The following is a 72,089-nucleotide window of genomic DNA, read 5'->3' on the forward strand; positions in this document are numbered from 1 at the left end:
CTTCCACCATGATTGTGAGGTATCCCCAGCCCACGTGGAACTATAAGTCCATTTAACTTATTTTTCTTTGTAATGTACTCAATCTCATGTGTGTCTTTATCAGCAGCATGAGAACAGACTGATACCCCCATTAAAAGGCTCTGTATTGAATTTTGGCTTCATAATACTATTTTAATAGTATGTAATAATAGTAATACAACAATAAAATATATGTTTATTATGTATTATATATAATAGTAATACATGCATACTTATTGTATGCTTTATATGCATTATCTCATTTAATTATTCATACCAACCTTCTAAGGTAGGTTCTAACATTATGCCCATTTTCAGATGGCAAAACCAAGATTCAGAAGATCAAGTAATTTGCTCAAGGTCCACATAGCAGTAGAGCCAACACTCAAATCCAAATCTGTTTGACACAATACTATTGTCATTTATGGTGTTGTTCATGTAGAAAAGGCTGTTCACTCTTCGAACACTTTGCTTACTAGACCAATTGATCATAAAAGAAAACATTAATCAATGTCTTCTTGATCTTTTTTTTTTTTTGAGACAGAGTCTCGCTCTTGTCGCCTAGGCTGGAGTGCAGTGGTGCCATCTTGGCTCACTGCAACCTCCACCTCCCAGGTTCAAGCGATTCTCCTGCCTTAGCCTCCTGAGTAGATGGGATTACAGGCATGCGCCACCATGCCCAGCTAATTTTTGTACTGTTAGAAGAGACGGGGTTTTGCCATGTTGGCCAGGCTGGTCCTCTAACTCCTGACCTCAGATGATCTGCCCATCTTGGCCTCCCAAAGTGCTGGGATTACAGGTGTGAGCCAACGCACCCAGCCCATCTTTTACTTCTATGTTAAAATCCTTCCCACTACATTTGACCCGAAAGTCAATTGGAATTTTTCAATTTCAACGGAGAACACCAATTCACTGATGGGTGGGTGTGGCTAACGTACACCACATACACCCCATGTAGTGATCATCTCTCCGTATACTGTGCTTATTCAAACACAGGTCTCCGCATACAATTGGAAAAAAATTTTGTTTGAGAAGAAAAACAAAATTTTTTTTAATCTGTTACTCTACGTTATTGTTCCTCTGCTTTAGCACTTTAAATAGGTAAGTCTGTAGCATATTTATTAATAATAATTATTCCTTCAGCTCTAAAATTAGAAACTGGTTTTCTATCTAATCTTCCCTTTATACCTTGAATTGTATGTCTTATTCTTTATTCCTTCTAGTTTTTTCTCATTTAAAAATATCCCTTCAACTTCTGAGTTTGTTTTGTAGGTATTTGGAGGTCTGGTTTACTTTAAAACAATGAAGCAGACAGAAGCCCCTGAGGGTAACTTATGGAGAACTGGGAGGTCCTACTGACTCAATTAAACTGGCAACAAATCAATAGAAACAGAAGAGCAAAGGAAAGAAAACAATAATTAAAACATTCTGTCAAAAAATAGAACAGTAATTAGAAGATGTGAACTATTGTTTTGCCACACTAATTACATTTTCATTTTCGAAAGATTGCTGAAGTCCATTAAAAAAAAAAAAACTTGGCCTTTTATAGTATTCTGCTGTGACGGTGTTTCTACTAGGTTGATAACACTGTGATTACCACAACTGAATGGCTGATATTTTCACCAAAGAGGGCTGGGGCAAAGAACAAAATGATGCACTGCTCCTTATATAACGTGAATAAAATCCTTTATATATTCATTCTGATGTGGCCCATCCTTAGTCATTGTCCATGCATTTATGTGTGCATATAAGATTATTTATGATGGATGATGATGACAATGATTATGACAATAAGGATGATGATGATAGCTGCTCTCTATTGAGCACCATGTACCAGGCACTTTGCAAAGCACATAACATGTATTATCTGATTTAATTCTCACAACGAATGTATTATTTACATAATTGTATTATTTCCCTATTTTGTAGTTGAGTTCATCCGACTTCAGAGTCTATTCTCTGAACCAGTATGGTTCAACTGGAGTGTGCTGAGGCCAGCAAAACTCATGACAAGGCCAGCAGAAAAATCAGCTACAAGTTTCCTCTGCCCTTCACCAATCATTGCTATACCCATGTGACTATAAGCCTTCATTTTATGTGGACTGTGATTTCAAAGCTGTTAAAAATGGGAGGCAAAAACATGCACCTTACAATTCTTCCAAGGAGTTTTGTTGCAAAGGGAGGGAGAAAAACGAGCCCTACTGATATCTTTGGCTGTGTCCCCACCCAAATCTCATCTTGAATTCCCATGTGTTGCGGGAAGGACCCAGTGGGAGGTAATTGAATCATGGGGGCAGGTCTTTCCCATGCTGTTCTTGTGATAGAGAATAAGTCTCACGAGATCTTATGGTTCTATAAGGGAGAGTTTCCCTGCACAAGCTCTCTTCTCTTGTCTTCTGTCATGTGAGATGTGCCTTTCACCTTCCGCCATGATTGTGAGGCCTCCCCAGCCACATGGAACTGTAAATCCATTAAACCTCTTTTTTTTTTTTTTGAGATGGAGTCTCACTCTGTCACCCAGGCTGGAGTGCAGTGGCACAATCTCTGCTCACTGCAACCTCTGCTTCCTGGGTTAAAGCAATTCTCCTGCCTCAGCCTCCCAAGTAGCTGGAATTACAGGCATGCACTACCATGCCTGGCTAATTTTTTTGTATTTTTAGTTGAGACGGGATTTTGCCATGTTGGCCAGGCTGGTCTCGAACTGAATGCCTGACCTCAGGTAATCCACCTGCCTCAGCCTCCCAAAGTGCTCGGATTACAGGCATGAGCCACCACGCCTGGCCTAAACCTTTTTATTTTGTAAATTGCCCAGTCTTGGTATGTCTTTATCAGCAGCATAATAGACTAATTATCTACCTAGTTGATAAAAAAAAAAAAAAGTGTGGTCAAGAGAAAGTTCAAAATTAAAGAAAGAACAGCATGCATGCATACTGATAAAATAAGTCAGTGGAAGGGAAACACCGACTGATGTTAGAGAAAAAGGAGAGTCTCTGGAGTGATACCCTTAGGTGGGTAAGAAGAAATGGGAGCTAGAGCGAAGTGGGAAGATTAGATTCAAGAAGGAACATAGTACATTTCATGAGAGTAATAGTCAGGAGGCCGAGCATATGATGCACATGATGGAGATGTGGGTAGGTATGGTGAAGGATGTCTGTGGAACTTCTTTTATGATTGAGAAAAATGGAAAATTAAAGCAATCAGAAAATCTTCATGAATGGTTATGTTTAAACACACACATGCACACTCACACACACACACACGTACACAGACAGAAATGCAAACTGAAATATTTCCAGGTGAAATGACATGTCATCTGGTATTGCTTTAAAATGCTTTAGAAAAAATTAAAAGTATGTCTCAGAGTTAATGGAATAATAACTGACATTAATAATAATAATAACTGACATTTATTAAGAACTTACTGTGAGCCATTGAATTAAGTGCTTTACAACTGAGCATAATTCCTGGCTCTCTTGATTCTGTTTTCATTTGTGCCCATTTTCCCAGAAGGGTAAGAGGGGCTCCTCTTGGCCTTTCCTACCTTATCTTGTAAACATTCACTCCTAGATCCACAAACCTGAAATCCCTTGGCTGTGCATTGGAAACCACCAGTGAGTGTCAAGTGAGTGACCGATGATCCCTTCCCTTTCCAGCAGCAGTGGTGCCGTCATACCCTGGTGACGCTGCTTCTCCTGGGAAAAGCTGGTACTGAAAAGCTGGTAGAAAGACTGAAAGCTAGTCTTTCTACCCTGGGCAGTTGCTGAACTTTCAGTCCTTCTAATTCTGGGTTTTATTTACTTCTCTGAGGTTGTAGAAACACTGGTATGTACGGGGAAAAAGAACACAGAGGTCTGCTCCAGGCAACTGTCTTGATAAACCATATCTAGGTGTAGGCAACATGATGAAGTCATTGAAATATTAATTAAGGGATATCTTTATCCTGGTACTTTCTTTTTATCCTTTGTCCTGTGTCCCCTCATTTTGTCACTGAGGGTGGCCCACATCCACTGCTCCAAGAAGAGATATGAACACAGAAAGCACAGGAAAGAGGAATTCACTTCCTCGATTCTGAGTGCAGAAATACAGAAGCAGCATGGAATCCTAGCACAGGAACAATCTGGGATGAAGCCTTTCGAAGAGGAACAAGTCTTCCACAAGGTATGGAACAAGGAAGTAGGGTAGTGGCCAACCCCGGGAAAGTGGAGCTGATGGAGGGTAGCTGAAGAAACAGAAATATTGAGAATGCTATGTACTCGTTTGCTAGAGCTGCCATAACAAAGTATCATAAACTGAGGAGTTTAGCAACAAAAATTTATTGTTTCACACTTCTGGAAGCTAGCAATTTGAAATTAAAGTGCTGGCAGGATGAGTTTCTTCTGAGAGCTGTGAGGGAAGGATCTATTCCAGGCCATTCTCCTTGGTTGTCTTCTCTCAGTGTCTTCATATCATATTTCCTCTACAGATTGGGCACTAAGAAGTGCCCCAATTTCCCCTTTTCGTAAGGACATCAGTCATATTGGATTGGGGCCTACCCTAATGATTTCATTTTAACTTGATTATCTCTATAAAGATGTCATCTCTACATATAGGCATATTCTGAGATACTGGGGGGTTAGGACTTCAACATTTAAATTTTGGAGGGGGAAGGAGACACCCAATTCAACCTATAACAAGTTAGAATATGGGAATTTTCTTGAAGGGACCCTGACGATGTGCACCACAATAACACTGTGCTTCTCTGAGCAGCCCTCCATCACTAGTGCCCTGGAGCCACATGGGGGCTGAGGCAGCCTCTATAGACAATTCACCTCCTCTCCCCCACCTCTCGGGACCACAGTATCTTACACTCTCATCATCATCTTGGGCAGTTTCCCTTTGTCCAGTGGGACTATTGCACAGCCAGAGGGAATCACAACCATCTGTGCCCTAACACTTGGCACCACCTCATCTATGTAGGCACATGCCTTATCTATGTAGAGAACCCGATTGTATCAATCCATAACAGATTTCCCTACCACACCAGGTCAGCAGGGCTGTGATCATGGGGCATCAGGGTGGCAATATAAATGGAAAATCCTTCTATCACTATTGTGGCAGAACTACAGAATACCATCTGCAGCAGCGGCACAGTGCTACAATCCATTCCCGGCACATGTAATGTGCAAGGTAGACATTTTTTATTACATCTATCTTTGTCTGTGAAGGTTTTCTTTTCATGGTTCTGTGTCCAGTTCCAATAGTTGGAGGTTAAAAGAAAAAGTTTGACAAACTTTCTTCTAATTTCTAATCTGATTCCAAATTTTCTAATTCCTGACCTGATTCTAAATTTTCTAATTCCTAATCTGATTCTGAATTTTCAAAGTACTTACTAAGTCCAGGGTATGAAAAGAGTATCAAACCTAAGGATAGAATTACCAACCTGCAAGTCTATTTTCTAATTTTATGGGCGGAAGTCTCACTAACCATGACACATCATATAAAATAATCACTGTCATATAATAACATGTAATAATATATAATAATAAGTAATATTCAGTGTTACGGTTTTCTCCAGGATTTCTAAGGTCATGGCTAGAAAACACAAAAGGAAGTTTGAGTGTAATTTGCTTCCCCTCTCTCCCAAAAATATTATTAGACGCACTTTGAACACGTATTTGGTGAGCTCTGCAAATTAAACCAAACTTTGCCCCAGTTCAAGCCAAGTTAATACAAGTCTTAAAGGGCAGGAAATGAGTGGGTGAAGAAAGAATCTGAAATCAATTGATTTAAGAATCACTTCATCACTGCAGTGACAGCCTTGATGTATAGATTTCTACCTGGGAGAGAGGTCGAGAAGACTTGTCAGCTGTTCTCAGAGACGTCAGTGCTGGTGTGGCCAAAAAGGCTCACAAAATGTTGAGCATCTTTAAACAGCATATTCAGATAGAAGAAAAAATATAAACATTGCCTTGTATTAAAGTAGCTATGGTCACCATACCTCAAGGCAGAAGAAACAGAAGAAGAGGAAACCCAAAGAAGTGAAGTTTCATTATTATAGAACCATAGTTGTTTCCAAATTAGAATGCATTAAAAGGATTAGAAATGTCAAATTTGGCAGATGAAGTCACAGAGGCAATACAATCAGTTTCTAAAACCATGAACGGTAACTGTGACCATCCTAGAAAATGGAACTTAGGGTCCTTCCCCTTGCCCCAATAAATATTGGTCATGTCCAAAGGAACGTTATTCACAGTTACAAATAATGTTGATCATCAGACATACTATGAAAATATCTCTTGGTTCCCTAAATACAGTTGACCCTTGGAGATAAAGGGGTCAAAGGTATTTGAACTGTGTGGGTCCACTTATACAGATTTTTTTCAATAAAAGTTAAACCAAGTGTGCCTGCCTTTCTTGCATCCCCTTCCACCTCCTCCACCTCTTTCGCCTCTGCCATCCTTGAGACAGTAAGACTAACGCCTCCTCTTCCTCAGCTACTCAACGTGAAGACGATGAGGATGAAAACCATCCATTTCCACTTAATGAACAATAAATATATTTTCTCTTCCTTATGGTTTTCTTAATAACATTTTCTTTTCTCTAGCTTATTTTATTGGAAGAATGCAACATGTAATACATATAACAAACAAAATTGTGTGAATCAACTGTTCATGTTATCAGTAAGGCTTCTGATCAACAGTAAACTATTAGTAGTTAAGTTTTTGCGGAGTCGGTCAAAAGTTCTATACAGATTCTCAACTGCATGGGAGTAAATGCCTCTCACCCCTGTTTTGTTCAAGGGTCAACTGTATAGCCATTCCTTATTATCTTTTTTCCTTTGCATAATGCAAGCTGGTAGTCGAGTATAATAACCCAATTCTAAATGCTTTCCTATTCAGCTAAGCTGAGCCAAACACTTCTGCGTTCTCATTTGCCAGTTTTTCTCCAGCTATCTTAGTACCCTGTAACCCTACTTCAGGGTACTTCCTTGAAGAATAGTAACCTCCCCCTCATCACATGGTTTAGGTTTCTTGAACTTTATCTCTTTGCTCTGTTTGTACCACTGCCTTGTGCAAAATTAAATTTCCCCTTATTCATCCCAACTTCCTTCTTCCCTTCTTGACAAACTTCTTGAAAGAATAATTTATATAGTTGACACTCACTGATTACATTTCTACAACCCTCATTCAGGCCTCAATTCATTGCTGCTATGGTCTGAATATATACATCCCTCCAAAATTCATTTGCTGAAATCTTAACCCTCAAAGTAATGGTATTAGAAGGTGGAGCCTTTAAGAAGTGATTAAGTCATGAAGGTAGAGCCTTCATGAATGGGATTGGTGCCCTCAGAAATGAGGCCCTAGAGATACCCTTTGCACCTTCCACAACGTGAGGGCACAGGGAGAATATGCCATCTGTGAGCCAGAGAGTGGGCTCTTAACAGATACCAAATCTGCCAGCACCTTGATCTTGGACTTCCCAATCTCCAGAATTGTGAGAAATAAATTTTTGTTATTTGTAGACTGGGTATAAAATACTCAGTTTAAGGTATTTTGTTACAGTAGCCTAAATGAACTAAGACAATCGTTAACTGGTTTATTTCTTCCACACTCTCTTGAGGTCATTAGTGACTTAATCACCAACTTTAATACCCTATATTCAGACCATCTTTTTTCTTGAAATTCTATATATAATGGCTTTCAGGGTAAGATACTAGCCTGAATTTTTTTATTACATTTCTAACTACTCCCTAGTATGCAATCCTCAGTCCTCTTCCCATTCTCTACATTCTTATAAATTCTCATGTATATGCAATTCAGTCTCAAATCTGTGTGTCCTACCTTTCCTCTACATTTAGAACAACATTTTTCAAATCCATCATAGCATCTATTATACTGCACTGTGATTTTCTATTATATGTCTGTAATGCTCAAGAGATTCTAATTCCCTGAAGACAGCAACTGTGTGTTCCTGGGAAAACCAGTGTGCCTAGAGTGGAGTATCTTTGAGTAAGAGAGAAAGTGAGAGAAGTAATGGGGGTTAGAAGTCATAGAGCTGCATAAGGGCTTTAGATCTAGATCTTTCCCTAAGTACATTGGGAGCCATTGAGGGGTTTGATGCATAGAAGTACCATGATCAGAGTTATGTTTTGTGAGAAATCCCTTTAGTATTACATTGAGTGTAGACTGTAGAGAAACAAGAATGGCAGCAAGGAGATCAGTTAGGCAGCCTTTGCAATAGTCTAGGCAAGAAATGATGGTTACTCTAATCGAGGTGGTAACAATATTGGTGGCATTAAATAGTCAGATTCTGATTATGTTTGAAAACAGAATTGGATTATTCTGACAGGAAAAAAATTAAGACTGAGAAGGTGTTTGGCAAGAGAACTCTAAGAATGGAGCTTCCCAGAATTGAATAGTTTTCAGGGCAGGGAATATAATGATCGGATTTGTTGTTTCAGTGGCCACTATGGAGGCTTGGTGGAGGTTGAATACAATAAAACAAAAATTTAAATAAAAATGATAGTATTTATAATCACCAAATATTCACTGAGAATCCACAGCATTTCAAAAAAATGAATTATGAACTCTAGGGAATATAATAAAATACATTTGTCTCTACTTTTTTTTGAGATGGAGTTTTGCTCTTGTTCTACTTTTTTAAGTAAACTTTTTGTTCAAGTATAATACCCATACAAATAAGTACACAAATCATAAGTATACACCTCAATGAATTTTCATAAAGTGAACACGTCTTTGTAGCTAGCACTCAGATCAAGAAACAGAATTTGATCAGGCCCCTGGAAATCTTCTCTAGCTCCCTTCCTGTCACTACACTTCCTAGAGGAGTCCGTTTCCTGACCTCCATCACCATGGAGGTTTTACCTGTTTTTGAACTTTTATGTAAAAGAAAGCATGCAAGTTGTACTCTTTTTACCTAGCTTTTTACGCTCACTATTATGTTTGTGAGCCTCAGCCATATTATTGCAGGTACTCCATTCATTTTTATTGCTATATATATTTCAATTGTTTGAATATATCACAATTCATTTATTTATTTTACTGCTGATGGACATTTAAGTTATTCCTAGTTTTTAGCCATCATAGGTAGTGTTACTATGAACATTCTTGTAAGATAGACAGACAGAGATAATCTGTTGGTTATAAACTAAGAGTAGAATTTCCTGAGTTATAAGTTATGTGTCTATTCAACTTTAGCAGATAATGCCAAACCGTTTTCCGCTGTTGTTACATTACCTTTATTTTTTCTGGTTAAATGTTTAGAAAATATTCTATTCTATAACTACTTTTGACCTTTTCCAAGAAATAATTTGATCATACATGAACATTTTATTATTACAAGTTATGTATTAGAATAAGTTGTAAAAATTCTGACTACTTAAGGAAACTATTTTAGAAATTTAGTTCACCTAAAACACTAAGGGAAATCGGTAAGTTAAGAAAAAGAGAATATACAGTAATAATGATAAACTAAGTTTTTTGTGTGCAGCTACTGGATCTCCCCATGAAGGAGAGCAGGAGCTCCTACAAAAGAGAAAGGAAGCTTATTTCCCCAAATGCCCAACCTATCTGTGTGTCTCCTCAGATCAAAATGCCCAGCTCTGAATTAAGCCAAATGCCTGGCCACTGTGAAGTACTGAGTGGAGTCAAGTTACTCCAACTGGGATGAATTATGCTATGTTTGCTGTGTTGTTTAGTGCAGTAGCTTCAGTTCTTAATCCAATGTCTGGCATATAATAGGTGTTCAATATATATTTGTCAGTGACCATATAATTAGTTATTAATAAGTAACTTCTGGGAAAAATATCTGGCTGGGAAAAACCATCATAACGATTTATGCTACTGACATAGCCAGACACCATCAAACTACTCTTTGTTCTTCAGTTACTTGTGTGACTGGTAATCTGCTAGGTCACCTTGCCTTTCAAGAGGCAAATGAGTCAGCTCAAACCACTATCACGTATGGGCTGGGAAACCCAATATCCATCCCAAACTCTCCTGAGAATCTTTGAGAAATTTTGACTTTTTGCTCATCACTGATGGTTGTGTACTCTCAAATCCACTAGGTTAGTTTGCCCTGTGAAGCATATTGCCACGTTCTGCACACTCTCCTTCTCCTATGCTATGTGGTATTGCACAGGACACCAGATTGATTTCTTTCTACCCTCAAAGTACTAGCAACGCAGGACAGTATGTGCGGCAAACTTTTACTGAGGCTTGGGATAGCAGAGTGAGCTTACATCATAGACCCACAAACAACTTGAAATGGACTAGTAGACAGCCTTGTTTTAAAATGTCCCTCAGACACACTGACACTGGGAATCTCACCAGTTGCTATTTCTCACTAGATATTTTTCTCATGAGTTCCAGTCTCCTGACTAATGGGTCAGTCCTCCTATCCTTGACTCATCTTCTCCACCCTTCTCCTTTCAAACGCCTATTAACTTTACATGTAAATAATTTTAATTTTCTGGATGGATCTATTGTGAAGCATCTAACTGATCTCCCATCTTCCATCCTCCCTATCCTAGAGTCTATTGGTCATACAATAGCCAGCTACAACGTAATCTTAAAACATAAGTCTGACTGTCACTCTCCTGCTCCAAACCCTCCACTAGCATCACACTTAAAATAAAAGCAAACGTCTTGCCACAGCCTGCAAGGTCTTACATGCTCTGGCTCCCATTTGCCTCTCTGAGCTCATCATCTTCCACTCTGCTCTACTTGCCCTAGTTTGCTTGTTATTCTGTAAATACAGTAAGCTCATTCTACTTCAGGGCCTTTATCCTTGCTATTCCCCTGTGTTTATTCTTTACATTTCTTCTCTCTGTCGTCATTCAGGGTCTACTCAAATGTCACCTTCTCAAAAGGGCTATCACTGAATTAGCTATGTATAGTTGCTCTCCCTTCCCTTCATTTCCTCCAGAGCTCTTACCACCCTCAGAAATCTTGTTATTTATTTTAAAAATGATTTGTTTGTTGTCTGTCTCCCTTTATTAGAATCGAAGTGTCATGAGGGTAGAGAATGTCTTGTCTTCTTCACTAATATATCTCAGGGCCTACAAATGTAGAAACAGAACCTGGTAAACATAAGCATTCCCTATATATTTGTTCAGTGAATAAATGAATGAGTGAAATAATATTTTTATGTCACTTTCTCCTTACTGAACTTGTAGTTAAAACTTTAACTTCTACATTCAAAGAGGCCAATAAATTGGATTCACTAAAAAAAATCTATTTCAAATACAAATTATGTCATTGCATTAGGAGTCAGCCATGGCTGGAATCAATTACTGCTTAAAAAAAAATATTTTCTCTCTCTTGCACATGAAAGGATAGATACATGAAAACTTAAGAGATACAAAAAGTAATCAAATATATTGAATAAGATAATTTATTTAAACATGCATGTCTTTAAAGGTTGCCCTATATATATATATATATATATATATATATATATATATATATACATCTTTTAAATATATGTGCGTATTTTAATGACATTATATATACAGGTTTGAATAAGTAATTGTATTCTTAATGAAACAGAAAAGGGCATTGTAATAGAAATACATGTTAATCTGTCTCATTAGCAAAAAACAAAATCCAATAGTATTTAACGTAATAAAACAAAACCTGGAAGTAAAAATCATAAAATTCAAAATGTATGGCATCCAATAAAACGTTATCAGGCATACAAAACAAAAACCAAGACCCATAATCAGAAGATAAACTAATCAAATTGAAATATATCCAGAAATGACAGAACTACCCCACAAAAATATTAGACAGCTATTATAATGTGCTCCAAATGTTCAAGAAGTTGGAGAAAAGTACAGTCATAGTGAGGAGAAACATAAGATATTTAAAAAGATTCAGATGAGTCCGGGTGTGGCAGCTCACACCTGTAATCCCAGCACTTTGGGAGGCCCAGGAGGGTGGATCATCTGAGGTGAGGAGTTCAAGACCAGCCTGGCCAACATGGTGAAACCCTGTCTGTACTAAAAATACAAAAATTAGCCAGGCATGATGGTGGGCACCTGTAATCTCAGCTACTCGGGAGGCTGAGGCAGGAAAATTGCTTGAATCGGGAGGCAGAGGCTGCAGTGAGCTGAGAGCCGAGATTGTACCACTGCACTCCAGCCTGGGCAACAAGAGTGAAACTCAGTCTCAAAAAAAAAAAAAAAAAAAAAAAAGATTCAGATGAAATTGTAAAGATGGAAAATGCAATATGTTAAATGAAAAATCCATCAGATGAAATCAAAGACAAATTCAATGCTGCAGAAAAGAAAAAAAAATCAGTGAACTTGAAGACAAGCAATACAGACTGTTCAACATGAAAGACAAGAAGAAAGAACACAGGGAAAAAAATGAACAGAGCATCAATCATCTGAGGGACAATATTAAGAAGTATAATGTATGTGTTAATGGAGTTCCAGAAGGAGAAAATACAAAAGTTTAATTCTTTTGAAATGATTGAAAAATTTTCACATTTGATGAAAACTGGAAACAAGTTCAAGAACTCAGCAAACCCCAAGCAGAATAAATATAAAGAAAAACACACCAAGACACATAATAATAAAAAAAGTTAAGATAACCAGTGTTAAAGCGAAAATCCTAAAAGAATCTGGAGGTGGAGGGGGTCTGGAAGACACACTACAAACAGAGAAACAAAAATGAGAAATACAGCAGACTGCTTCAAAAGCTATGGAAGCCACAGACAATGGAAAGACATCTTACTGCACAGGAAAAAAAAAAAAAAGAAAACCCAAATATATCAACCTAGAATTCTGTATTTAGCAAAAAGACCTGAGAGAATGTTACTAGATTTACTGCTCTACATGAATGTTAAAGCAAGTTCTTTACATCAAAAGAAATTATATCAGATGTTAATTTGAATCAATACAAATGAATGAAGAGCTCTGGAGATAGTAAAAATATGAATAAATAGAAAACATTTTTGTCATTTTGAAGCTTCTTTAAAAATAATTAACTATCTTAAGCAAAACTAATGAAATGTCAAGTTTATAATATAGGTAAAAGTAAAATGTATGACAACAATAACACAAAAGTGGGGAAAAATAGAAGCATTGTTATGAGTCTTACACTATACATGAATTGAAGGTAGACAGTAATAAGCTTAAAAATGTATATTGTAAACCCTGAAGTAACCACTAAAATAGTGAAATAAAGTGGTTACTTTATTATAATATAGCTAATAACACAATAGCAGAGAAAAAATGGAAATTAAATAAAATCTAACCTCCACAAAATTTGGAGAAATAAGGAAAAAACAGAACAAAGAGCAGAAATGACAAATAGAAGTAAAAAAATGTTAAATTTAAACTCAAACATATTGATAATTAGATTAAATATAATAGTTTAAACACCCAAATTAAAGGGGATTATCAGATTAAAAAGCAAAACCCAACTATATGCCCTGTATAAGACATAAATATTAAGACACAGATAGCTAAACGTTATTGAATAGAAAGATACATTATGAAAACACTAATCAAAAGGAAGCTAGAGTGGCTGTATGAAGTAGATTTTAGAACAAGGAATTATATCAGGGATGAAGAAGGTAATTTCATAATGAAAAAGGGGTCAATTCATTAAGAGACTATGAGAATACTAAATATATATGCACCTAATATCAGAGCTTCAAAGTACACAAGCAATATAATACAGTCATATGTTGCTTAATGATGAGGATAAATCCTGAAAAATGCATCCTTAGGTAATCTTGTTGTGAGAGCATCATAGTGTACTTGCACTAAACTAGATGGTATAGCCTACTAAATGCCTAAGCTATATGGTATAGCCTATTGCTCCTAGGCTACAAACATGTACAACATGTTACTATACTTAACACTGTAGGCAACTGTAACACAATGGTAAGTATTTGTATATACAAACAGAAAAGATGCAGTAAAAATACAGTGCGAAAGATAAAAAAGGTACACCTCTATAGGGCATTTACCATGAATGGAGCTTGCAGGACTGGAAATTGCTCTGGGTGAGTCAGTGAGTGAGTGGTGAGTGAATGTAAAGACCTAGGACATTACTGTACACTACTGTAAGCCGTATAATTACTGTATGCTTAGGCCACACTAAATTTATAAAATATAAAATTGTGCTACAACATTACAATAGGTATAATATCACTAAGCAACAGGAATCTTTTAGCTTCATTATGATTTATGGTACCATCATTGCATATGTGGTCCATTGCTGACTGAAACATTGTTAGGTGGCACATGACTGTATATATGAAACAAAACTAGATATAACTGAGGAGAGAAATTGATAAATCAACAACTATAGTTGGAGAGTTTAACAGCTTTCTTTCATTAGCTGAGATAACAAGTATACAGAAAATCAATAAAAATATAGAAGACATGAACGACATTACCAAAATTTTGACCTAATTGACATTTATAAAACATGCTACCCAACAACAGAAGAATACATATTCTTTTCCAGTGCACATAGAAAATGTACCAAGATAGGTCATATTCTGGGATAGAAAATCAGTCTCATAAATTTTAAAAGATTGAAACAACAAAAAATATGTTCTCTTACCTCAGTGATATTATATTAGAAAGTGATAACAGATGGCTATATGGAAAATCTAAAAATATTTGCAAATCAGTCAACATATTTCAGAGTTCATGGGTTAATGAAGATTCACAATGATTATTGGAAAATATTTTGAGATTAATAGAAACAAAAACAACATATCAGAAGTTATGGGATGCAACATAGCACGTAAAGGTAATTTTAAAGCATTAGCCACTTATATTAGAAAAGAACAAATATTTCAAGTAGATAATCTAAGAATCTATATTTAAAAAACCAGAAAAAGAAGAGTAGATAAAGCCTCAACTAAACAAAAGAAAAAAAAATTGGGTATCAATGATAAAGGGAACAGTAAAACAATAGAGAAAATCAATAGAGAAAAAGCTGGTTTTTAAAAATTACTAATAAAGCTGATAAAACTCTCGACCAGGTGTTGATAAACTATGGCCCATAGACCAAATAAATTGTGTCACTTGTTTTTAATACTCTGCAGTTATAAATTGTTTTTACATTTTTAAAAGATGTTAAAGAGGAAGGAGGAGACAAAGAAGGAAGGGAGGAAGAAGAAATAATTCTACAGCCCACAAAGCCTAAAATAGTTACTATCTAATACCTTACACAAAAAAGTTTGTCAACCTCTGATCTAGCCAAGTAAATCAGAATAAAGAAAAAAGACATGAAGTATCAATATCATAAATGAAAAAAAGTATGTCACTACAGATCCTACAGACATCAAACATATTATTGGAAATCTTATGAACATTTTATGCCAACAAATTCAACATTTCAGAATAAATGAAAAATCTATTGAAAGACACAAACTATTATAGAAATAAATCATCTAAATAGTCCTATATCTACTAGGAACACAGAATTTTTAGCTTAAAAATTTTCCCATGAAGAGAATTTTATGCCCAGCTTCAACAGTTAATTCAATTAAACATCTAAGAAAGAGAATACAAATTTGTCCAGAAAATAGAAGAGGATGGCATCCTTTCCAACTCATCTATAAAACCAGTATTACCCTGATACTAATACCAGACATAAATATTATTATAAGAAAAAAAACCCACAGAATATTCAGATAACATGCCATGACCAAGTATTGTTCATCCCAAGAACTCAAGGTTAGTTTAATATTTGAGACTCGGTAAATTCAGCATATTAACATGCTATAATAAAGGATATAGTATATAGTTATCTCAATAGATGCCAAATAAAAAAGAATTACAAGCATTTTATTTTTTAATATTTGAGAGAAACTTGCAGCAATTTCGGAATGAAAGAGAACTTCCTCAACCTGATATGGGACGTCTAAAAAAATATGTAGTTAACAATGTATGGATAGACATATAGGTTGCTGGAACTCAATAGAAAGCCCATAGACATCCACACATATGTTGTCCACTGATTTTCAACAAGGGGCCAAGATAACTCAGTCAGGAAAGAGGAGTCTTTCCAACAAATGGAAAAAATAGACATCCATATTCAAAACTATGAACCCAACCCTTATTTTATATCATCTACAAAAATTAATTATAAACATAATTATCACATAAACATAAATGTATCCTAGAACAATAAATAAGCACTAAAATTATACAACCTCTAGAAGAAAATACAAAAGAAAATTATTGTTACCTTGGGTCAGTCAGAGATTTCTTAAATATGACACCAAAAGCTTAAGCCATAAAAGAAAACAATGTGGATAAATTAAATGTCTTTACAATTAAATCTGTCTCCTCTTCAAAATACATTTTTAAGGAAAGGCAAGTCACAAGGTGGGCGATGTATTTGCAAACACATATATGAAATAGTCTTACTATCCAGGATATATAAGGAACTCTTGCAACACACTAATAGGACAATCAAACTGATTTTTAAATGGACAAACATTGAATATATACTTTATCAAAGAAGGTATATTATGACAAATAAGCACATGAAAAGATACTAAACATAGTTACTATGGCAATTTAGATTAAAACAACAATGAGATACCTACACATATGTTAGAATATCAAAAATTTAAAAGATTGATAATGACAAATAGGTGAGAATGTGGAAAAAGAACTGTCATAATTTGTACTTATGCAAATGCAAAATAGAAGAAACTGTTTTGAAAACAATTTAGCAGCTTCTTAGAATGTTAAGCACATACTCATTTTATGACCCAGAAATTCTACTCTAGGTATCTACCCAAAATAAATAAAAATGTATGTTCACAAAAAGACACGTACTAAATATCATGGAAGGCAAAAACTAAAAGCAATCTAAATTTCCATTAATTGGCTAATGGATAAATCATAGCAGCAAAATGAAACGAACTACTGAAACACAAAGCAACACAGATGAATCTCAAAAGCATTATGATAAATGAAAGAAGTCAGACACAGAAGACTGCATACTGTCTGATCCCTTTTAGATAACATCCTAGAAAAGGCGAAACAGTGACAAAATGTATCAAAGTGACAAATGCAGATCAGTGGTTTCTGGGAGCCGGGGCTCCAGGAAGGGCTATGAGTGCAGAAGCTCAGGAGAGAACATTCTGGGGTGAGAGGAATGTTCTGTAACCTGATTGCAATGGTGGTTATGTGATTGTATACATTTGTCAACACTTAATGAAATATACACTTGAAATAGATCAATTTTCTGTATCTAAAGTACATAAAATAAAAAGAAGATCCTAAATAATATATTTATTCATTCATTTGTTTGTTTGTTTGTTTATTTATTTATTGAGATATTGACAGAGGGTCTTGCTCTGTCACACAGGCTAGAGTACAATGGCACGATGGGGCTCACTGCAGCCACGACTTTTCAGGCTCAAGAGATCCTCCTGCTTCAGCATCCTACTGGGACAACAGGTGTGAACCACCACACCCAACTAATTTTTTAAAAATCATTTTATGTAAAGACAGTGTCTCACTGTGTTGCCCAGGCTGGTCTCAAACTCCTGGACTCAAGTGACCCTCCTGCCTCGGCCTCCCAAAGTGCTGAGATTTCAGGTGTGAGCCACTGCACCTGGCCTCTTAAATATTTTGATAAAACCGAGGTGGGCGGATCACCTGAGGTCAGGAGTTCAAGACCAGCCTGGCAAACATCATGAAACTCTGTCTCTACTAAAAATACAAAAATTAGCCAGGCATGGTAGAGTGTGCCTGCAGTTCCAGCTACTCAGGAGGCTGAGGCAGGAGAATTGCTTGAACCTGGGAGACAGAGATTGCAGTGAGCAGAGATCGTGCCACTGCACTCCAGCCTGGGCGACAGAGCGAGACTCCATCTCAAATAAATAAATGAATAAATAAATCAATCAAACAAAAATATGGAAAAGCATGTTAGTATTTTTTGGCTATCTCTAAAATGTTATGAAATCAGGAAAACCATGATCTGATCTAAGGTGATGTTTTTTGAGCTACAAATAAAGCCATTTGTTTTGTCCACTTTGTTAGAATGAAATATGGAGTTGAATACATATGCTGGGGAAAACAGTTAATAAGCTGCTCATATTATGAATATCCATTTCATAGGAAAGAAAATAGGCTCAGAGAGATTAAGCAACTTTCACAGGCAACCTTAGCTGTCAGTAGCAGAGGTTTCCATCCAGCCTAAGACTTCCTGACACCAAGCAGGTGCTCTTTTCTCCTCAGCATGCTGCTTTCACATGTCCAAGACATCCAAAAAGTTGAGACAATAATAACTCTTAAAACTGAATTTTCTTCATTTGAGGTCTTAGATAGGGGAAATAAATATTTTAAGCATGCAAGCAAGCAAAAACATTAGAATCTTATAGAACTGGAATAAAATCCCTAATTAGCAACTTACCCATACACAGCCTTTGGAGAGGTAAATATTTCTGACAGTCAGTTCTCTCATCTGAAAAATTGAAATAATAATGTATTTATTACAAGGTCATTATGAAGATGTGAGGTGTTATATGTATAATTCAGTGTAGTATTCTAACAAGCAGTTAAGTCTACTGTATATTTTTGTACTCTGAGTAAGAAAGAGGTCTCCTCTGTTAAAATAAATTTAGAGAATGTGGCCTTACACATATACATCATGGAATACTATGCAGCCATAAAAAAGGATGAGTTCATGTCCTTTGCAGGGACACGGGTGAAGCTGGAAACCATTATTCTCAGCAAACTAACACAGGAACAGAAAACCAAACACGACATGTTCTCACTCATAGGTGAGAATTGAACAATGAGAACACATGGACACAGGGAGGGGAACATCACACACCCGGGCCTGTCAGGGGGTGGGGAGCTAGGGGAGGGATAGCATTACGAGAAATATCTAATGTAGATGAGGGGTTGATGGGTGCAGCAAACCACCATAGCACGTGTATACCATGTAACAAACCTGCACATTCCACACATGTATCCCAGAACTTAAAGTATTTTAAAAAAAAACAACAAAAAACTCAGCAAACTAAAAAAAGAAAAGAAGCTTTCTTCACCTGATAAATGAAAACTTACAAAAACTTTTACTCAATGTGATATTTAATAATTAAAAACTAAATGTCTTTCCCCTAGAAAAATGTACTGGGCATTCGAGCTAAGCAATAAAGCAAAACAAAAAAATTAAAGCTGTCCTAATTGTAAAAAAAAAAAAAAAAAAAAAGGAGTGTGTGTGTGTGAGAGAGAGAGAGAGAGAAAATGTGGCCTTAAATAGCTTTCTTCATATCAGGATTTCTTAGAACCTTCAATATGCAATACTCATTTTTAATCTCTAGGAAAGGAAATATGCATGAGTTATTTCTCACTCCTTTTAACCAGGAAATCATTATGCCATGCTGCATGAATTATAAGACTCTATCTTTTAAAAAAAAAAAAGCACATGCCCTTTCTAATTTTTGTCTAACATTTTCTAGTCCCTTCCTCTTGAATGTTTAAACAATTCAATGTTATAGTTAAAGACATGGGCTTCACAGTAAAATCCAGGGTCCAAATTTCTGCTACTTCATTTCCTAGCCATGTAATCTAGACCAAGTATAACTGTTTCTTCATTTGTAAAGTGAAGGTAATAACCTAATGTAAAGGAATATGGTAAGAATTAAACGAGTTCATAAACATTAAGCATTTGGCACAGTGCCTGGCACATCGTGAGCTCTGAATAATTGTTAATTGTCACTCACTTTGGTGTTCTTGTGTTAGAAAGAAGGCTGCAGTTCAAAGTAGACACAAAGAGAAATTGAAGTGATTAGCACTGCTCAGAATAGGCAATGACTCTTCCCTGGAACACGTGGATACCTGTCTGCTAACCCCTTCCCACTTGTGGCATGCTCAGAGTATGCCTGGGCAGGAGACCCAGAACACTCACAGCTACCTCAGGTATGAAGAACAAATGTCATGCCCTGGGGACTACACAGTTACCTTCTGGACAGGATGTGACCTCTGTGCTGTCTGGGATAATATGATATTATTGGATAGGGTGTACTTTCTAGCTAACTGGAAAGAGTTCAGAGGAGGGAATCCAATATAATAAAAGATTTGGAGATGAAACTCTGTGAGAGCAGATGAAAAATCTGGACATGTTGGGTCTAGAAAACAGACACAGCAGCCACGTAGGTGCACCACACCATGGGGAAGAAAGACGCATTATTCTCAGGTATACGTGAGGTTACCACAGATGACATGGGCTTTAGATATGCATAGAAGTGCTTTGGAGAAAATGGATACACTTCATGATGAAATGTTAGACAATGTAGGAGATGCCTAGGATGACTACTGTATTACTTTCAAGAGGAATGTTTAGGACCAGAGTAACCGATCAAATGGGTTTCTTGGAGTAAATCAAAGATAAAGAAATCAACCATGTGGGCATGAGAAGGTTGACCAGATGTAGTAGGCAGGTTCCTTTAGTTGTAAACAAAAACTACTCTGCTCAGCTTTTTGCAGAAGATGTTAGATGCAGAAGAAGAACAGAAGGTGGTCAAATTATCAAGTTTAAAGGGAGACAGCAATTGAGGCAGCTCTAAAGGTCCAGGTGGCAGGAATCAATGGACAATCTCTTCAGAGTATCAATTCATTCAAGATTTCAATTCCCCAAAGAGAGACTGGTTGGCTTAGCTCCAGCCATATGTTCACCCCTTGCTGAGAGGAGGATTCAGAACTTTGGCAATTACATTGAGGGAGAGGTGAGAAAATCATCGTGTTATTTAAAAAAAAAAAAAAAAGGAAAAATGGACACTAGGTAGAAAAACAAAGAAGTCCATCACACCCAGTGAATTACTATTAAAAGTACTAGCTATTATTTATTGAGTACTTGATGTGAAATATGAGAATAATAAAGCTCAGTGGGTTTTAAGCAACTTGTCTAAGGTCATAAAGCTAATAATTGGTAGAGAAGGGATTCAGAGCTAGGGCTTTCTTAATCCGAAGCCCAATTCCTTAATTAATATATCATACTGCTTTCTGTTTATTAGTTTCATAATCTCTGCTATCACTGTCACTCCTTAATGTAGCTTTTGCCTCAGTCACCAACAAATAAGACAGAGGTCAAAAAAGAGTCACCACAATCCTCTTCCTTCCATGGCACTGTGTTCCAACACGAGGCGGAGCACTCATGGTCCCCATCATTCCCACACAGGTCCCAGATTTGGAGCATCTGGAGTGGGCAATCCAGGTGTCTAAATTCCCTTGCAATGAGCAAGGTTTCGTTTTGAGGGTCTTGGAGTAAAGGATGATTGAGAACACCGATTTCACACCAGAACCTCCCTCATCTCTTAAGAATCTTTAAGAGAATCTTGAAATATCCAACCAACATATAACACAGATGCTATTTTAAAAGCAGCTATGTGGAGAAATGGGCTCTTTCTATGTATATATGCTGCCCTGTGCAACCAGACTATAACCCCCTGCAGCTAAAGACCATACACTACTTCTCTTTCTTTGAGGCCACTGTAAACAATAGGCATTTAATTATGTGGCTTAAAAGCAAATAGGATGAGGAAAAGGGTGATGACATAAACTTGACCAGTTTTAGATCAAGGATAAGCCTCCCATTTTCATGGTCTATAATCTTAAAGATTCAGATTCTATGAAGCCAAATCAGAGTTCTGGGGAAAGAGAAAAAGGAAAGAAAAGAAAAGAGAGAAGGAAGGAAGGAAGAGTCAGTATGCATATGGAGCCAAGAAACATTACAGTGTCACTGAACCTCAGCGTTGGGAGGACTGGGGAAAGGAAAAGCCATCCAGTCCAGTTTAATTAGTTAAATCACAGACTTTGGAATTAATCAGGCTTGGGCTCAAATCCCAGCTCAGCTACTTACTAGCTATATGACCTTTTGCAAATTACCCTCTAAACTTCAGTTTCTTCATCAGTAAATATAAGGCCTAACAAATTTGTAGAGAAGATTAAATGAGATTATGTATGCAGAGCCCTTGGCTAGGTCCTTCCCCTTAGTAAGCCCCAGCAAATGTTAGTCATTATTTTAATAATTTATTACATGTCTTTTTACCCTACTAGAATAGTGTGCCTGGGGGCTGGGGCTGGGCTGGGCTTGATTTTAAAGTTACAGAATAATACTGGAGGCTCTAAGCTAAAATTCTTACATACAATACCATAATTTCTGAAAAGACTTCACAGCTAATATAGTTTATATCAGTCATTTTACACCAAGATATACATATTGTTGTCACTGAAAATTATTCCCTAATAAATTTTTACCATTTATATTTGAGCAACTTTATTGCAATATAATTCAATAAACTTTTATTCATCATGTTCTCTGTGCCAAGCACTGCACTAAGAACTGGAAATACAAAGATCTGAAACACAGTCTGGCTTTAAGTTGCTTGGAACCCCAGAAGTAACAACAAACTGCAAACAGCAGGGGAAAAATGAAAAAATTAGAAGATATGCTCAAAAAGGTTATCCTATAACTCAATTATGCAAAGATTAATAAGATGAAAGAAAAGGGACATGAAAAACAGTTCCAGGAAATGATATGTATATTATAAATTCCAGAAGAAAATAAAGCAAACGTACAAAAAGCTAACATAAAAACCTACAGAAAACCTTTGACCTGAACCAAAGGGAGATTCAGATCTTTAGATTTCAAAAGTTTATCAAGTATGAGGCAAAATTAATGAAATGACTTAACTTGGCCAACCTTTGAATTTTAATGGGAAAGAAAAATCCTACAAGCCACATGTAGGGAGATGAACAAAATCTGTTTCCCAGAAAAGGGATATTTTCCAGGTATCATTCCCGTCATCCCCTACAACAAAAAGTCCTCAAATTCTCTACTCATTCCTATTATTTCTAATGTATATAAACAACAGAAAGATCTATTCTTGGATATACAAAGATAAACAAAGACCAGAAATCATTTATCTTTTCTAATATTTTGAACTGAAAATATACACCAGCTGACTTAGAAATTAATAAAAAGAACAAACTCAAAACCTAGTTATAAAATCTAATACAAATGTCAAGAGAGCGTAAATAATGTAAAGAATTATTAGAGCATAATAAAAATAAGGGCAGGAAGTCAACTGAGCAAAGAAAAAGAGGAAATCAAAGAATGCTCAATGTTTTATTTCATACCAAGACATTAATAACTTTATATAAACAGCCTTAAAAAGATATAAAATATTAATACAGGATAAGCTAGCATCTCAAATCATCAAAGGAAAAATGAATTACTCAACGACTGATTAAAACTACCATCTAAATCTGTGGGAAAATAGAAAATCAAATTAACACAACATATAAGGTATCAAAATGAATCCCAGATGGATTAAATATTGAAACACAAAATATAAAACCATAATGAGGGCTACATGCAGTGGCTCACGCCTGTAATCTCAGCACTTTGGGAGGCTGAGGTGGGAGGATCACTTGAGAGCAGGAGTTTGAGACCAGTCTGGGCAACATAGTGAGCCCCTGTGTCTACGAAATTAAATACAAAAAAAAAAAGCCAGGCATGGGGCATGGTGGCATGTGCTTGTAGTCACAGCTACTTGGGAAACTGAGACAGGGGAATTCCTTCAGCCCAGGAGTTTGAGGCTGCAGTGAGCTATGATCGCACCACTGTACATCAGCCTAGGTGACAGAATGAGACCCTGTCTCTAAAATATAAATTTTTTAAATCCCATAATTTTACAAGAATAAAAACTAAGGGACTACATAGTCTAAGGAGAGAAAAGCTTTTCAGTGTATAACACCAAAGACAAAAATATAAATAAAAAGGCTGATAAATATTATGAAATCATTTTTCACTGTACTTAAAAGAAACACCATACACAAAATTTGAAAACAATAAACTAGGGGAAAATATAGAGGTTAATTATATTAATTTATATACATTTTATAAATCAGTAAGAAAATGACAATTATATCAACATTTTAATAAAGAGTATATTCCAGATTTTGACAAGAAAGTAATACAAATGCTTCGTAAATACAGAAAAATATTCCAACTTGATTATTTAAAAAGTAAGGCAAGTAAAAATACAATGACATGTTCAAAAGAGTGAACAATAAATAAGGAAATGTTAATGGCATATGTTCAAAAAACCTCCACACAGAAAACAGATCCTCGATAAATACATGCAGACTATTTTTTCCCCACTACCGTTTGTTTTGTGAAGCTTTTTCTGAAAATAAGTATCAGTTTGATACAATAGGGGATATTAAGGTCAGATGATTGCTTCATTATTTACTTTAATATTGATGCTTGCCTCTGATATTCAGTTGGCTCTCCTTAACAAGCAAAACCGATAGTCACTTTAAATACCTTAAAATGTGATTTATGTAACTCTCTTGTAACTAAAACTATAGACACTTAAACATCAATATAACTAGAAAGTTGGTTTCTGTGTATAAGTTGTATTTTCATAATTAGCGTCCCTAGTGTGCCCCACTTTGGGACAGATCAAATTATACTATAATGTGGGTGTGTTTTCCTTAAAATATTTTTTTCATTTGGAAAAGACAACTCAAAATATTATGCATATATTTTAAACTCTCTTTTCGAAAGAAGAAAACAATGCCTCCCTCTACTCCACCCAGCAGTCTCCCTCCCACCCCTTGGGGCCATGGTTAAAAAATTTGAAGAAATTTTCCATTTCCAGTTTGGATGCCAGATTAATTCATTCCTCTGTTGAAGGATTCCAGGAGCTCCAGCTTGGCTCCTGGTCAATTGGAGGATACTGGGAAGGTAAGGGTCAGAACCAGGCCTAACCTAATGAAGCATGTGTCCTCTCTAGTAGGCTCAGAATGACCTGGTCCCTTGGCTCACTTGAAGATAACTAGGCTTCTCTGAGAATCCTGTGAACCTAACATCACTCGAATTCAGTATATGTAAGACTCACTTACTCCTAGATTCAATGCTCAGAGGGTTGGGTGGATTCAGATTGCCTTCAGAAAATGAGTTAAAGACCACGGAATACATTCGCTTTAGAATTAGCAGGGATGAAAGGGAAAAAAGAACAGGCTGAATAGCATCAGGTAAAATTCAAGTATGACAAACTTGTGAATCTGACAAATCATTTCATGAGAGGGTAATTTTATGGAAACAAATATAGTCTTGGAAACAATGTTCACAATCTCAAGGACCTGGGGAGAGAAGGAAACTAACACCAGGAATGAATTATATATTAGGGAAACAAACACAGTTGATGGGAAAGGAAGGTTTCACCTTCAGACAGCTCTCCTCATTTTGTTTCTTTCTAATTCCAGCTCCAGATCCTTTCTGGTATGTGCACTCTGGTCTTGGTGAATTGTTTGGAGATTTATTATTATTATTATTAATTTCCTTGTGGCGATAGTTAGAATATTTGTTGGGGAAAAAGAAAAAGAAAGTTGAAAATTTCTTACTACTTAATGGCAGGACATAATGTTTGTTAAGTTCTATGTTGCAATCACTTTTTCAGTCTTTCTCCCCAATGCCAACTGCCTACAATTAGTTAACTTTAGTATACAGACTAGCAGGCGCATGGAAGGAGACTAATAAAAATATTTGTTGAGTTTATTATCGAGAAAATGCTTCAACTACTTTCCAAAAAGCACTGTTATCATAGACCAGTGTCTGTCAGGTCATATAAACAGCTCTGCTATGAAGCATGTTTTCTTTTGAAGGGATTTATTGTCATGCAACTTTATACTTTGGAGAAAAACACAGATTTATCAGTAAAGAATATGAGTGTGAAGCTTGCAACTTGTTATCCAGAAGAAATCATTAAAGAGATATCTTTAAATGTATTCAAATGAGATCGGTTTCCATAGAATGAAGGAAAATGTACAAATCAATAATTTATGAGCATTTTTAAATCTTTTATTTCTTGAAACTGATAATTAGAAGAAAACCCAATTTTAAGACTTTCACTAATTTTATTGAACATTTATTCAAAATCTTACATTTTTTATATGTGAAGATAGATAGATAGATGTCACTTTAATGGCTATTGTTGATAATTCAAGAATGCAGAAAACAATTCTTGTAAGTCATGTATCAAGTAATAGGTCCATTTTTTGTTTTATTTTTAATTGGGCCTAGCAGTTATTCTTTTCTTTCTTGAATAGTGCCACTACCTGCCTAAGAATCACAGCTCACTTCCAAGACAGCCATTTCAATGGTGGAAAAGGATTAACAATAACAGATTAATCAATCCCAGGAGAATTTTCTCATTATCCCCAAGGGATGTATTCCTATACTCTGAGGCAATAAATCCAATTGTAGTGGGGCCATAACTACCCATTGCCCTTACTTAATGGTTATAATGCTTTTGACACAGTTACTGTTATTAACTTGATGTGTCTTTATCTTTGCGGTACTAAGAAAATAATGCAACATCAACTGAACATAAAACCCCATTGCTTTCATTAGAGAAATAAAAGATAACAGCATACTTGAATGGGTAGACTCACCTCTAGAAAGGGAAAATTTCTGTTTTCTTTGGAACTTTGGAGGCACTTTTCTTGAGGGTTAACCACTAGAGGGCATCATGAGGCTATATACTTAACACTTTGAATATTGATCACTCGAATTAATTATTCTTAAAACACTGTTCTTCATGTTCACAATTCTCATTTAAATGAATAAAAATGGAGGTGTGAAAATCATTTGTCTTCAATTTAATGTGCATTAGGAATATTCAGCAGAAATGGGACAGAGACTAAAACTCCAAGTTACCAGGTCCATTGAATCACACACCAAGAGAATTCATCTAATTAAAGAGTGGATATGGCTAACAGAAAATGGGATGCTTCAACATGATTCTGGAAGCAAACTAAATACCTTAGAAATTTATTATCTATTCAATCATTTTTTCATCATAAGCATGATGAGCCAAGGACCAACATTCAACTAATTGCCACTCTGGAGACAGCCATATTCAAAGTTCAAACTGTACTTCTCAGAGAAGGGAACAGGGTGATTGCTACTTCTTGCTATAAGATCTCTGGATTTCAGCTCATGCTTCATCTCTAACCTGCCAGTTTGGGTGCTTCTTTGACTTCTTTCCTGAAAATATTCGGCAAAAGATGGCCAGGCCATGTTGCCTTTTGTGATACAAGAAGTGCCTTGACTTAAACAGGGGCTACAACAAAGTATTTGATCTATTATGTAATTTCTCAAGAAACCTGGCCTAATGTGGGTTTAACTATTATTTTAGTATTTTTTAGTTAATACATTTTATATTTTAGAGAAGTTTTAGGTTCACAGCAACATTGAGTGGAATGTGCTGAGTTTCCATTACCTCTGTCCCTGCCCCCGTCCCCCATAACCTCCCCCACTACTGACATCCTGCAGCAGTGGTACATTTGTTACTATTTATGAACCTGTATTGACACATCAGTATCACCCGAAGTTCATCATTTACATTCGGGTTCACTCTTGGTGAAACTAAGGGTTCTGACAAATGTGTATCCACCTTTGCAGTACCATACATGCCCTAAAAATCCTCTATATTCCCCCCATTGACCCCTCCCTCTACAGTAACTGCTGGCAATCACTGATCTTTTTATTGTCTCCATAGTTTTGCTTTTTCCAACATGTCATATAGTTGAAATCATACAGTACATAGCCTTTTCAGATTGGCTCTTACTTATTAATAGGCATTTGTTTTCTCCGTGTCTTTTTATGGCTTGATAGCTCATTTTTTTTAGTGTTGAATAATGTTTCATTTCTTAGGTATACAACAGTTTGTTTATCCATTCACCTACTGAGGGACATCTTGATTGCTTTCAAGTTTTGACAATTACAAATAAGCTGCTATAAACATCCACGTGCAGGTTTTTGAATGAATGTAAGTTTTCAAGTCATTTGGGCATTGTTTTATTTTTAGCTTGTCTGAGCTCTTGAGGGAAGAGAACAATGCTTCCTTAGAGTTAACTAAGGTTTAGCCTTTCTTTTGGCTTATAGAGAGCCATGCAGCATTAGGACTGAAAGGAAATTTGGTGGCCTAATCCACTCATTCTACTTTAGGAAACTGAGGCACATATACATGGACTAGTTGTTACTCTATCCTTTATAAAAGTCTAGCCTTCCTGGATTTTGTTTTTTGGGGTGTGTGTGTGTGTGTGTGTGTGTGTGTGTGTGTGTGTGTTTGCTTTCAGATGTTTCTTAAATGCAGTCACATTAGTTCTTGAATGACTAGTAAATTTTAAAGATCTTTTGCCCATTGGGTTCAGTCTCAGATTTTGCCATTAACTTTTTGATACAAACCATATAAGCATGAAAAAATCCAGCAAATAATTTTTAAAATGCAAGGTTTGGAATGAGAAGGGGCATGGAGAAGAAACATGGTTTTAACAGTCACCTGGGTTAGAAAGTTGCCCTGAATTGGTAGTTTTAACTCAATACTGCTGAAGACAATTCTCATCTTGCTGATGATCCAGGCTACTCTGCCCCAAACAATCCTCAAAGCAGGGTACTGGCTTCCCATCTGGAAAATCAGACACAGTAGTATAACTGGATGCTAAATGAGACCTCTCCTGTTACCTTCCTTTCAGCTGAGGTCCCAAAGCTGAGAATCATAGGTGATAACTACACCCACATTCTAAAGAGAGATGTTAAACCATCTCTTCAAAGCTTACCAAGGAGGTGGCCCTTACCTCAGCCTGATCAGACGAGGAAGAGAGTATTACTTGGAAGAGCACTGTTAGAGGAGAGGGAGGTGTCCCCCTAATTCAAAACAAATGAAGGGGGCCTTTACAAAAACCATTTGTAGAGGGTGTGGGTCTTGCCAGGAGAGAATACTGACGTTGTACCGCACTCACACACCTCCCATCTTCTCCCACAACCCTCTCTAAACAGAGGTCCAGAGCAGAGACTGGTTGGTTACAGAATTCTTGGGAAAATTTGGCCTGCGTTTTCTGGAATGTGGAGACTAGTGTTTAATTCTTACTGGAAGAGTTTGAGTCTCAATAATAGAAGTCTTTGTGGGTGTCCCATCAGTTGCAAGAGCTGGGCTGCATGGCAAGCAATCAGACAGAGGAATATAACCTGCTCTAGGGAATAGCAATGTTGGAGGTTGTCTTGGGAGGAAGGGAGTGGTCTCATCAAGAACCCCCAAAAGCACCTACATTACTTAATGCAGGGGCTTACAAAGTCTTAGGGAGAGCTAAAGGAGCAAGCCTCCCAGAATCACTCACAGAGTGATACAGAACTGACCCACTGGGATACCTAGTACCTCTGAGGCTACCTCTTGAGTTAGAAGCTGAAGCCGTAACCACCACTACTCTCCATATGGGAACACGGCAGGTGGACACAGGAACAACAGAATGGCACATTTGTTACAACTGATGAACCTATATCGATACATAATTACCACCCAAAACTTCATGGTTCCATCATCTCACTTGTTAGAAACCATAGTCTGAAAATACTATTCAGGACAAAGGCATGGGCAAAGATTTCGTGACAAAATCACCAAAAGCAATTGCAACAAAAGGAAAAATTGACAGATGCTATCTAATTAATCTAAAGAGCTTCTACACAGTGAAAGAAACTATCATCAAAGCAAACAGGCAACCTACAGAGCGGGAGAAAATTTTTGCGAACTATTCATCTGACAAAGATCTAATATTCAGAATCTACAAGGAACTTAAAAAAATTTGCAAGAAAAAAAACAACCCCATTAAAAAGTGGGAAAAGAACATGAACAGACACTTCACAAAAGAAGACACTCATGCAGCCAAAAAACATTTGAATAAAAACTCAACATCACTGATCATTAGAGAAATGCAAATCAAAACCACAACAAGATACCATCTCATGCCAGTCAGAATATCGATTATTAAAAAGTCAAGAAACAACAGATGCTGTAGAGAAATAGGAACACTTCTACACTGTGGCTGGAAATGTACATGAGTTCAACTATTGTGGAAGACAGTGTGGTGATTCCTCAAAGATCTGGAACCAGAAAAACCATTTGACCCAGCAATCTCATTACTGGGTATATACTCAAAGGAATATAAATCATTCTGTTACAAAGATACATGCATGCATACATATGTTTATTGCAGCACTATTTACAATAGCAAAGACATGGAATCAACCCAAATGCCCATCAATGATAGACTGGATAAAGAAAATGTGGTACATATACACCATGGAATACTATGCGGCCATAAAAAGGAATGAGATCATGTCCTTTGCAGGGACATGGATAGAGCTGGAAACCATTACGCTCAGGAAAACTAACACAGTAACAGAAAACCAAACACTGCATGTTCTCATTTATAAGTGGGAGCTGAACAATGAGAACACATGGACACAGGGAGGGGAACAACACACACTGGGGCCTGTTGGTGGGTGGGGCTGGGGGAGGGGGAACATTAGGAAAAATAGCTAATACATGCTGGGCTTAATACCTAGGTGATGGGTTGATAGGTGTGGCAAACCACCATGGCTCACGTTTACCTATGTAACAAATCTGCACTTCCTGCACTTGTACCCCAGAACTAAAAATCAAAATGTAAAGAAAAACAAAAGAAATCATAGCCTGAAGCCTCAGGAAGATGACCTCTACCTCATTCCTGCCTTCCAAATCTCTTGGTAAGTGAATCTAAGGGACACTAATTCACATCTATTTAATAGAAACCTATCTGCAAAGGAGTCTAGGAAGTGTAGCTTTCATCTGTTCACTCTCTTTTAGTAAAACTAAGGTAGGAACAGGCTTAGTGGGTGATTCGGATTTCCCAACACAGCACCCCACAAGAGAAAGGACTCATAATTGGGCTCCTGCTACGCTGAGGGCCTCATTGCCAGATAACAGCAGCATTGGCCAAGTAAGAAATATTTTCCCTCTTTTCTCACCTCATTTCCCTTCCCCTTTGTCTCTACTCTGGAGGACCTAGAGTAGAACATAGCTGGAAGTATCACAAAGGTAGTGCGAAAATAGTACAGAGACCACGTCCATTTCTTGTACCGCAGGTTTCTGAGACTGTGTCAGGCCTGAGTGGTATGGAGGGGTGAAAGCTTTGAATTGATATGAAATCAGGGTTTTGACATATTAGACTTTTTATTTGCTGAAAACATAACTGGTCATTAATATCAGAAGGCAAGGGCGATATTTGGTATGTTCTCCAGCTAGGATAGCACAGGTGGTGGCCAATCAGAATGTACAATGGCCATAAGTAACTGGTATAACTGGACCTGACATTGGCCCAGCCTGAAAATACCTGGAACCGGTGAGGGAGCTTCCAAAGATATTGTTTAGAGGAAGGAAAAAAATATATACCAGGAGAGAAGTAAAAGTTCAATGTGAGAAAAATGTAATGCTGTTTTCTTCTTGCACCATACCATGTTCAGCTCATTTGATCAACTGTTTACAATAGATTTTTCACTTTGGTTAATTCCATTGGTCACTTATTGCTCTGTAGTATTCATGACTGGAGTTTAACAAAGGGCTACTGGACTTTTCCTTTTTGATTCTGAATTTAAAGAGTTGGGTCTATGCACTTTCCCTGGACTTATCTGCCATGTTACTCATTCCCCTTTCTGTCCTTCCAAGTGAACAACAGATTCAACAGGGGGAGTTTTGCTGGATGTTTCTATCCTAATATTCTTTTTTTTTTTTCTTTGAGACAGAGTCTCACTCTGTCGCCCAGGCTGGAGTGCAGTGGATGATCTCAGCTCACTGCAACCTCCGCCTCCTAGGTTCGAGCAATTCTCCTGCCTCAGCCTCCCCAGTAGCTGGGACTACAGGCACATGCCACCATACCCAGCTAATTTTTGACATTTTAGTAGAGACAGGGTTTTACCATGTTGCCCAGGCTGTCCTCGAACTTCTGAGCTCAGGTAATCCACCACCTTGGCCTCCCAAAGTGCTAGGTTTACAGGCATGAGCCACTATGCCTGGCCCCTAATATTCTCTTTCTGATGCAAGAGCTGTAACTTAAACGGGAATGGTGGATGGTTATAAGAACAGGGTAGGCCAGGCTCGGTGGCTCACACCTGTAATCCCAACACTTTCGGAGGCTGAGGTGGATGGATCACCTGAGGTCAGGAGTTCGAGACCAGCCTGGCCAACGTGGTGAAACCCCATCTCTACTAAAATACAAAATTAGCCAGGCGTGATGGTGCGTGCCTGTAATCCCAGCTACTTGGGAGACTGAGGCAGGAGAATCGCTTGAACCTGGGAGGCGGAGGCTGCAGTGAGCAGAGATCGTGCCATTGCACTCTAGTCCAGGTGACAGAGAGAGACTCCACCTCAAAAAAAAAAAAAAAAAAAAAAAAAAAAAAAAAAAAAAAAAAACACCAGGTATAGACATCTGAGATTTCCATAGGAAAACTTTTCATGAGCCCCAGGCACTCCCAAAGAAACAACTCCCATGAGCTTCACTCCCAAAGGTAACAACTTGACCTTATATCCAGTCTGTTGAGCCTGGCATTTTAATATATTAATCTCTTTGTAAAATATCTCTAAAGATCATGTTTGCAACTTCCTTTTATGATTGTATGTAATATAGTTATTTTTGCAAGTGAGGGTCATGCAGCAGTATATTAAAAAGTAATAAGCTCTCAAAAGCTTCAAATTTATTAAGCAAAGTAATTAAATTTGTTTTAGAATATGGCTGATCCCATTGTCACTGAATTAGGGGATATGATATCAGTGTAAATGTTGGGATTGGGGATTCTCCCTGTGGCTGTGTTATTGCTATACTACTAGATCCCAATGGTTTTTAGATGCTCATGGTTAATGAGTCACTTTGCAAAACTATACACTCTAATATCATTGGTCAAATTGATTCTATTCTCTGACTGAAATGATGTATCCACTGCCTTTATTGTGGGGGTCCACGCAGAGTGTCACGGTGAGCACTGTCTACTTGTTTTCCAATACCAGTATTTTAGGGTAAGAGAGAAGTGGGACAACATTAATTTATTAAGGACAACTGAAAGCACCTGCTTTTGATGAAGATTTTCAAGAAATATTCCACAATTAGCTGTTAGAAAAGTTCTAAAAAGAAATCTATTTATCTTTGTCCTCCCTCTGAATGCAGCCTTACCCTCACCAAGAAAACATTTCTGCTGTTTGTAAAGTCAACCCTGTATTTTATGGTTCCTTCTATTTTGTTTCAAAATTGTTGTCTGTTTTGAATCACAAAACCAAAGACTTAGTTGCTCCTTTTGTCATTATGTTAGCTTTCTTCCAAATTCTGACCCCATTTTTTTATTTTGTTAATCACAATGGCTATACTAGCAAGCATTTGGAAGAATACCCTAAAAGAAATAAAAGGGACTATGCATCAATATTCAGGAAGACAAGTGACTTAATAATCAAAATTTATCTTCAGTCGCTCCAGGTTCAATGATGATTTAATATGCAATCATATTATATTTTTATTTATTACTTAAAGAAACAAATCCATTCTCATTCTTATTTGATATAAACCTAGGTTTTCAGATTGACACTGAACCTACACAGGTACATTCAGCAAGTACAATGCCTGTGATGGCTCCAAGCATCAAGGTCATTTGTACTAACTCTTTCATAATTATGCCCCATCATGGGGTGTATTAGGTCTTAATTCTTACCTTGTGCTTATCATTAGAAGAGACAAGCTTCCATCATTCCGTCTCCTCCTAAGTAGAAATAAAAGACTCAGGTGTGGAGGCCAATAAAGATATTTCCCTCTAAGAAACAGTGAGGTTCTTGCCTGAGGCAAGATGTTTGAAATGCACCACATAAAACTCCTCTTTCTGTTCCCAAATAGGCTTCATATGCCAGTGAAGATGGAAATGGAGCACTGTTAAAATTAAAGACAGTTTTGCCTTTCAACACAACAGATGAGGAGCTGACTCATCCCAAACACCCTAATCAGTGTCTCTTTCTCTCTCTCTCTCAGAAAACCTGGCTTTGAGATGGATTTTCCATGGTGAGAGTTGCAGAACTGAGCCCGGGAGCTACAACTCATCATGGCTTCTGCAGTTCCACAGATAGATGTGTGGACTCGAGACAAGACATGAGAACCCTAAGGAGGTGAAAATAACAACGAGAGCAAGCCAAACTGGGATGACTCCAGCAGATCAAGGCCATGCTATTATGACAGTTAGATTTAGATCCATGATGCCACTATGGGAAATCTGCAGTCTGAGTGTTGCCCAGACCCGTGAAGTCTCCCGGGGCAATGCTCAGAATAGGGCCTTTATTCCTTGGTGCGTGTGGTGTCGTTTGTGAAAGCTCTGCCCACAAAGCCATCAGATGGTAACAATTTTCAGTCACTTCCAACTTGAGTTGGTTTTGAACTTTAATATGCAACCTAATTATGACTGCAAACACTTTGTTAAGCAAACAAACTTCAAACCCTTTTTAAAACACAGCTCTTCTCTGGTCATTTCGTCTTGTACAAAGCCTTTAAAAATAAAACTGTGTGGGGAATTAGGGAATCTAGGGATGAAAAAAACTACACAAAATTAAATGTCTTTAATGTAATCACGACTTAAGTACTGAGTATCTGAACGTTTTCTTTCTATTCAAAACTTGGAAAATAAAGCATCCTATACTCTATTTTCTCTCTTTAGCCATTCAGCTTCTACCCCAAAATCACAAATAACATTTTCTCTTACTTTAAAATAGAGAAATAAAACTTTTAAATTTGTTCTCAGTTTTCTTTTGCTTACTAACCTCTTCTGATTCTGAAATATCCAGCAGATTTGAGGTTTCTGTTCTCTCTTGTTCTCTCCTCCCCTTGAGATTTTCTCACAGTAACATTTTTTTTCAGTCATTTTTTAAGTATTGGGATCATTACATAGCAGATGGAAATCAATGAATAGCCACCTCTGAGGGCAAAACAAGGGGAACCTGGCAGATCTGCAGTGTAAGGAGATGCTGGGAGTGGCTGGACCCTGAAATAAGTCACCTAAAGAGACTACAGCTGCCTCATCTACAGATTGCATAGGGTCTGCGTTCCTCCCTGTCTTTAGGTGTTGATCCCTCCGAAGTTAAGTTCCCCACAGTCTTCTCAATTTACCTGTAGTCTTTGATAAACATCTTGGTTTTTTTTACATTTTCCTTTGGAGAGAGGTAAGAGAATAGAACTCTGACTTCTACTTGTATTATTCAACAAATTTAAGAGGGAAAAGATATAATAGGTATTTTCTCCACATCTCTAAATACTGAGCTCTCCAAGACCCTTCAGAAGGAAACTCTGACACCGCCCCTCTTTGGGAATCACCTAAGGTAAAGCCTAAAACCCATGGTTTCAATAATCCATCTCTTCCCAGTTTTCATTTTCAAAAAAGAAATCACTTCACCGTTTTTGTGAAAGCAGAAGGATGTTGAAGCCAAAATATTGTGTATAATCAAGAACATCAGAAGACCACTCCCTCCTAGGAAAGCCTACCTGCACTTAGGGTGCTGACTCTGATTTTGTGACAAATGATTTTTGTTGCCTACTAAATGGCTACCCTCCCTGTGCCTTCTGCCCCCTGACAGTGAGACGTAAGTATGCTGGGAGCTCAGCAGAAGTGTTCGTTACCGACAATAAAAGACAAACAAGAGGAAACAAACCCTTTGCAGCCTCTGGATGTTGCTGTCTGCACCGAGGCCGGAAAAAATAGCAGCCATCTTGGGGCCATGAAGGAATTCAGCTAAAAGACAAGCCAATTTACAGAGAGGACAGGTGGAGTGAATCTGGGACCTTGATGGTATCATTTAAACACTAAACTCAGCAAGTCTGGAGCCACTCGACTTTCAGGTGTTTTGTTATGTGAACTAAAAATGTTCCTTATTGCTTAGGCTACTTGAAGTTGAGTCTGCTTTCTTTACAACCAAAGGCGTCCTGATATTAGTGGTTGCATTAAAACTTTGAAAACAGAACAATGTGAAAGTTTATTTCCCTTTAAACTCTATTGGCAAAAATTCTTATTTTGACTTTGAATGCAAAGTGCCTTGCTATGTGGAGAGTAACCAGCAAATGCCACCATGCACCATCTCTGAACTGGGCCTCTGTGTTTTAGATGAATCTAGGCATCAAGTTCATGCTTCCCCCAGACTCCCAGACCTGCTCCTCCACAGAAGATGGCCTGTCTTACTCCTGGCCAACCAGTGGACTTTTCCTTCTTTAACCCTTCTATCCTGGACTAACTGAAAAATATATATGGGTTCATTTACAGACCTTAAAAATCACAGAGTAAAACTATGATTTTCTTCAGCCCTCACATCAATAGCAATGTTGGGGCCACCAGCCTTAACTTGGAGGTGCTTCTGCTCTCTCATTCACCATGTATATCACCTCTTTGGCAAGTCAACGCAGAAACAATGAAAGCCAAACCTCTACTGTGACTTGAATGGCCTGAAAACAAGATTTCTTGTTCCCAAGGGCAAAAGAAAGCCCCGTTGTGGATCTTTACATCAGTAGTATGGCGACAGGAGAACTCCAGCAAGCCTCTTGTCATTATTTTTAAGGTTTTAAGGGAATTAAACTGAGTGTCAATTTCAAGAACACTCTTACAGCAGAAGTAAGATAAGCCCCAAGTTCTGACTGGTTTTGTAGAATTTCTTTTTCAGGCAGGGTAGAGGTCTCATAACGGCTCTCAGCCCATTTGGGAAGGGGCATGGTGGAAGAAAGCCTTGGGTTGAGGCCGTGAGAAGATTCTTTCCTTCCCAAATGAAGCCACATTGACCGGACTTCTGCAGATCTTTCTGGGTTTCCTGTCCTCACACTCACAGATCTCGGAAACAGTTGGAGTCTAATGAGTAACTCACTATGGGAATCTCCCCCAAGAGAGGGGGGCATCCCGTGATCTCTAGGGAGGGGGGATGGGGTCCTGCCTTAGGGTCAACCAGAGAGCATCTCCTTCCTCCTGCTAACCTGGCATGTTTTGTCTACCACTGACAGGGCTCAGGGGAGTCCAAATTTACTTTCACCACAGCCTAAATTATAGCATTCAGGGTACTTTCTGCTCTTTTAGTTATTTTGTGTGTCCTCTTCTTTCGTCCCATCTAAGAGGAATGATTTTTTTCTCTCTTGCTCACCATCATTCTTTATTCCCCATATGGCGACACGAAAATCTGCTTAGGAGATTTGATTTTATCTCATGACTCAGAGTTACAGCATTGAACAGTCATTTCTATTTGACAAGAACCGTAAAAAATGAATACATCTTTTAAAAGTGAACCTTGATATTATCCAAAAGAAAAACATGTTTCTATTCTGAAAAAATAAATTATCTATGTGTTGCTTATTTGGTTTGGGGAGTTTTATTTGGGTGTTTGGAGCTTGTTGTAAGTTTTTGTGCAGGGGTTTTTTCATAACTATCAATGTTGAATGAACCGGCTGGTAGTTGGTAGGAAAGTGCAGTATAGGGTTCATTCATGGAAGTGGCTATTTGATGGGTCACAAAGCTAATTAAAAACAAATTTAAAATAAAAACAAGAAGAAATACTGGCAATAGCATTCAGGATGTATGTGGCAAACTTTGGTTTGTTACAGTATTACTCAAAATGACTCTTTCATGTGGGAAAATATTTTTACTTCAAATAAAACCAGAAAAGTATAATTGATGTAGTATAAAAGTATAATTTGATCAAACAAAACAGACAAATTAGCACATGCTTAAATCCTAGGGTCTAAAACAAGTTAGGCTACAGAGCCTAAAAGAAATTTGATAAGCTTTACCTTTCATTTAGGTTTCTCGTGGGTTTTCATAGAATGTGTATATGTAGGTGAAACTCAGCCATCACTTGATTATGACCCAGAGATTAGAAATGTAATCAGGAGACTGTGGCAAAAAGAATGTCAAAAGAAAAAAAAGCAACGCAGATCCCTTAAAATTGTTTTCAAGTAAATCTGTCCAGCTGCAAAAGAGTTAAGAAACCTCTGAGGCTCATTTCAAACACAGATGAAATGAGTATGCATGAAACATTTGAATCAGAGGTCTTCTTCAACAAGGGTTTTTATAGAATCTGAATAGTTTTAGGAAAAAAAACTGATCATTCACATTGCTTTAGCCTACCTTTTATTTATTCTTTCACTGCATCAAATATTTAAGAATCTTCTGTGTGGCAAACAGTTGTGTTATCAGAATAAGATGAGTTTCCTAGCCTCAAGGAGCCTACCATAAACAATTACCCAAATAATCATCTTACCAAAGTTATGATCAATACTTAAGGGAAACTCTAGCGTGCTTTAAGAGTGTACTAAAGTAATCCTTAACTTATTCACAGGGTATGGATTCAGAAAAGCCACCTACAGCCTTGAGATTACAACTGAGATCCGAAGAACGAGAAAGAGTTAACTACTAGGTGAACAAAACTGGGAAGATTCCCCAGTAGGAGACATAGATTGGGTGGGAACCAAGGTGTCCTGAAGCCCAGCACATTCAAAGAAACCAAAAAGAGATAGTGTGTGACTACATGGATGGTGAGTCAGAGATGAGTCTGAGAGGTGGGCAGGGGCCAGGTTACGTAGGTAGGGGTGACGTTCTAAACACTTAGCAATTTAGAAAGGCACAGACTTGGCCATTCCAAAGGGAGGCTGGCTATCAAGAACCTGCATAGTGGAACCAGAACAAGGAGATGACCATCAGCCCAGCATGAGAGGCCTTGGAGGACACATTTTGAGTTCTGGACTTGATATTCACAGCAAGAAAAAGACACTGAAGAGTTTCAGCAAGGGAGTATCAGGATCAAATATGAGTCATAAATATTTTCTAGACAGACTGATCTGCAGATTAGTTAGTTTAGTTTACCAGTGAGTACCCACCACACCAGCTGCAAAGTGCTGTTGGGGTGGGTACTAAAATAAAGAGAAGAGTCTGCAGCCCCTGCCCTCAGGAAAACAAAGCAATGTGAAAATTTATTTCCCTTTAAACGCTATTGGCAAAAATTCTTATTTTGAGTTTGAATACAAAGTGCCTTGCTATGTGTAGAGTAATCAGCAAATGCCACCATGCACCATCATGGTATCCTAGTAGCTCTGTGTTACAAAGGGAAAAAATAACTTTTTAAAAACATTATTGAAGGACTTTTATTTTTCCCTCAGAGAGCTTAACATTCCTAGCTAAATCACTTCCCCCCATGTCTGCTTAAAGCACTCCCTCAAAATACAGAAAGCCACAGAGACCCTGTGAGGGTTTTGTATCCCAGTAAGCTGTCACTGGCACACACTTTTCCCTCCAGGTGTCAGCAAGAAATTGCCTTAACCTAAAGGCCACCCCCTTTCTGCAGGTCTGGTTTTGCCAGACAGAGGGCAAGAAGTGCCAGGACAGACTTCCCTATGAGTGCCATCCTGTCTGTTGGCCAAGTTTAGGAGTTGTCTTCCTAAAATGTCCCTATAAGTCACAGTGGTTTCATCTTCTCAGAAGCCACATGAGACTTGTTCTTCTTTTCTTGAATAAAAGTTTTATCAAAGTTATGCAAATTAGTATAGACCCACTGTTAAGGGCTGGGAGGAGAAGCAGTCGATCTAACATGAAATAAAATAGACTAAGATCAAAAACAAACTGTTCTGTTTAGCTGACTCATTTCAAAATGAAATCAATAATTTTGTAACAAGGGGTGGGAGATGTTTTCAAAGGATACAAAATTTCTGTTAGATAAGAGATGTAAGTTCAAGATATCTATTGTATAACAAGGTGATTATATGGTTAATAACAGTGTATTTCTGTAAACTGCTAGGAGGGTAGATTTTAAGTGTTCTCACCACAAAAAAAGAGATATGAGATAGTGCATATTGCTAATTAGCTCAATTTAGCCATTCTACAACGTATACCTATTTCATAACAGCATGTTGTACATAATAAACAGTTTTTATTTGTAAATTTAAATAAATAAATATCTTTTTAAAAGGTAATTTAGTAACAAACTAAATGCATCTTTAAATAAATGGAAAACCCCATTGTAACACATTTGGGAACTGTAGAAATATAGAGAGCATGCACAAAGAGACAGTTCTTCTTTTCTTCTAATCTCATTCTCCAGGGACACTAATTTAATATGTATACATCAGTATTTTTCTATGTTTATCAATGTGTAAACATATATAGTTTTTTTCTATTATCAAAATAGAACTATTCCAAGATACTATTTCACATATTGTTCTTATCACTTAATAACGTGTCTTGAACACTTTTCCAAGGTAACTGTCTGTTAGTTCATAGTATGGATTCACAGTTCATACTATGTTCCCTTATTAATATTGAGATTGTTTCCTTTTTTTGCCTTTAACCAATATTGGAAGGGCATCTTTATAATTATATCTTTATCTATTTGCAAAATGAAATTCTTAGAAGCAGACTGTAGCATCATAGATGATTCACATTTTTATATTTTTTAAAAATTTCAAATTGCCCTCTAAAAATAGTTATACTAATTTACTTTCCTAAGGAAGTTACTTTAAATTGGGCAGGGGTAAGAAATGACTCTACATTTTAATGTTACTGACATTTACCATCACCATGCTAAGACTTTCACATACATTTAGCCTGTGGGTTACAAAGCAGAAATTATGTGGTCATTTTACTGCTGAGACTCTGGGAGTAGATGCTTGGGTGATTTGCAAAAAGCCACCCTGGCAACTGGCACAGGAGGGAAGAGTAGGTGCTGATGTAGGGCTATCTGAGTTCAAATCCTGGTTCTATTACAGCTGATCAGCATGGGCTTTGCTTCTCTGTGACGGTTAACTTTATGTGTTAATGTGACTATGTCATGGCACCCAGATATTTGGTCAAGGTATTTCTTTGAAGGTATTTTTTAGATGTGATTAACAATTAAATCAGTAGATTTTGAAGAAAGCAGATTATCCTCCATAATGTAGGTGGGCCTCATCTAATCGGCTGAAGACTTTAAGAGGAAAAAGACTGCGGTCCCCTGAGGAAGAAGGAATTCTGCTTCCATACTGCCTCTAGACTCCGGCTGCAACGTACACGCTTCCCTGGGTCTCCAGCTGGCCTTTTCTGTAGATTTCAGACCTGCCAACCCCCATAATTGCATAAGCCAGTTCTTTAAAATCTCTCTGTCAAGAGGAGATGGCCGGTGGGTGGGGGGCGGGGGGAGTGAGAGGGTGAGAGAGAGAGAACCTATTGGTTATGTTTCTCTGAAGAACCCTAACTAACTAATACATTCTCTAAGCCTCATTTTCCTCATCTGTAAAATTATGACAACACTACTTCCTTTGTGAAATTACAGCCAGACTAAACTAAATAATCCGTGTAAAGTGCCTAGTGCCAGGCAAATGGTCTGTAGTTCACACATTTTTCACTATTATTTTTTGGAAAATGAGCTTGAACTCACTGCTCTGTTCACTACCACCCTCATCCCTTTCCCTTACAACACATTTTCTCTCTCTCTCTCTCTTTGTCTCACACACACACACACACACACACACACACACACACACACACACACACACACGAACCTTAGGAGAACACAGAACCTAGGCCCTTCAGTTTATAGACAAGAAGTATAAACCCAAACTCTAAAGAGATTTACTCAAGAGCATCTTGAGCAATGTTGAAACCAGAGTGAGATCTTCTCCATCTCCTGGAGGCTGGTTTCCCACTACAATCCTGCCTCCTTCCTGTGAGTCGGGTATTTCTTATCTCATTCATTTGTTTGCCTCACAACCCACTCTGCCTGATGCATGAGCAATGCCATGAGACTGGGGTCTGATTCTGCGACGTGTCACCTTGAGTGAGGGGCCACTATCTCTGCTCCCTTTCCCCTAGGTTTCACTTCAGTAAGTCATGCTGGTGGGGGCAGAGGAGGAGGAACATCAGAAAAGGAAACACTTATCCACGACATGCTCGGCTAAGTTATTACCTAACACCAGAGCAGGTCACTGCCCTGCCTTGGCCTGGAAGAAGGTAAACCCTCACTACCCGTGTTTTGTGATGACAACAGGCACAGTGAAGCTAGAGCTAGTGTTGTTGCCAGGGTTGCTTGTTCTCCTAAATACAGAAGGTCCTGTGTAACCAGCAACACATTTCCAGCCATGTTTATTCCAGCCTCAGCTTGGTGCTTTCAAAAATACTGTTATGATGTCTTGCTATTTTCAGTGCTTCAAACAGGTAGGCTTCCCAGAATATGCCCAAATATGCAGAAGAAATCTGAAAACCCACCCATGGCTGAGTTGTCAACCAGAGTGACATTCAAGGAATGGCTCAAATTAAAATATATTCATAAATATTTGGTGGAGGTATCATGGATAATTGAAATGGCATTTTGGTATTTTAAAACTCATTCCAAATATGGAGGTGAACACCCTCCTTGTCTGAGCAGACAGGGTATAGAAATTGAGAATGATGCGCTCTCTCATATTTGTAGCAGACCTGCCACAAACATGTCTCCATGCAATGCTGAGAAACTCAACTTTGAGAATAAAATGATGAAAAATATTAGAGCCGTATTTATTGCCTGTCAACACCAACAGTGCTCAAGAGAAATTTATTGAGTTCTAGTAAAATGAGCTAAATTTGTGAATAAATGATTTGAATTGGGAATAGGCTTTGAAATGCCTAAAACTTTCCTAAATGAATACATTTCTGCAAATATTGCAATTCTTAGAAAAATTCAATAAAATTGTCTTTTGATGAGGATCATCTTTGTGACTGTACATAAATTGGCTCAAAGCCCATAACTAACCCACAGTGTGGTAGGATGAGTCTGGGCTGAGTTGGAATCCTGACATCTAGGTTTTTTGTTTGTCACTGTTTGCACAATCTCAAAACCTGCATGTGGCTAATTCCTCACTTGTAAGCTTAACCAGATGAGCTATTTCCCAAACTAGAAATACAAAGAGAGTGATATTTCTTTTTTGTTATTTATTTTTAAATTTAACCTGCTCTGTTAACCAGCCAGGTAACTCCCTCTTGAGCAATATTCAAGGAAAATTATCAGGAAGTCTAGGAGCATATGCAGCCCCAAATAATGCAGAGAACTGGAGCTGGCCAGGCCACAACTAATGTTGCCACTCAGGGTCCCACAGAGGCACTGTGCAAAACCGCTCCTGCACACTTCAACTGGTCATTCTTGCCCACTGAGTCATGACTACCCAGCCCAGGGGAGGAACCTGCTCTGGTCTTCAAAGCTGAGCTCTTTGTTTTACTGTAACATGGTGTCTGCCATAACAAAGAGCTGCAAACCTGGGGGACTTAAACAACAAACATTTATCATCTCATGGTTCTGGACTTTGGCTGGAAGTCCAAGATGAAGGCATCAGCAGGGTTGATTCTTTCTGCAGGCTGTGAGGAAAGATCCAACCCATGCTTCCCTTCTGGTTTCTGGAGGCTTCCAGTGTTCCTTGGCTTTAGGTGGACTTTTCCCTGTGTCTTCACATCATATTCCCTATGCCTCTGTCTCCAAATTTCCCATCCTTACAAGGACACAGGTCATACTGGATTACAACCCACCCTAATAACCTCATTTTAATTGGATCACCTCTGTAAAGATATTTCCAATAATGTCATGTTCACAGGTACCATGGGTTAGGACTTATCCATCTTTTGGGGGGACACCAAAACACTGTTGATGTTTAACCATGTCACTGCAGTTTTCAGATGCAAAATGATGAGAGTGTCACATATGCCTTCTGTTGCAATTACTTAGCCTGCCCATTGTGGACAATCCATAAACAAATGGGTGTGGCTGTGTTCCAATAAAACTTTACTTATGAACATTGACACTTGAATTTTATATCATTTCACTTGTCATGAAATATTATTCTTTTGGTTTTTCTAAACCATGTAAAACTATCGAAACCATTCTTAGCTTGCATGCTGTATAAAATGATCAAAGGGCTTTACTGGGTCCTAGAACTGCAGTTTGCCAATTCCTATAAGAAAGGATTATTTAACTGAGAAAAAAATTGATCCTCATCTGATTTCTCCTATTTAACTGAGATAATTTCTTTATATTAGTTTCCAGCAACCCCACTTCCCTGCAATAATTTATAAATGTTCTCTTATTCATATGATATATGTACTTAACTCCTAAATTGAGTTTGTCTTCTGTAAATAACTTCTCACAAGAAGCTCAGGAAAGAGCTTGAATGTATGAAGGCAAGACACCTTACTTCTTTATTCTATGGTATCTCCCAACATCCAAAGCAATGTTTGTTGTAGCAAACATTGTGTACGCAATTTGTGTATGCAAATTGAATCCTTTTTTAATTTTTAATTTTAGCAAGTACATAGTAGGTATATGTATTTATGGGGTATATGGGATATTTTGATACAGGCATACAATGTGTAATAATCACATTGGGGTAAATGAGGTATCCATCACCTTAAGCATTTATCCTTCGTGTCACAAAAAATCCAATTAGTTATTTTTAAATGTACAATTAAATTATTACTGACTATAGTCACGCTATTGTGCTATCAATTACTAGATCTTATTCATTCTTTTAAATTATTTTTTTGTATCCACTAACCATCCCCCCTTCCCTGCCACCCCTCCCCACTATCCTCTAGTAACCATCCCTCTATTCTTTATCTCCATGATTTCAATAGTTTTAATTTTTAGCTCCTACGAATAAGTATATGCAAAGTTTGTCTTTCTGTGCTTGGATTATTTCACTTAACATAATGATTTCCAGTTCCATCCATGTTGTTGCAAATGACAGAATCTCATTCCTTTTTGTGGTTGAGTAGTACTCCATTGTGTGTCTGCACCACCCTTTCTTTATCCATTTGTCTGTTGATGGACACTTGAGTTGTTTCTAAATCTTGGCTATCGGCTGGGTGCGGTGGTTCACACCTGTAATCCCAGCACTTTGGGAGGCCGAGGTGGGCGGATCATGAAGTCAAGAGATCGAGACCATCCTGGCCAACATGGTGAAACCCTGTCTCTACTAAAAATACAAAAATTAGCTGGGCATGGTGGTGTGTGCCTGTAGTCCCAGCTACTGGGGAGGCTGAGGCAGGAGAATTGTTTGAATCCAGGAGGTGGAGGTTACAGTGAGCTGAGATCACACCACTGCATTCCAGCCTGGGCAACAGAGCGAGACTCCATCTCAAAAATAAATAAATAAATAAATAAATAAATCTTGGCTACTGTGAACAGTGCTGCAATAAACATGGGAACAAATCAAATATTTAAACACCCTCATATGGGGTCTTCTCAAACTGTACCCATCATTCTGGCCTAATTCCAGTCTGCCATCTTCCATGAAGCCTCCTCCAGCTATTCCAGCTCATCCTGATACTGGCTTCTCTTTTCCTGTTGAATTCATAATCCATGACATGTAACTGACCACTTAACCCTTGATGAATTCTCACATTAGTTTTGACTTTTCAGCTACAAAACCAAAACCACTCCAAGAAAGGAAGTGGTGACATCCTTTTATTGTTGTGTTTTCTCTCTTTCAAAACCTAGTTAACTCTTACATTACAGTAGGCACACTCCAAGGCTGTTTCCCGATGCACAGGCCAGGCTGCTCCCTGGAACTCCTTTAGGGGTTAGGCTGGGCCCATCCACCTACCTCTCTGACCTGAGCCTTTTGCCAAGGCCTAACCACACTGAAGCAGCAGTGGCTGCCATCCACGTGGGCGCTGAAATTCTAGAGCTCAAAGAAGGGAACTGGTGCCCAACACTCTAGCCATGGCTGGACACCAGGAATCAGTACCTGCTTCAAAACTGACAAATTACAGAATAATTAATTACGAACAGATATTCTTAAGCACAAAGTTTTAGTGCACATTGACCATTTCCTAACTTGTACCCTCTCTAAATAGATGAATTTCTCAAGTAAAGGTAAGCAAGATCAGTGCTTCTGTTGCACTTTGGTCTCCTCTCTTGGCATTTTCTTTTCTTAGAAGCTATTGTGGTAATTAGTATAAAAGCTTGAAAATGAAAAGCCTGATTCTTGATGCATAATATGAGCCCCACAACAATAACTAATATTTGGAAGCTTGTCAAAGGCAGGTATGAAGCACAAGACGAAACGTTTTCATTTTGGATGACTTATAGTAAGATACCAATAAAATACTCCGAGATGTGGTAAGAATAGACGATATCACCACACCTTGGGTGGGTGAAGCCACTTGGCGCAGGCACCCTGCCTCACCACACCCCTGAGGCATGGCAGAACACAAGAGAACCACACCCATTGAGTGTGATGGCTGAGCGCAAACCAAACACTTCCAAAGGCAAGGCAGAAAAATCAATACAGGCACCACAGGAGGTGATACCAGAAAATGATGTGATGCTGGCAGGATATTCACTGCAAGGGAAAATAAGTAAAGAAATATAAAAGACCACTTCTCCTTTGCAGGTGTAGGGCACACCTGCCGGAGTTTTATTGTTTTATTGGTGGATGGGGATTCTTGTCTTCTCTGGTCAATTTCTATATGGGACACTTCCTAAGTTACTCAATCCTCTAAACACTATAAGAACTTGGAGACCGAGCTGAAAACTTAATTAGCATTATGCAAACTGTGGGCTTCTGGTATTTCTAGTAAGCTTAGGAAGCTGCCAAACATTCCTGCCAAGTTTCCTTAAGCCTGGAAAGGCCTGCAAATACTAATCCAAGAAAGCCAGGGAAAGCAACAAATACTAATTCTCTCATAGACTGAAAGGGAAATACTGCAAGACGGGGGCCGGGGCTTCTTTTTATGAGGGAACCATCAGGGCCTAAGGATGTCAGCTTTAGAGAAAGCCCCAGGTGGGACCAGATGGAGTTTAGAATAGTCTGCAAGCCACAAAGACATGGGATTGGGAAATCGCCCCTGTAGGCACAAGGCAGCTAATGCCAATTTTCATCTGCACCAAGGCCCACCTCCTCTAGACAAGGGTAAAGGTCTGAAGAGTTCAGAGAAATTAACCCCAGTAGTCTACGTTCCTCAGTAAAGCTGAAGGATGTAAGGTTTCCATACACAACTATAGTGAAAAAAACACATTAACTTCCTTTCACAAACGCTTGATTTTATTTATAGTTTATACGTAGCTCCTTTTTTTAAAATTTAATTAATTTTTTTTTTGAGATGAATTTTCACTCTTGTCCCCCAGGCTGGAGTGCAATGGCACGATCTCAGCTCACTGCAACCTCCGCCTCCCAGGTTCAAGCAATTCTCCTGCCTCAGCCACCTGAGTAGTTGGGATTACAGGCATGTACCACCATGCCCAGCTAATTTTTATATTTTTAGTAGAGACACAGTTTCCCCATGATGGCCAGGCTGGTCTAGAACTACTGACCTCAGGTGATCCGAGGCCACCTCAGCCTCCCAAAGTATTAGGATTACAGGCGTGAGCCACCATGGCCAGCCTATATGTAGCTCTTTAACCAGTACCTGGCCACCTTCTTCATTTGTTCTACTTCATTACTTAGAAAATTGGCTAGCTTTCAAGAAGAATTTATTTTCCCAAAAAGGATTTTCCAAAATCAGACATAATTGGTATTAACATTTTTTAGTAAAGGAAAAACAAAGCCAATGTATTGAACATTCTGTATGTGCCAAGTTCTATGTTAAAGTGTTTCACATTCATTATCTCACTTTCTCTTGAAGAAAGATATTTTCTGTTAATTTTGGGATTGATACAAGCCAGAAAAGTTGTTAAACTTTAGAGCAGGGGTCCCCATTTCCCAGGCCATGGACCAGTACCAGTCTGTGGCCTGTTAAGAACTGAGCCACACGGCAGGAGGTGAGCAGCAGGCGAGGGAGCAGAGCTTCATCTGCATTTACAGGCGCTCCCTGTCACTTGCATTACTGCCTGAGCTCTGCCCCCTGTCATATCAGCAGTGGCATTAGATTCTCATAGGAGTGCAAACCCTATTGTGAACTGTGCATGTGAGGGATCTAGGTTTTATGCTCCTTATGAGAATCTAATGCCTGATGATCTGTCCCTGTCTCCCATCACCCCCAGATGGGACCATCTAGTTGCAGGAAAATGAGCTCAGGGCTCCCACTGATTCTACATTATGGTAAGTTGTATAATTATTTCATTATATATTACAATGTAACAATAATAGAAATAAATTACACAATAAATATAATGCATTTCAATCATCCCAAAATCATCCTCCCCCTCCTCCAGTCTATGGAAAAATTGTCTTCCACGAAACTGGTTCCTGGTGCCAAAAAGGTTGGGGACTGCTGCTTTAGTGGACTGCAGAGTAAACGAATAATTGAGAGAAAGGTTCATCAGGAGGGAAGAAACTTCAGCTCCAGTCTGGCTGGATAGAGGAGCTGCTGCTGTCTTGGTTAAGTTGTAGGTCAATAATAGTGCTAGGGAGGGTCTCAATCCATTCTTCAAATAACAATTATCCAGATCCTCTGTACCCACCCCACTCCATGCACCACCCCTGATGGGTCTCTTATTAGAAGCAAAATGGAGAAAGAGTCATCTTTTTGCCTTTCTGAGGAGCCAATTCCTTAACTTTGATTTTCATCTAATGTACACTATTTACTGGTTACCATTCTTCTTCCAATCAACTATTTTCTCAGCCATATTTATTGAGTGACTACTGTGTGCCAGATATTGGGCTACACACTCTGCATCCATGGCACAATCTCTGCCCCCAAGAAGTCTGCCGTCGATTCCCTTCTCCCTTTTAGGGAGGCAGAGACACCAGCCAGAGCTGCAGGGTGGTGCCAGAGAACCAGTTGAGGTAGGATGTACTCGGTACTTCAGCCAGGGTAACTCTCTACTCCCATACATGAACCAAAAGACCATGACCTTCAGGGAATCAAAGTTAGAAGGCAGGTAGAAGAGTCTTCGACACAGAAGAAAAATCCAGCTGGTGATTCAGAAATGGAAGGACAGAAATGAGTGCACCTGCTCACCGTGGCGGTAAAGGAGGGTAGGGAGGATTTACCGAGTCAAGGAAGTGTAGTGCACTTTGACAGGGACACAGACTCCTCCATGAGCAGGGAGGGAGCTCTCAAGGATGCTGTCTGTGGCATGGAGGTAGCTCAGAGATTCAGAGGAGAGAGTACACAAAAACTAACAGCCACACCGGAAAGGAGCATAGCACATAGTCAAATGACTATGGAGTCCAGAATCAGACCAGCGTTTTAATCCCGGTACCACTGCTTTCTCAAGCTAGTAATGTCAGCTCTGTGAGCCCCAGTTTTCTCATCTGTACAATAGGAATGATGTTTCTGTTGTGAGAATTAAATGACAGATGTATATAAAGTCCCAGGCCTATTCTAGACATCCAATAAACAGTAGTTATACTCAATGAAGAAAGCACCAAAAAAGACATCCTTGTCTTCCCTGGAGAAGTTCAGAGGAGGAATCACCAGTGCACAGCCTTGAAGAATTGGAAGGAGTTCTAACTGGGGTTGGAGGGAAGGTAGAAGAAACCATATGGGTGGGACACGTAGTTGGACACTAGAGGCCAGAGTGCCTGGGGGTGGGGGTGAGAGAAGAGGCTGCAGCGCCAGGCCCTGAGGAGATGCCCGCCATGTACAAAAGCTACATCTGCCTTGACCAGAAAGTGGTGGGAGTTTTAAGCAGCAGCCTGCCAGGAACAGGATCAGGTGATAATAGGTAACACTCATGCAGCCAACCCCTAATTAGAGCTTCCTACAGGCCAAACACTATTCCAAGCCTTTTACATATATTAACTGAATTCTCACATAATCCTTTGAACTAAGTACTAAGAAAACTAAGGCAGAGAGAGCTTAATGCCTGGGCAAACTGGCGAAACACCATCTCTACAAAAAATACAAAAAGTAGCCAGGTGTGATGGTGCATGCCTATAGTCCCAGCTACTCCAGAGGCTGAGATGGGAGGATCGCTTGAACCCGGGAGGCGGAGGCTACAGTGAGCTGAGATCACACCATTGCAATACAGCCTGCACAACAGAGTTAGACCCTGTCTCAAAAAAAAAAAAAAAAGTTCCCAAGGACATATCATCCTAACTCAGATGTGCATTTACATGGATAAGGCTGAGAGGAAGGAAGTTTGGAGAGAAGACAGATTGGAAAAGAGAAGGCACTAGAAATGAGTTAGGAGGGAAAGTCCAGATGGGAAATGAACGTGCCAGAATTAAGGCTGTAGGGAGGAAAAAGAAGAGGTTACACTTAGTGGAAAATCCAGGGTTCAGGGAACCTAGTGACCAGCTGGATGTGGAGACAAGTAATTCCTTTGGGAAAGATTTTGTGAATTCAGTTGGTCTGTTCTCCTCTTTGAAATATTTTTATAACATTCTTTTCCAAGGGGATGACTTTACCAGAACGACAGCTTGCACTTTCACCAATGTCCATTCACTGGTTCCTAACCCTGAAATCTAGCCAACTAAGGTATTAGGACTTCAAAAAAAAATCAACATGGTGGTGTGGTTTTCACCTTGAAATGGGGTATTTACTCCTCCTCTAACAATAGACATGTTGTTTCTGTCTTCTAGGAGTTTCACTTTGATGTGTCAAAGGAAATGCCATGAACTCTAGGGGAGAGTCATCACTGCGTGAATGCAGGATAAACAGCAGGTGTGGCTGGGGCTTTAGGACAAGTGCCAGTCATCGTATTCCATTTTTAGAGATACATAAAAAAATGAATGTTTCAAGTGCTTTGGTTTTCAGGAGTCAAAGACAGTTTTCAAAAGAGTCCACGAATAGAAGCCCAACATTTCAGAGTGAAGCTGCATGACAGAGACGCTTCTCAATGTCCCCACGATCATGATTAGGAAGCCGAAACCAACACACTCTTCTTTGAATCACTTGCGTGAAGCAGGTGGGAGGCAGATGTCCTGCCTGCACACCTGGGTAGGTTGAAGGCAGCTCTTTAATTTGAACATTGAGCAATCACCTTCCCTTTTAGAACCTTGCAAATTAAATTTGTCCTAGGAACAAGTAAACAGACGATCTGGCAATAGCCAGGTCCAGGGACCGGAAAGAGATCATAATATTAATAATAATCCCTTACATTTGCATTGTTTCTGTATCCTTCACACAGCGGTCTCAGTGAAATGATCACGTGCTTATTCTTGTCCTCAGTGGAAAGCTAAGGAGTCTGGGGCTTAGAGAACTGTCTTGCCCCAGGTAATAGCAAAATAGAGGCAGAGCGGAGACAGGTTTTCTGATGATAAGCCTAGTGTTTCTGCCACCACACCATCAATAAGCAGATTGTAATGGCTTTGGTTCTTCTAGCAACAGAATCTTCTCTTTTTTTTTTCTTTTTCTATTCTACTTTAAGTTCTGGGATACATATGCAAAACAGGCAGGTTTGTTACATAGATATACATGTGCCATGGTGGTTTGCTGCACCTATCAACCCATCATCTAGGTTTTAAGCCCCACATGCATTAGGTATTTGTCCTAATGCTCTCCCTCCTCTTACCCCCCACCCCCCAACAAGCCCTGGTGTGTGATACAGAATCTGTGACAACAGAAACCTCTCACTCCTGGGGGGACCCTACTCCCCTACTTAGGAATGGACTTGTTATGTAGGATGTAGGTCTCCTCCATTTGATTAAAGGATAGACAGACGGCTGATCTGAGTTGGGCCAAGCCTCAGTTTTCCCCAGTCCTCCTCATCTTTCTCTCTAGGAGAAAGAAGCTGTCTTCCTCCTGAGGTTGTGAAACTGGGAAGCTTAAGCAGCCTCTGGCCCTCATACTCACCAGCGAGAAAGACTTTTAAAAAGACGGAGCCAAAAATGAATCATGTTTAAGCTTTTGATTCTAGCCATGTCAGAAACTAGTTCTACTTTTGGACTGTTTAGTTATATTAACTAATTAATACTTCTATTGCTTAAGCTAATTTGAGTGTTTTGCTTTGTCTTTTTTGGTTTGGTCACCTTCAACCAAGAGTCCAAACCAGGCCGGGCACGGTGGCTCACGCCTGTAATCCCAGCACTTTGGGAGGCCAAGACGGGCGGATCACGAGGTCAGGAGATCGAGACCATCCTGGCTAACACGGTGAAACCCCCGTCTCTACTAAAAATACAAAAAATTAGCCGGGCGAGGTGGCGGGCGCCTGTAGTCCCAGCTACTCTGGAGGCTGAGGCAGGAGAATGGCGTGAACCCCGGGGGGCGGAGTCTGCAGCCAGCCGAGATCGTGCCACTGCACTCCAGCCTGGGTAACAGCGAGACTCCGTCTCAAAAAAAAAAAGAGTCCAAACCAACAGATGCCCAATAGAAATAACAAACCTCAATATGGGTGGCTCAGAGAAGACCTCCTGAATGTACTACCTGGTTCCCTGCCCTCACCTTCCTCTTCCAGGTCCACACTCAGTGATGGCTCACCCATGCTGTGAGCAGCCTACAATCAGGTTATTTCAGGCAACTCCGGCCCCTCCTTAACCAGAATAACCAGAATGGTTTCTTCCTGCCTCTATCTTGAATTTTTGAGAGGCATGCCTTGGATCAAGTACCTAGGATATGTGTTTCTGGGAGCCCTTTAGCTCTGGGAGGCAGAAAGTAAGTATAGGTTGGGGCTAAGGTAGGTTGTACCCCTCAATATTCATGGAATCAGGGGGATTAGGTGGATTCATTTACTCTTTGAAATAAACTCATGTTCATTTTACTCTTTTGCAGTCTTTCTGATAACTTTCAGGACACAACTCAATAAAGTAGGGTCCTTCATAAGACCTCCATGAGGCCAGGAAGCCCTCTGAGAATTTGTCTATTGGGGTCTTCAGTCCAGAGCCCTTGGCCATGCTGCTCCAGTGAAGGCTAGCCCAGAAAAGGCTACAGCAAACTCCGTGCCCCTTCATGTCCTTCTCAGAGCTACACAGAGACAGCAATGAGACCTAAATATGTTTTGCTTTTCCCACTTTTGCCAAATAGACAGTGTTTCAAAGGAAATGCCTTATGTAAACACAATAACAAAAGCTAACATGCACATAATGAAGTTGAAAGAAAACTGTACCGTTTTACTACTGTAGCTTGCACAAATTGCTTCTTTGGAATGATAAATTCCGAGTAAACTGTAGCTATTTTGAGACACAAATTCCAGCCCTCCCCAGTCAAAGTATCTTTGATTTCTTTAAATAATGACATATATGAGGCTTGAGCCCTTCCGAACAAAAGCAAAAGCTGTCTCATTGCTCCTTAAGAACACGCATCCCACAACCACGGTCTTCTTCCTGGCGTGTGTGCATTCTGACTTGCACGATCTGGCCTCAAGAGCATTGTTGGCATACTGTTGTTGGTTTTACTCAGGATTAGCAGAAAATTTCTGTGGGTGTTTTACGTCACTGGAGTAGGAAGCACTGAAAAATTATACCCGCTTGATTGATATTTCTGGAAAGAGAACTCTAACTTACTAGAGGAAGGGGGTGGGGTGGCCAGGAAAGAAAAGAATGAGTAAGACTCAAGAAAGCCCCATCAGGAAAGTCCCACTTGGAAAACTGAATTGATGGAGATGAGATTTCTTGCATGAAGCAGCATTCAGCTCCACTTGGTAGGGAAATCAAAGTTCTTATTGTCTCAGAGGGGGTGAAAAAAAAAGTGTGGATCTCATGTCAGTGTCTACCAATTTATGGAACTGAACTTTGGCAAGAAACAGTGAGAGTTACAAAGCAGTACAATTTCCCTTTCAATAAACTACAGATTTGTATGTAATTGGGTGGAAGGGGCTGGTAGAGTTTAGTCTGGAAACATTTGGTACAAAGTTTGAGATTTTTCAGATATTCCAGAGAAGTATAACAGTTACAGAATAATGTCTAGCCCACATGTCTTTTTTTAAAGGCATTAAAAAAAACTAACACTGCAATTTTAAAAGTGGGCAAAAGAGTACAAATATAGTTTGTAAAAGAAGAAATACAAATGTGAAGACTCAAACAAAACAAACAAGGCCCTGACCTCATTTATAATCAAAGAGGTGCAATATAAAATAATAAGGACCTATTTTTTAATGTACTGCATGAATGAAAGATTTTTATGTGATAATCTCTTCTTTGACTGGTGTCAGGACGTAGGCACACATGTACTGATTCCAGTAACACCACCATTAGGGAAAGTAATTTGCCAATATATTTTTTAAAGGTAAGCACTTTGACTCCCATAAGTCTACTGCAAGGAATTTATTCCAGGAAAAATTGTGAGAGGTACACAAATATTTACATTCAGAGTCGCATTGATTAAATGTTGAAAAATGGCAAATAACTCAAATGTCTAACAATATGGGCTATATTAATTTTTGTTTTTCCGTTTTTTGGGTTTTTTTTTTCTTTTGGTTTATATTCTCTCATGAAGGGCTAAATTAATTAAGGTATACTCACATAACTGAATATTATAAAAATATATAAAATTATTTTTTAATGTTGCTATGAGAAAATCTTCAATGTAACCATAAGAAGAAACACCTAATTATAAATTTTATTTAAAATATTATGTGATATATAAATGTACACATATATAATAAAAACAGTATATATATCTAATATATAGTAAATATATAGTGAGATAAGATATGGGAGGAAATAAAATTTGTTCATGGTAGTAATCACTGGGTGATAAAATTATAAATTTTTTTGAAATTATAAATCTGTAATTTTATAATGTTTGAGGTATGGGAAAACTTTTTCTTAAAGCACATCTTAGATGTCTAAAAGAATATTTCTAGACTGGGCATGGTGGCTCATGCCTGTAATCCCAGCACTTTGGGAGGCCAAGGCAGGGGGACTGCTTGAGGCCAGGAGTTCAAGATGCCCAAAATAATATCTCTAAGATAACTAAGTAGCCAGACAGCCAGATAGAACTTGGCAAAAAAATTTCCCCTTTAATATTTTATTGCGTTTATTTTTAAAAAAGCAAGATGGAGGAGTACTGTGAAATAGTAAAGAGGGTATTGGACTCACAAATATGTTGTATGCGATATAAAATGTGGTTTCTTATGTAAAATATGTCTGTGTACATGAATGTGACATATGCATATCCCACACATGTCCCAAATAGGATTAGACCTTTCAATGGCATGAAGACGTGGGAAATTGGTAAGTTACATATATATTGCAGGAAACCTAGAAACCATTTGGTATTAAAGAAAAGTAAAAGTTTATAGAACCAGAAACATGGAATATGTTTGTTTGAGCACTATATTTAACTCTGAGCTTCTTAGAAGTTAAGCCAAATGAGTAAACATAATGAGTTACACAGTTTTAATTATCTGATGAAAGGAAGCACACAAGTTCATCTGGAAAGACAGAGTTCTTTTCCCTACTCACTTCCAGTAAACATTTCCATGTATATCTTCATATAAGAATGTTTCATAGCAAAATGGACTTTGATCTTGGATAGAAGTCAAGGACATCAAATTAAAACAAAGTTCAATGAGTATTTCTATAACGAGTCAATCTATATAGTCTTGGTATATTTTTTTCTAGTAAGCTCTCTTGATGCAGGAATAAAATTTAAAGAATCCAAAAAGGATTCAAACTGGCTGCAAACAGACTGCTGCAAGCTGGATTTGACACACAGGGTGTTTCATAAAAATTTTAATCCATTGTCAATATTTAAGATTCAGATTTTACATAAGAATCCAGCTTTCAAGCTTCATTTAAAAGACTGCATTTTCCTTTTCATTCTTTTTTCTCTAATCTTGTCTTCACATTGTATTTTATTAAGTTTATCTTCAATCTCTGATATCCTTTCTTCCATTTGATCGATTCGGCTATTGATACTTGTGTATGCTTCACAAAGTTCTCAGGCTGCGTTTTTCAGCTCCACCAGGTCATTTATGTTCTTCTCTAAACTGGTTATCCTAGTTAGCGGTTCCTGTAACCTTTTATCAAGGTTCTTAGCTTCCTTGCATTGGGTTAGAACATGTTCCTTTAGCTTGGAGGAGTTTGTTATTACCCACCTTCTGAAGCCTGGATGAAGCTGGAAAACATCATTCTCAGCAAACCAACACAGGAACAGAAAACCAAACACCACATGTTCTCACTCATAAGTGGGAGTTGAACAATGAGAACACATGGACACAGGGAGGGGAACATCACACACCGGGGCATGTTTGGGGGTGGGAGGCTAGGGGAGGGATTGCATTAGGAGAAATACCTAATGTAGATGATGGGTTGATGGGTGCAGCAAACCACCATGGCACATGTACAGCTATGTAACAAACCTGCATGGTTTGCACATGTATCCCAGAACTTAAAGGATAATAATTTTAAAAAAGACTGCATCTTCTTTTTGACAAATTGAAATCACTTTCTGCATAGCCTTTGGCTGGCCTTGAGCAGCCACTGACTCCTGAGGAGGGTCATTTGTGCATCATGGTCTCTGTCAGGAAGCTTCCTGCAATTGCCATATTGGACTGGCCCCTGCAGATTTGTGCATGTGGGAACCTAAATCTAGAAGAATGAATAGATAGCATACTTTTTGGATGATATCCTTCTGATATAAATTGTTTCATTTTGACTAAATCTAGATGGCAGTCAATTTAACATTAAACTCCCAAATGGTACATTAAAAGGCAACATAATTGATTCCATGAATCAGAAAAAGTTCATGAAATAGCATGCCTGGAGGTACGATCTGATTCACCTGGGCACCAATGAAGTGATTGTCTTGAAGAAGTCATGTGTTTAAGTCTGAGAGGCTTTGGAATTCCCACTTCCCCTGAAGACCCAGGTGGTTGGCACACAATCAGCCAAGCCTCCATTACCCTTTTTTCTCTTTTCCTCTTCCTCCTTTCCTCTGACTGTTCCCAGCACTGTCATGAAGAATTTGTCTGAGTCTTCCCAGTTGCGGTGATGACTTGCACTGGCCCATATGCACTCTCACCAGTTCTCCCACCCTGCCCCCACACAAACACTGTGATTCATGTCATAAACTTGTAGAAAGACAAATGGGAATTCAGAGTTCAACTGGTGGCACAGAAATGAGAGGTGTTAGCTAATCCATACAGAGACAGCCATAAAAAAAAAACAAAAAACCCTTGACCATCTTAGCCAATGTTATATGCAGCCAAGTCTCCAGCACAAAGAAGGAGAAATTTGCCTACTAGACCATCTTTGGTAATAGCAAGAAGGAGACATTCTCTTTAGTCAAGCAATCTGAGGTAGACACTGTTGGTTGCATGGTCAATAGTCATTGCTTCTCTCTTGTTCATGGCTTTGTGGCTCAGGAATTTGAGAAGAATGGCTGGAGAGTTCTTGCTTGGGATTTCTCATGTGGTTGTGGACAGATGTTGGCTGGGGTTGCTGTGATCTGAAGACTGGACATCCAAGACAGCTCATTCATGTGGCTGGAGTTGACGTTGGCTGTTGGCTGAGAGTTCAGCTGGAGCTGTCAATTAGAGAATCTACATGTGGCCTCTCCAGCATAGCAGTCTCAGAATAGAGAGACTTCTTTCATGGTAACTGTCTTCCTCAAAGTGAGCATCCCAGAAGAACCAGTCAGAAGATGCAAGACCTTTTATATCCAAGCCTTAGGAGTCACACAGAATCACTTCCACCATGCTTTGTTGGTTAAAGCAGTCCCAAGCACATTCTAATTTCAGCAGATGGAACCCAAGCCTTGCTTCTCTGAGGGAGGAGGGTCAAAGAATTTGCAGACAACTTTTAAATCATTAAAAAAAAAAAGAGGTGTAAATTTTCAAAGACAAATTGTGATGCATCAGCACATTGTACTCTTCAAAAATAGGTCTGCATTCACAAAGTAAATGCTGTTCACTTTAATGCAAGAAGAATCCATCCTGAATTTGCCAATTTTATGAGGGACTATAGGTGAAAGACTTCATTATCCGCCACCTCATTTTACCCATTATTTTTTACTACTCATAGAGCAGTCTGGCTCCTTCTCGGGCTGGCCCAGTTTTCTCTATTCCTCATTTCTATTCCTTCTTGCTTTCATTCTCTCTGTTTCTTTCTCTCTCCAACTTCAGCTGACTTTTCCTGCCCAGTATCTCCACATACACACAACTGAATTCTGATATAGCCACCCCATTGCCCTGACATTAACCATCTGAGACTGAGGGCATTCTCTGGGTTTCAGGTCCAAATTCCAGGATCCAAGCATCTTATTTGTTCAGAAGGAAAGGACATATGTGCTGATCAGACAGACCTGTTACAGCAGACCCTTTGAGAAAGGGTATGGAAATTTAGAGATGCTGAGCTATTATATTTGAGTAGCAGAAGACTAATTAATGCATCACACAAAAGGGTTTTGATAACACAAAATAGCTCTTCTCCAAATAAGCATTCCCTTCACTGTGGCTTTCTATGACCTTTGACAAAAACAAAAAGTTTGATTTGTAGTCCACTTGCACACTACCTTCTGCATCTACAACATCTTCTAGTGATCTGCACAGGTAGCAATGCTTCAGTGTCCCTGTTTCCCTCACTTGCAAAGTTTAATGATTCCAGACACAAGCTCCCAATTCTTACCAGAACACAATATTTCTACTCATGCAAAACCAATCCCAAACATCACTTACTCCAGATATATAATTGCAAACAAATGGTGAGGTGGATGGCTGGACTCAGATATTCTTCAGCTGAAAGCACAATGATCCTCTCTACGGCCCAACTGCCTACTGCCCATACACCCACTATTGACCACATCAATTTACAGGTGTCTCTCTTGTGGCAAAGTTCCCATTTGCCATTTCCTTGCATTTTTATTTTTGTGTTTGTTTTTAGAAAGTAAAATGGAAAACAAAAATGAATCTAGCCTATATAATTCCATTTCCAGCATACAACTGTCCTAAGCCTGTGCAGCTAGGCCACTTAGTCATGGAAGTTCACAGGATTTAGGAGCTTGGTTTTATGTATATCATTATATAGGCGCTTGAGAAATCCATGAATCCTTTACAGCTTCTATCAAATAAAAAAAAAAGTTGATGCAAGTCATCCTTGATTGTAGAGGAAAAGGATGTTGCAGTAGCAGTAGTTAAGGATATATGTGATTTTTGGTGGGATGGAGGGAAGTTGCTAGCTATTATGAACAAGAAGTTGAAGATACCTTGTATCTGTTTCCTCCTAATGAGGAGGGGAAGAGATCACACAGGAATGCTGGCAATTTCAAAGTGAGACACAGGAGTTTTAGAATCTGAAGATTATCAGCTGCCAAGTCTCAAGTTAAAAAAAAAAAAAAAAAAAAAGAAGTGTCATAGTCAAAACAAGACCTAAAGAATTACCAGGACAAGGATAGGGTATTTAATCCAATGATTAACCTGTAAATATCTGTGATAGCACTCAGCAATCCAAACCTGAAACATCTGAGCAGACAGTAGTTACACATTTTTCTCTCTTTAATCAGATTATAAATCATTGTGCCCTGCTCTGAAACTTTTCAATCAAAAGACTCAAATTATTTCTCGTCTATAATTTGGAGGTGACTTTAGACTAAAACTTTAACTTAGACTTAAATAATCTCATAAGCAGAGTGAAAAAGAAATCAAGGCAAGTCCGATATCTTCTATTTTCAACTCTTTTATTCCTTCCTCCCTTATAAATGAAATGTACACAGACAAGTCTTTAGTATTAATCACATCTTTAAGAGGGATCCAGTTAACTAACAGCAAAGGTAAAGTTCTAAGGATCAGCTACTTTGCAAGACATGCAGTCGTGGTTGAAGTGAAGTGGGGTTATCCCTGTTTCTACCTCTTTTCTGTATTTGGTCAACCCAAAAGAACACCTGAATTTAACTGAACCAATTTCTTTACTTTATTGTATCTTTAATTTCCTTCTAAAGATGGAAAAATTTTATCGACTAAATAGAATGAAGAATACTTCTTTTTCCTATAAGCAGGATATTTTTAACACTGGATTATATCATGTTTTGATGTATTATTCCTAATTTCCTTATACTATCTCTCTCTGTCTCTCTCTGTCTCTCATTCTCTCTCTGTCTCTCTCTCTCTGTCTCTCTCTCTCTCTCTCTCTCTATATATATATATATATATATATAATTTTTTTTTTTTTTAGACGGAGTCTTGCTCCATTTCCCAGGCTGGAGTGCAATGGTGCGATCTCGGCTCACTGCAACCTCTGCCTCCCAGGTTCAAGTGATTCTCATGCCTCAGGCTCCTGAGTAGGTGGGATTACAGGCACATGCCAGCACACCTGGCTAATTTTTGTATTTATAGTAGAGATGGGGTTTCGCCATGTTGGCCACGCTGGTTTTGAATTCCTGACCTCAGGTGATCTGCCCGCCTCAGCCTCCCAAGGTGCTGGGATTACAGGCAGGAGCCACCGCACCTGGCTTATATATTTTTTCAATCTCTTATTTCATTGGTGCATAGAGAAGACCAGTTAGTATATTTTGTCTCTTGGATTTTCTTCTGGAAAACACAATGTACTTTCCCTCCACACCCACTATATTCTTTTATTTCTGTAATGAAGCTTTTGAATAATCCAGGTTTGTTGGGGATTACTGGAAGCTTTGGAAGCATCTGTCACATTCCTCAGTTTGTTGTACCTTTCCCTTGAGATAAGCGAGGGAACAAATGACCTACCACATGAGCAAGCCACCAAGAAGAGGTGGCCTTAGGAACAGGAACTACTAAAGGCACATAACAATATGGACAAATAATGTGTAAGTAATACACAAAAGGTTCAAGTTTCATCTTAATCCAGGTACAAAGAGAGGTGGAAATAAACATGTAGTTGTCAAGAGTTCAAATCCTATGGTCAAAATCATCTGAGTTCAAATCTCAGTTGTGGGATCTTGGATACAACAAATAACCTATTCTGGCCTCAGTGAAGTAGGAAAGCAAAAATTGGTACTCCATAACATTATCATATAAATCAAGTAAAATAAACGAGCGTGTTTCCTGTGCACAGTAAGCATTTTTCAATGTATGCTGCTGTTGTGTTATAAAAGGCAAAGTGAAATAATGGTTCAACTGTTCAAACAAAAATAGTAGGAACAAAGAAAAAGTAGTGACTATGTCATTCATGAAGATACTTTTCTCCAACCACCTTCCTCTTTCACAGAGCACTATTAACATTGTTCTCAACAGCAAATGTGATCTTTCTCTAAAAGATCAGTGTCCATTTGCCATAAGCATTGGATTGTGCCAGTATGACAACTTTCCTTGACTGCCACATACCTCTGAAGCCCACTGCCATATTCCTTTGCTCCCCTTCACAGGAAAATTTCTTAAACAATCTTCTATGTACAGTGACTCCATTTACTCCCCTCCCACATTCTTCAGCCCATTTTCACCAGGCTCTCATCAGCACCATTCATTAAAAACCTCTCATCACAGTCAGCAGTGGCCTCCCATATGCCAAAGCTAATGTTCACTCTTCTGCCTTGTTCTGACTTATCTCTCAGCAGCACTGGACATGCCCCATCCCTTCTTTCTTGGCCTTCTTCACTTTATTAGGGCATCTTCTCTTTTGGTCTCCTCCCACCTCCCTGGCCAGTCCTTCTCAGACCACTTTGTCATTCTTCCTAGAGTTCAGTCCTCAGACCCCTTCTCTTCCATCTATATTCACTCCCTCAGTGACATCTTCTAGTCCCATAGCTTTATATACCTGTCTATAACTTACGGCTTCCAATTTATATCTCCAACATTGGCCACACTGCTACCATCCAGATTCATGTGTCTGTCTTCCAACTGGATGTCTTCATCTAGTCATCTGATAGAAGCTCCAGACTTAAAATGTTCACAACTGCACATTTGATTCTCTACTCTTACCCAAAATAAGAGAAAGCTTTCAATTCCTTCAGTCTCATTCATCTCAGCAAATGGCAGTTCTACCACTATCTTTCCAGTTGCTTGGCCCAAAGTCTTCAAATGATCCTTGACTTTACCATGGCTAATACATCTTATATCAAATCCCTCAGCAAACCCTGAAGGTCTCACCTTCAAGCTAAACCCAGAATCCAGTCACTTCTCATCTCTTACCTCTATCACCCTCGTCCAGGCCATCGAAGTCTCTAGGCCTTACTTTAGCTTCCCAACTGTACTCTCTGCTCCTATCTTTCCACCAGCAACTTCTTCTCTTGTGGCAGCCAGAGAGAGGTGTTAAAGCAAGTTAGATCAATCCTCTGTTCAGAAACTTTCAGTGGGCTTTCCTTTTCACTCAGAGCAAATGATCTGGCTCTGGCCACCTCTGCAAAATCAATTTCTCACAGTTGTCCCCTCCTTGCCCACTTTGTTGTTTCCACTGGGCCATTGTAACAGCCTCCCATTTCTCTGCTTCCAGTCTATTTCCCTAGCCCCACATCTGCCTCTGATCTCCCTGATCTCTTTTCTGTTTCTCAAATACTCTAAGCCTTCCCTTCATTACAGGCTTTTTGCATTTGCTGTTCCCTCTGCTTAGAAAAATCTTCCCTTAGATAATCCCATTTGACTTGTGCCCTTTCTTCCTTGGGCCTCTGCCCAAACTTCACCTAATCAGAAAGACTTTCCCTGACCATCCTAAATTTAAAAATTGCTGCTACACTTTCTATGTTTGTACCCCAAGCCTCATAAAATTTGATCCCCAATGTTGGTCCTATAGTGAGGCATTTGAGTCACGAGGGTGGATCCCTCATGAATGGCTTGGTGCCACCCTCACTGTAGTGAGTGAGTTCTCACTCTGTAAGTTCCCTTGAGAACTGATATTAAGAATAACCTGGCACCTCCCTCCTCTCTCTCTTGCTTCCACTCTCACCATGTGATCTCCACACATGCTGGCTCTCCTTCATCTTCTACCGTGAGTGGAAGCAGCCTGAAGTCCTCACCAGAAAAAGATGCTGGCGCCGTGCTTCTCGTACAGCCTGCAGAAACCAAATGAGCCAAATAAATCTATTTTCTTTTTATTTTACCCAACCTTGGCTATTCCCTTACAGCAACACTAAATGGACTAAGACATCACCCCCAATTTCTTTCTATCCTTTTAACTCACTTTGTTTTTCTTCTTAGCAGATATCAACACTAGACATGCTATAAGTGTTTGTTGTTTATTTGTTTCTTGTCATCTGCCCCACTGAAATGTAAGCTCCATGAAAGCAGGGACTTAATTTTAATTACTGGTTTAGCCCAGTACCTGAAATAGTGCCAGGCTGACAATAAATGATCAATTATTATTTGCTGAATGAATAAATGAACTAATGAATTGGTCTACTCAATACATAGCTGGTGATAGGCCACTAAAAGGTTTTAAAAGTTAAAGGAGTAGATCAGATTTGTGTGAGTTAGAAAAATATATACTGAAAAATCAGTGAAATTAGTTTATTGTTTAACTGATATCACTAGAAGCAGACTTTTCCATTGCTGATATTTCCAATTGAAGAATCACCTCCTCATTGACTAAATCCTACCACCAGGCTGAGTCACATGGGCCATGCTGCTGAGCCAGTTTTTCTCCTGTGTGCCTGAATGACTCAGAGTGCCAACGACAGTGTTGGTTTTATGTCCCTGGAACTCCACTTGGAAGTTTGGAATCAATTGTCAACTCCATTCCAGTGTGTCTTGCTTAGCCTGGTTAACTTGAAACTGTTCCTTGAACAAGATTGCTGTTTTATCTTTTGTCATCCACTTGCTGTGTGACTAATTTGAATGTTCACATTTTTAACTAAAAACTCTGTTACTAAACAAAACCATTTGAAAGACTTTCACAATGTCTGGATATAATATTTTTTAGGAAAAAAAGGCAACTTAAAACTTGCTAATTATAAACTAAATATACGCGATTTTAATTGAGTGTCAGGAGTCCAAATCTATTAGTTTAGCATAAGAACAGCTTACCAAATGCTAAGTATTGTGGCATGCTGTTTGAATTTGTGCCTCACATACTAATGAACCACATATTAAACTTCTAAGGCATGAAAATTTCCTCTTCCCCGCTCCCCTACGTGAAGCAAAATGAGTGAGGTGACCAACCTGATAAAGAAGGTACGAGTTTTATTATTACTGGCTATCATTATTTTGTTTTAGAAACATATTTTTGTTTTATTATTTAAAATGGGCTTTGTCACTATCTTCACACTGGGTTTAGAAATCCATATTGATACTGAAGGACTAGACGTAAGTCTTTAGGATAAAAGGATCAAAGACTTAGTATCTCTAAATATTCTAAGGGAAACAAACAAAAGAAAACAAATAAAGAAAATGGCATACATTGTCATGATCAAGTAGAAAAAAAAGAGCCTGGATGGCCTTGGGAAATAGTGTAAAACTGCATGCAAACTACTCTTTTGTATGTTTTTGGCCTTGCCTGAGAAAAATGACCAGCCTGTTCAATTCTCACTTCCAGAGAGAAGGAAAGGTAGTAAGGAGCTTGGGATACCCAAGGAAACTTCTGAAGGCAGTAACTTCAAGTAGTTTCTCCAATTTCTCCCAGTCTGAAATATTGGTTTGCCACTTCCTGGAACATTTGCTTTCATACGTAAAACTTATAAAACTTATTAAAAAATTAGATCACAATTGACAACAATGAGCAAAGAACTGGACATAGTAATGCAGAGAGCAATGTTAAGCTCCTCAACAATATTAATAAAAATTGTAGCGTCCATTATGACCACTTTAAAGGGTGCCATCCAACGATACTCAACTCTCTGGGTGGGTCAGCAGTTCTCCTTCAGGTAGTCAATTAACTTTTTTTATTCATTGATGGTATCAGTGCAACATTCCACAATCTCCCTCCTACTTAGTCATAGAATCTTACAACTGCAAGGCTCACCAACTCCAACCATATTCATTCCACAAGGAGGTACTGATCAGCTACAGTGTAGTGCATTGGATACTTGGGGATTCAAAGATACAGTCCAAAAACTTCATGGAACTTTCAGTCTGGTGGATAAAACCTTTATCACAGTGCTGCTGGAATCACTGAAAAACATTATTACGATTGCAAAGATGGGGCCATAGAATGCTGCATGTGGCTTTAGAGGGAGAAGGTGCAGTAAGGTTAGGGAAAGCTTCCCAAAAGACTGACTGTTAAGTCTTGAAGAATGAGTAGGAGGTGAGCTGGCAGTAAGGATCTAGAGGTTGGGGAGAAAGGCAAGGCAATGAAAAACATCTGAGCTATGCTGTCCAGTACCATAGCTACTAGCCACTGTGCATATTTAAATTAATTAAGATCAAATAAAACACAAATTTTAGTTTCTCATTTGCACTAGCCACATTCCAAATGCTCAATAACCACATGTAGCTAGTGTTTATTGTATTGGACCACGTAAATGTAGAACATTTCTATCATCATAGAAAGTTCTCTTGGACAGCACTGACTCTGGACAAAAAGAACAACAAAAGCAGAGAGACCTAAGAGCGAATGTTGGTATGAATAACTGCAGGTGTTTAAGTACAGCTGGAGAACAGAGTACCTAGAGAGGGAGAATGACAGGCACTTAGGCACAGCAGGGGCCATCCCAGGCCATCCCCCCACTGACTTCCTTTGCTGATATCACAAAACTCAGGAGGATTCGAGTCCTGGCAAATTCTGTCTCTCATTATCAACCAGTCATTATGGCATTGAAAAGCTGCGTGGCTGAAACCTTTGAACAAGCATCTTTGCTTCACCAATTGTGTTTATGAAACCATATGTCTTATGAAAACGAAGGCAACTTACCACATCATGAATTCATTACTTTCCTTTGAAAAAAGGAGATTGAATGTTTTATATGGGCATCTTATCCCTCTTTTTATTTTTTATGTATTAAAAAAATCCATGTAACATTTTGCACTTACAAAAATTGGGTTTTTTTTAACATAAATGCTTTTGATTCTTCAGCACACAGATTTTGGTAGAGCCAAGTATTGGATGTAGGAAAATAGGATCATGCTATTACGAATTCAAGAATGATTACGGGCAAGCTCCACTCAACCTCACCAACCATTTTTCCTCAAATAATTAAAAAAAGGATCACAATGAGGCTTTAAAAATATATTGGTAAATTAAGAAATACACAGGATTACATCAATACTTTAGGATTCTCTATGCTGCAGTTCTTGACCTCCTTAGCAGACCACATGGAGGGTATATGGGTATACAAGAGACTGGGGTCCCAAAACCTTTTCAAGCTGTTTCTTCATCTATAACACAGTGTTGAAATGTGCTCTCTAGAGATGTGGCAGATACTAAGTGAGCTAATACATGGAGAGCACTTAGCCTATAGGATCTCTCTGTGTGTTTGTGGAGGAGAGTAGTGAGGATAGGGGCGGCCATCCATCAAGCCATGTATATGTTTGACGGTGCTACAAACTTGTTCCAATACTTCTTCTGGAAATGAAATTTCCTGAGATGGGTTCTGAGACCCTTTATATAAAAAAAAAAAGCACATCAAAGATTATGATGTAACAAAACCACAAAAAAAATTACTCACATATATGCCAGACACTGACACTATATGGCTTTTACAAAATGGGTGTTTATCATGGAGCTTCCCAAGCTTTCTCATTTACAATATGCTTAACAATTCAGTAATTTTTTTTACATGACCCTAAACCAAAGTATAGGCTAACATTTTCATTTATTAAGTAGTTACGGCCAAACATCATGCATGGTCCAACAGATGTTATTGTGCTTCCTAAGAAAATTTAAAATATCCCACTACATCGCTGTGACTTCACTGTAGCACTCTAGCACACCCCAGTACACATTTGGGAGCCATAGGTTTAGCATGTTATACTTTACAGAGCACTTTCACAGCTACTACCTTACTTATCTTCACTGTAACTACTGTGAGACACTATGTAGATGAGAAAATTGCACAGCCTGGCCAACAAAGCACGATCTCATCTCTACAAAAATTTAAAAATAAGAAAATAAAAGTTTAAAACACTAGCAGGGCATGGTGGTATGCATCTGTAGTCCTAGCTACTTGGGAGGCTGTGACAGAAAGATGGCTTGAGCCCAGAAGTTCGAGGCTGCAGTAAGCTATGATTGTGCCATTGCACTCCAGCCTGGGCAACACAATGAGACCCCATCTCAGAAAAAAAAAGTGACTACAACAGAGTGCATTTAAGGTTTTATAGTTAAGAAGTTGCAAGTCAAGACACAAGTTTATTGGGATCTGACTCTAAACAATCTTCCTCCTGTTCTGTATGCTGTTTCTTCCTCTACTCAGAAAGTCAATAGCATCTTTTATTAACCTTCATTGTTTTACAGTATTATTCCCTTACTAAAGGAGATATGCAAGAAATATTTCCATGTTAGGATGCTCCTTTCAAATTTATATTTCAATTCCTTGACTAAACAAATAGTTATTCCAAAATACTTTTTATAGTAGCTGAACCTACACACATACACACACACACACACACACACACACACACACACACACACAAAACTATTCCAGCAGGTGTGTGCATGTTTTAGAATAAAGCAAGGTACAGTAGTCCCCCATTATCTATGAGGGATGTGTTCCAGTAGCTCCAGTGGTTGCCTGAAACTGAGGATAGTACTTGATTCCTATATATAATGTACTATGTTCTTCCCCATGTATACATACATATGATAAAGTTTAATTTATAAATTAGGCACAATAAAAGATGAGCAATAATGATGAATAATAAAACAGAGCAATTACAACAATGCACTATAATAAAAGTTATATGGATGTACCGTCTCTCCCTCTTTCTCTCTCTTTGTCTCTCAAGTTCTCGTTGTACTCTACCTTGGGTAACTGAAAGCATGCAAAGTGAAAGCTCGGATAAGGGGATATTACTGTGCAAGGTTTCAGATAGTAGAAAAGCTGTCATGCAAACTACAGAATGATAAATAATGGCTAACAGATCTTGAAATATTAACTCATGACAGGTACGTTACTAAATGGATTACAAAATTTAAGCTTTTCCAATAATTCTATGGTGTAGGTACTATTATTATCCACTTGTTAAAGGTGAGAAACTTGAGGTTTAGAGGGAATAACTTAACCAATATGCAACTGAAGGAAAAAAAAACTAGAATAGTCAAAACAATCTTCAAAAAAAAACACGTTGGAGGACTCATAAAACCTGATTTCAAGATTTAGTAGAAATCTTTACTATACTGTAATCAAGACAGTGTGATACTGGCAAGAAGCCAGACATGTAGATTAATGGAACAGGAGAAAGTCCATAAATAAATCTACAAAAGTCCCAATTTCAACAAAGGTGCCAAGGCAATTGAATAGATAAAGCTTAATCTTTTCAACAAATAGTGATGAAACATCCATATGCAAAACAAAGCAAAAAACCCAACCCACATCTGGCATCTAAAATTATAAAACCTCTAGAAAAAAATAGAAAATCTTTCTGACCTCGGTGGATAAAATTTCTTAGAACACAAAAAGCAAGCTTCATAAAAGAAAAATTATAAATCAGATTCTATCAAAAATGAAACACAGTTGAAAAAAACGAAAAGACAAGCCACAAACTAGAAGAAAATACTTGCAACACATACCTAATAAAGAACATGCATCCAGAATTTATCAAGAATTCTCTAAACTCAATACTAGAAAAACAAAAATCCCAACATTAAAAATGGGCAAAACATTTGAACAGAAAATTCACCAAAGAAAATACAGAGATAGGAACTCAGCATACATAAAAACACTTAAAATCATTTGTTATTAGGGAAATGCCAGTTAAAACCACAATAACTCACATTATTAGAATGGCTAAAAAAAATTTAAATGGACAAAATTGAGTACTGGTAAAGATGTAGAGCAACTGGAACTCCCATACATTCCTGGTGGGAATGCAAAACAGTGCAACCACTTTGGAAAACAGTTTGCCAGCGTCTTGTAAAGTTAAACATATACTCACCATGCAACCAAGGAGCCCCACTCATATGCATTTACCCCCACAAGAATGAAAATACGTCTGTACAAAGGCAAATGTTCACAGAAGCTTGATTCGTAATCACCAAAAAGTTGGAAACAACCCAAGGTCATTCAACTTGTAAGTGGATAAACAAATCATATTTCATCCATACAATAGAATACTATTCAGCAATAAAAAGGAAGAAATAACTGATATAAACAGTGCGTCACTTCAGTAACAGTTTTTTAACCTTCATTTCCCTTACAGTCAGTTCTTCAAAGCATCCTTGCTGCCATTATATATGTCATCATACTATTAAGTAGATTGCAACCTGCATCTTTATAATCACTTATATTTTCCAGAACAAATAGGCTAGTTGCCTGAATTGTATTGCATAAATGTTCTAGTCTCCAGGACAGGATTCAGACGATGCACCCTAATCATCAGCAACACATTCACAAATTCCAATCCACCGGGCTGATGGCATCCTTTAGGTAGTGATTTTTGCAAGTTTTTATTTCAGAACGTGAACTTATCTTAGATGTATCTTCAAATTCAAATGTCATCTTACTGTAACCCTAAATGTTGGAAAAAAGTATGAGATGGAGTCCCTGCCACCATCTAATCAGGAGGACAGAATTCATAACTTATCTCAGAAGAAATCAATTTCAGGTCATTTTATTCTTTGCAATAAGGTTGATTTATTAAATAATTTAATTGCTATTATTTTAATACTGTTTTATATGAGTAAACTGGTATTTCAGATAAAAATTATTCAATATGTGCCCAACTTTTCATGAGTAAAAGATGGACTGTGTGGTATTACATATGATTTGTGATCCATATAGCTCAGAATAGCCTCTTTTTACAAAAATAAAAGTATAATTTTCTATCTAAATCCACTTGAGGTAGATTATTATTTTGGTGGCACCCAATGAATCACTCCTCCTGGGATGCATGCCTTTGTGTATTTCCCTCCCACGTTGACTCTGGAAATGGTCACGTGAGTAGCAGAGGCTTGGTAAGTGCTCACTTACTGGGCCTTTTCCACTTGGAATTGTTCACTGTGGGAATTCTCTTTTTTTTTTTTTTTTTTTTTGCTACCCAGCCACCATGATGTCGCAAAGCTCAAGAAGCCGTATAGAAAGGCACAAATAGAAAAGAACCCTTCTCTTCTTTCTTCCTGCCATCTTCATCCAGTCATGGTAGTGAACCAGATCAGACCATTCAGACAACAGTGCCCTAACACAGCTGTTTTAAAACTTCTTGGTCTCAAGACTTCTCTCCACTCTTAAAAACTATTAATGATGTCAACATTTTTGTTTATATAAGTCATTTCTAGTGAAACTTACTATATTAGAAATTAAAACTGAGAATTTAAAAATATATATTAATTCACTAAAATGATTTTAAAGACATTACATGTTAATATCAGTACATTTTAATTAATATTTTAATATTTTATATGTTAATATTAATAACAACTATATTTCTAGCAAATAAACTTAGTGAGGACAGGGGCATTGGTTCACGGTTTTTGCAAATCTCTTTAAAGTCTGGCTTAATAGAAAATAGCAAGATTCTCGGCTGGGCGCGGTGGCTCACACCTGTAATTCCAGCACTTTAGGAGGCTGAGGCGGGCGGATCATGAGGTCAGGAGATCGAGACCATCCTGGTTAACACAGTGAAACCCTGTCTCTACTAAAAATATAAAAAATTAGCTGGGCATGGTGGTGGGCGCCTGTAGTCCCACCTACTCAGGAGACGGAGGCAGGAGAATGGCATGAGCCCGGGAGGCGGAGCTTGCAGTGAGCCAAGATCGTGCCACTGCACTCCAGCCTGGGCAACGGAGTGAGATTCTGTCTCAAAAAAAAAAAAAAAAATGAAAAAAGAAAATAGCAAGATTCTCATAATCCACTTAATGCATTCAGTCTGTTGCAATATTACCTAAAACTTAGGCTCCAGAAAACTCTACTCTACACTCGTGGGACAATGGAAGTCAAAAAAAAGCAAATAATGTCTTAGCCTTGTTACAAAATAGCTTTGGCTCTGAGGAACCACACGTTTTGAGAACCGTGGCAATGGAATAAACTCCAGGAAGGAACCCAGGTGCCAGAATAGTTTCCTTCGGGGTAGAGCACAGCCCTGTGCCAACCTAGGACACTCATTAAGGACTACGTTAAAGAATATCCTGGGGTCTTTATTGCAGGAATGTATCCCTACTAGGGTCTCGAGAGAGAGGACTTCTCAGGCATGAAGGCCCAGGCCTATTTAGCTGATTCAAAACCCAGATCCATACACTGGTCTCTCACTGTCTGATTTCTTGTTTCACTCCCAAATGATCATCACGTAAGCCAGAGAAAGCTCCTCTCCACCACAGAACCCACCCCTGGCTTCTTTAAGCTGCAAAGTCCAGATCAAACACATCTCCAGCTCAAAAAAGGAAGAATCCACAGCTCTGTCCCAAATAAGGACCTTTTTCTCCAAGGCTTTATCCTCTGCCCCAATATTAAGGTCTGGTCTCCCCCACAACTCATGATAACCATTACCCTCATCCACAAGGGTGTGATCTGACCCTGAAGCCCGCAAAAGACAGTCACTTAACAATTGACACCGATATATTAACCAAAGTTCAAGCTACACAGTCTTTACCAGAGTCACTGTGTTAAATATCCACAAAGATAAATAATCACAGCATTGACAAAGGCCAAATTAGTGATACAACTTATTCTGTGCTATCAGACTGTAATGATGGCAAAGATAAAGTGATACGTTTCTGATTTTCATGACATTGAAGGAACTTAGTGTACCCAGACCAACATTTATGTAAAGAAATAGAACAGAGTCGGCCAGACACGGTGGCTCACACCTGTAATCCCAGCACTTTGGGAGGCCAAGGCGGGTGGATCACGAGGTCAGGAGATCGAGACCATCCTGGCTCACACGGTGAGACCCTGTCTCTACTAAAAATACAAAAGCTTAGCCGGGCATGGTGGCGGGAGCCTGTAGTCCCAGCTACTCAGGAGGCTGAGGCAGGAGAATGGCATGAACCCAGGAGGCAGAGCTTGCAGTGGGCCGAGATTGCGCCACTGCACTCCAGCCTGGGCGACACAGCAAGACTCCATCTCAAACAAAAGAAAAAAAAATAGAACAGAGTCATAGAATAGAATAGACTAGAATAGAATACACGAATAGAATAGAATAGAATAGAATAGAAAGAAAGAAAGAAAAAAGAAAGAAAAAGGAAGAAAGGCCTGACCAGATACAACATACTGGTTCAAAAGATCTACTTTTACTACAACGACCTTGGGGAATGTACTTAAACCTTTGCTACTCAGTGTCTTCATCTATGAAGTGAGGATAATAGGTTCTCCCACGTAGGGTTCCAAGGGTTAAGTGGGTTAATATTTTTAAGGGGCTTAAAACAGTGCCTGGGACATACTGTAAGTATTTGTTAAATACATTATACTGTGTGAATGTGTGTGTGTTTGTGTGAACTGGGTTGTGAT

Source organism: Hylobates moloch, unplaced genomic scaffold (assembly GCF_009828535.3).
Source record: "Hylobates moloch isolate HMO894 unplaced genomic scaffold, HMol_V3 SCAFFOLD_2, whole genome shotgun sequence".
Classification (NCBI taxonomy): domain Eukaryota; kingdom Metazoa; phylum Chordata; class Mammalia; order Primates; family Hylobatidae; genus Hylobates; species Hylobates moloch.